Source organism: Pyrus communis, chromosome 12, assembly GCF_963583255.1.
Source record: "Pyrus communis chromosome 12, drPyrComm1.1, whole genome shotgun sequence".
Taxonomy (NCBI): Eukaryota; Viridiplantae; Streptophyta; class Magnoliopsida; order Rosales; family Rosaceae; genus Pyrus; species Pyrus communis.
In genome coordinates this window covers 26,217,742-26,282,597 of record NC_084814.1, presented here as the reverse complement: position 1 = coordinate 26,282,597, position 64,856 = coordinate 26,217,742, and the positions used below count along the sequence as shown (strand labels likewise).

The following is a 64,856-nucleotide window of genomic DNA, read 5'->3' as shown; positions in this document are numbered from 1 at the left end:
TACAATTGCCTCGTCAACACTTATAATTTTCTTAGAGCATAATGACCTCTCATTGTATCTCTTCTATGCATTCATGTTGAGAACCATTGGAGAATGATTTGAATTGTCACATGCATCATCCAATTCAATAACATAAGGAAAATTTGAGAGTTAATTAGTGCATCACGATTAACTTGGGGTGTTGAGCATCATAGTTAATGAAAAGCAATTGGAGAATCGATTCATATATAAATGTGTCATGTGTGGAGAATGGACCTCTAACTAATCCATCCATCATCTTGTTTCTCAAATCCGTTTATACAATCTGCCTAGTTTATTAACTTGTTTTGTTAATTCAATTTTCGTCAAATCAAAACCCCCATTTACTTTCTTGTTCCTTGGTGCTTAGAATCTGTTTAGTTTATGTTTTAAAAGTGTTTTGAATCAAGCCATAAGTAAATTCGTCCAACATTGGGTTTAAGGTCAGAAACTGCCTAGTTAGTGCTTTTAGGCAGTTTTGAGTCTTTTGAACTTGTTTTGAGTCCTTTGAGTCTTTGTGAACGTTTTTAACTTTGTTTTTATGTTTTTGAGTCAATTTAGAGGTTTTAGCAAGCCCTCCTAATCCCCGGTCTAGAACTATCCCTACTTGCATCCTTACTACAATTTGACAACAAGAGGGTTAATTTGTGTGCTTAACTATTTTCGCATCAAATTTTGGCGCCGTTGCCGGGGATTAGCAAAATTGCTAATCCCTTGTGTTTTTGCCGTATGTTTTTAGTGTAATTTACCTAGTTTCTTATTTTGTTTTGTTTAGGTACTAGTGCATGACGCGGAGTTCTCAAACTGTGCATGCACATATCTTGGACTTTAACGACGATTTTGAACGTGATTTGAGAAGAAAGAGGAGGCATCCCGAACCTAGTGAACCTAGTTCAAGTTCAGAGGCCGAATCTGAGTTTGAAAGTGTGGAAGAAGAAGTTATGGCAGCGGACAATCGGACCATTAAAGAGCTTTCGGCCTCGGGGTTGGCCAATGCCGCACCATTATGCATTCAATACCCCGCGGCTGCCCAAGGCAAGACCAATGAATTCGAGTTGAAGTCAAGCTTGTTGCACCACATTCCGAAATACCATGGGCTTTCCATGGAAGATCCCAACAAACATCTCAAGGAGTTCGAGGTTGTTTGTTCGAGCATGACACCCATAAATGTCGATGGGAGCATTCTAATGATGAAAGCTTTTCCATTCTCTCTTGTGGAAAAGGCTAAGGATTGGCTTTATGAATTGGCACTCGGGACCGTTACTTCTTGGGAGAGCATGAAGAGAGCGTTCTTGGAGAAGTTCTTCCCTACTTCAAGAGTCATTCTCTTGAGGAAGAAAATTAGCGGAATCCAACAAAGTCAAGGAGAATCTTTTCCGGCATACTACGAGCGTTTTAAAGCCCTTGTTGCATCATGTCCTCAACATCAAATGAAGGAGGAGCTTCTCCTTCAATATTTCTATGAGGGCCTTCTTCCCATTGAAAGGCAAATGCTCGATGCTTCGGCGGGAGGTGCATTGGTGGACAAAACTCCTATGGCAGCCAAGACCCTAATTGCAAACCGTGCTCTAAATGCACAACAATATGAAGGACTTGGGCAAAGGGACCCCCCACGGCAACACTTGAATGAGGTAAGTTCTCAATCCGATATTCAATCTCAGTTAGCTAATCTTACTTCTATTATGTCTCAGATGGCCGAAGGAATGAAGATACAATGACCGATTGTATGTGGTGTATGTTCTATCCAAGGACACCCTTCGGAAAGATGCCCTCAATTGATTGAGAATGGGGGATGGGAGAGTGCAAATGCCATTGGATTTCCGAGCCACAATCAACCAAGGAATGATCCATATTCCAACACATACAATCCAGGTTGGAAAGACCATCCAAACTTCAAGTGAAGGGAGCCTCAACAACCTCAACAACAAAGAGGCTTTAGACAACAACCCCCGGGGTTCTATACCAAGCCATTCAGCCCCAATTCAAACCAAGCACAACCTGCCCAAAACAATCAAGGTACGTCGTTGGACAATGAAACACTTCTTAAGTTACTTACCAATTTGTCTCAGGGGCAAGAGAATCAAACCAAAGCCATGCAAAACCAAGACAAAAGGGTGGATCACTTGGAGAAACAAATTGGGCAGATTGCGGAGTTTGTAGGACAATTCCGAGACAAAGGCAAGCTCCCTAGCTCAACCATTGTCAATCCAAAGTGAGGGTTCGAATCTGCCAAGGCAATCATGTTGAGAAGTGGTAAGGAGGTCGGAACCACCCCAAAGCCGTCCAAAACAAGTCAAGAAGAGGACATGTTGCTGCAAGAAGAGGAGGAACAAGCAAAGAAGGCCACGGCAAGGGTGAAAGAAACTTTGCCGCAGCCCCCTATTGTGCCAAAACTGTCCAACACGCCTAAGGTAAGTCCAAATTCGACTTTGTCAAGTTCTATTCCACTAAACGTGCCCTTTCCTGGCAGGTTTAGGCAAACAAAGAAGGAGGAGCATGAGAAGGACATTCTTGAGACGTTTAGGAAAGTTCAAGTCAATATCCCGCTCCTAGATGCCATAAAGCAAGTGCCCAAATACGCTAATTTCTTGAAGGAATTGTGCACTACAAGGAAGAGGGCGTCACATAAAGAGGTAGTAAGGGTAAGTGAGAACGTTTCTGCTGTTTTACAAAGAAAGTTACCACCAAAGTGCAAAGATCCAGGTAGCTTTACAATCCCTTGTATTATTGGTCAAACTAAGTTCGAACATGCTATGTTAGATTTAGGAGCTTCAATTAACGTCATGCCATACTCTATTTATGCTTCAATGAACCTTGGTGAATTGAAAAATGATGGTGTGATTATTCAGTTGGCCGATAGATCTAATGCCTATCCAAAGGGCGTATTGGAAGATGTCTTAGTGCAGGTGAATAATTTGATCTTCCCGGCGGATTTCTATGTCCTTGAAATGGAGGAAACCACCCATGCTCCATCCTTGCCGATTCTTCTTGGGAGGCCATTCATGAAGACGGCCCGAACTAAGATAGACGTGTTTAAAGGCACTTTAACAATGGAATTCGATAGGGAAGTGATTGATTTTAATATTTCTGAAACTATGAGATTTCCTAATGATGATCACTCATGTTTCTCTATTGATATTCTTGATTCTTGGGCGCAGGCACACCTTGATCAATTACATGGCGATGCACTTGAAACGGTCATTACAAATGGCATAGAAATGAAGGATCACATGGATGTCACCATAACAAACCACGGCACACAATTGAACACCCATGCCGTGGCCTTTGATGAAGATGTAATTGAGACCGTGGCAGCCCTAGAGTCATTGCCACGGCTCCAAGGTAAGTCCCCTAGTCCAATTTCAATTCCAATTTCGACTAATAAGTTGCTTCCTTCTATAGAACAACCACCTACACTTGAGCTCAAACCGTTGCCAAATCACTTGAAGTATGTGTTTTTGGGCGAGCAAGACACATTGCCCGTCATTATAGCTTCATCACTCACGGCACAAGAGGAGGAGAAGTTGGTGAGGGTTCTCAAAGAGCACAAGACGGCTATAGGGTGGACTTTGGCCGACATCAAGGGTATAAGTCCTACCATGTGCATGCATCGAATTCTCATGGAAGAAGGCGCCAAACCATCAAGGGAAGCCCAACGTCGACTCAACCCACCAATGATGGAAGTAGTGAAGAAGGAAATCATCAAATTGCTTGATTGTGGCGTCATATATCCCATCTCGGATAGTTGTTGGGTTTCACCGGTCCAAGTGGTTCCCAAGAAGTCCGGAGTCACAGTGGTGAAAAATGAAGAAGATGAACTTGTGCCTACACGCATTCAAACCGGTTGGAGGGTGTGCATTGACTATAGGAAACTAAATGCGGCAACAAGGAAAGATCACTTCCTTTTGCCATTCATCGATCAAATGCTTGAAAGGTTAGCCGGTCATTCTTTTTATTGCTTTCTTGATGGTTATTCGGGATATAATCAAATTGTCATAGCGCCGGATGATCAAGAAAAGACCACATTTACTTGTCCATTTGGTACTTTTGCATATCGTCGTATGCCATTTGGTTTATGCAATGCACCGGCCACTTTCCAACGATGCATGGTAAGTATCTTCTCTGATTATGTTGAAAAGATAATTGAAGTATTTATGGACGATTTTAGTGTGTTTGGAGACTCATTTGATGCTTGTTTGCATAATCTCACTTTAATCTTGAAAAGATGCATGGAAACTAACCTTGTTTTGAATTGGGAAAAATGTCATTTTATGGTTAAACAAGGTATAGTTTTGGGTCATATCATCTCTGAAAAAGGAATTGAAGTTGATAAGTCTAAAATAGATCTTGTACGTCACTTACCCTCTCCTACTTCGGTTAGAGAGGTCCGTTCTTTTCTTGGCCATGCAGGATTCTATAGGCGATTTATCAAGGATTTTTCTAAGATTGCACAACCACTATGCCGTCTCCTACAAAAAGACGTGACGTTTGAATTCACCAAGGAGTGCACGGCATCATTCAACCTACTTAAGGAGTTGTTGACCACGGCACCCATCATTGTTCCGCCGGATTGGAGCCTACCTTTCGAGCTCATGTGTGATGCGTCCGACTATGCTTTAGGAGCACTTGTAGGACAAAGAAAGGACAAGAGGCCGCATGTCATCTACTACGCCTCACGGACGTTGAATGATGCTCAACTTAATTATTCCACAACCGAAAAAGAACTCTTGGCTATTGTATTTGCATTAGATAAGTTTAGATCATATTTTCTTGGTACTAAAGTAATTGTTTTCACTGACCATGCAGCCTTGAAGTATCTTTTCACCAAAAAGGAGGCTAAGCCAAGACTCATTCGTTGGATGCTCCTACTTCAAGAGTTCGATCTTGAAATCCGAGACAAGAAAGGGTGTGAAAACGTGGTGGCTGACCACCTAAGTAGAATGGTGCGTGAGGAAGAGTCCACCCCCATTTTAGAAACGTTTCCGGATGAGCAACTTCTGTCCATTGAGGTAAGAACCCCTTGGTATGCCGATTTGGTCAATTTCTTGGTGTCTAAGCAAGTTCCTAGTACCCTAAACAAGTTCCAACGTGATAAACTTGTTCATGATGCACGTTTTTATGTTTGGGATGATCCATATTTAAGGAAATTCTGCCCAGATCAGATTGTGCGTAGATGTGTGCCCGAATCTGAATTTAATTCCATTCTTACATTCTGCCATACTTATGCATGTGGGGGACATTTTGGCACCCAAAGGACAGCCCTAAAGGTGTTACAATCTGGATTTTATTGGCCTAATCTCTTTAAAGATGCTAAAATGTTTTGTTTAACATGCGATAAGTGTCAAAGAACAGGTAACATAGGGCCTAAGGACCAAATGCCGCAACAATCTCTCTCCTTTGTGGAAATTTTTGATGTTTGGGGTATTGATTTCATGGGCCCCTTCCCTCTATCTTTTGGTTTCACTTATATCTTGCTAGCTGTCGATTATGTTTCCGAATGGGTGGAAGCCAAAGCCACCCGTACTAACGATTCTAAGGTTGTTGCAGATTTTGTGAAATCTAATATTTTTGCTAGGTTTGGGATGCCACGAGTTTTAATTAGTGATGGGGGTTCTCACTTTCGTAACCGCACCATTGAAGCTTTGCTCAAGAAGTACAACGTTACTCATAAGGTTTCCACACCTTATCACCCTCAAACTAATGGGCAAGCGGAGGTTTCAAATAGGGAGATCAAACAAGTCCTAGAGAAAACCGTGGGACCCTCAAGAAGAGATTGGAGTTTGCGCTTGGACGATGCATTGTGGGCCTATCGTACGGCTTACAAAACTCCCCTTGGCATGTCACCTTTTCGGCTTATATATGGTAAGCCATGTCATTTGCCCGTTGAGTTAGAGCACAAGGCACATTGGGCTGTGAAAACCTTCAATTTGGACATAGACGCTGCTGGAGTTCATACGAAGCTCCAATTAGATGAACTTGAGGAGATTAGGAACGAGGCTTACGAGAATGCTCGCATCTACAAGGACAAGACGAAGGCTTATCATGATAAGATGCTTCGTACCAAAACATTCTCCAAGGGGCAGAAAGTGTTGCTTTTTGATTCAAGACTTCGGTTATTCCCTGGTAAGTTACGTTCTAAATGGATTGGACCTCTTGTTGTTACTAATGTTTTTCCTCCTGGTGCAGTCCAAGTCCAAAGCTTAAAAAGTGGCCACGAGTTCAAGGTGAACGGACATAGATTAAAGCCATACTATGAGAACTTTGTGGAGCATGTTGTGGAAGAGCTTCCCTTGGGTGCCGTGGGCTCCAATCTGGAGTGATTGGGTTCTTCGTCCGGCTGTACGACGTTAAAGCAAGCGCTACTTGGGACGCAACCCATGCATTCAACAAAGGAAGACCTAGAAAGCACTCCAATTCCAGATTTGCGTTCCTAAACTCTTCTCTTTGTTGCTATTTCGTTTCTGCCATGTTAGGTTGTTTAGTTGTTGTTTTGTTTGTTTGTTTGTTAATTGTGTGAGTCTATGCTTGAAACATTGAGGACAATGTTTGATTTAAGTGTGGGGGGGTAAACAAGTGTTTTTGTATGATTTTACATGATTTTCGTGGGATTTTATCACCTATCACTTATAATGTTGTTTCTCACTGTTTTTAAGTGTTTTTAGTGTGTTTTGAAGTGTTTTTATGTGTTTGGATCAGAAAATCCGAAAATTTACAAAAAAAAAAAAAAATTGCAAAAGAGTTTTGAAAAACCCCAAAAAGAGTTGTTTTAAAGTTGTTTTTGTGTGTTTGTTTGGGTCTTAGGTCACCTTCCAACACAATGATGAGGATTTGGTTTTAAATTACATGACTATTAAATAATGTTGTAAACATGGCTGGAAGTTGATTTATGCTTTGGTTTATGCTTGGTTATGGTTATAGCTTATGAATTCACATATTACAAAGAGAAAATCTGTTTTTGTAACATGCTTGAACGAAGGAACTTAAACTAAAGCTACATCCTTGTGAGACTTGAGCCTATAACGTTCTTTGGAGAGTATAAATCTGTGATTTCTTGTTTTCTAAAGTCGTTGCATGATCTCATCATTCTTTGCTTGGTTGCTACTTGGAATGCATTTCATTGTAGTTCCAAATACTAGAACTCATGCCCAATTCATTCAAAGCATGATATTGATTGCATAACATACAATAAGATGAAGTTGTTAGTCAAGCCAAAGCCAAAAAGCCTATCCCTTTTCACATGTATTGTAGGATTACACCTTTTGAGCCTTTTCAAGCTTATTTTCTTTGTTAACCACATTATCCTCACCTAGCCTAGATTAGGACTTTCCATACCCTTGTTCTTAAAGGATAGTGAAGCATGACTTAGAATGAACTCCTTTTGATCAATATATTGCAGAAAATAAGTGTGGGGGAAGATAATAGGGCACGGCCAAAGAATGAAATAAAGAAAAAAGAAAAAAATTCGTGGAAAAATAAAAAAAGAAAATAGAAAAGTGTTGAAAAGAAAGAAAAAAAGTTGAAAAATAAGTGAGAATGATCTCACAAGTATTGGTTATTGAAGGAAGGGTCCAAAAGAGTGAATTTGACCCTAGTTGTTGCATGAATCTTCCCTTGTGTTTAAAAGTTGATTTCTGCCATTAAAAGTGAGTTTAAGTGTCAATTTCATTACTTTGCTTCCTATTACTTTAAGAACCTTTGTTTTACTTTACCTTTCTTTGTTAAACCATTACCCTTAGCCCCGTTACAACCCTCAACTTCTATCTTGATGTTATGTGTTCAATTTGTGGAGTTTGAATTTGGTATGAGCATATGGAATCACTAGTTCTCATTCTAAGTAGTAGCATTCCATTCATGAGATCATATTCATGTCATTGTCATAAATCCAAAAAATGCTTTCTTTGATATAACATATGTGAGTGTTAGAATTCATATTTTCATCAATCTCCTCACATATACCTAGTGTAGGGTGTGGAGTTAGAAAATCTGTGTGAAAATTGAGTGCATTCTAGTAAGGAATTGAGGGAATTCTCTAAGGCATGTTACTACATTCAAAATGTTGTTTTAATTGATTAAATGTGAAATAATAAGTGGTAACTATGATTAAGTGTTTGTTGAAGTGTAAAGTAAGCTAAATGTCGTGGGAATGATGTTCTATATTGTGTCATATTCGTTTGAAATCCCTGAGATACATGTTGGAAGGTTTAGAATGTGTTTTGGTTTGTTTTTAGTTTCTTTCGTTTTGTTTTGCTCGAGGACTAGCAAAAGCTAAGTGTGGGGGAATTTGATAGGAGCATATTTATGCGACTTAATTGGCTTGTTCTCATGCATTTACGTTGTGTTTCTTTAGTTATTTTAGTCCTTTATGCCATTTTCGTGTGTTTCTAGGTTCATATGGCTAAGGAAGCAAAAATGTGCATTTTGGAGCATTCTAGAGCATTTTTGGGCCAACATTGGATAGTGCAAGCATGGAGGCATGAGGATGGACGAATTTGAAGGCTTGAATTCAGTTAGGGAGCTGCAAGGGGGCCTAAAAACCTTATTTCTAGAAGGCTTTATCTATTCACACATGGTGCCTAATTCCTACCTTGTCTCCTAGCCGTCCTACCTTGTCTCCTAGCCGTCCTACCTTGTCCTAGCCGTCCTACCTTGTCTCCTAGCCGTCCTACCTTGTCTCCTAGCCGTCCTACCTTGTCTCCTACCTTGTCTCCTACCTTTCCTAGCCCTATAAATAAGGCTTTGCAGCAAGGCACTTGGGGGGAACATTCATTCACGCCAGAAATTCATTCTCTCTCTCTAACACAGCCATATTTCACCATTCTTCATATTTTCTGCCCAAAAACACTCCTTGCCTTCCCCTACATCCATCCCTACCCTAAACACATCATTCTACATCATCCATAACCCCCAAAACTCACCAAAACCCCTTGTGCCGCAACAACAAAGAGGAGGAGAAGAGGCCGAACCGTTCATACAATTCAAGTTTGAGTTGTTGGAATTTTTAGGTGTACTTCCTTTCCTTGATTTCAATGTTTACTTTGTTATTACTCTCTAAGTTTGTTGTAATCATGAGTGACTAAACCCCTAATTAGTTAGGGGAAAGTTTGAAGCCATGAACATGTTTGAAATATGAATTGATTTCTTCCAATTGTGATTTGTTAAGTTGTGATTGCAATTCAATTATCATGTTTATTAAAAACTTGTTTTTGTATGTTGATTAGGGATGCATACTTAATCTTCATGCATAAACTCGATGCTAGTTTATAAACGAGTTTCACCTAATCGTCACAAGTTTATAAACATGAGTAGTGAAGGTTGCTAGTCACAACCGCGTTAATTGAATTCTTGGCAAGAGTATCATGCATTCATAGTTACAATTGCCTCGTCAACACTTATAATTTTCTTAGAGCATAATGATCTCTCATTGTATCTCTTCTATGCATTCATGTTGAGAACCATTGGAGAATGATTTGAATTGTCACATGCATCATCCAATTCAATAACATAAGGAAATTTTGAGAGTTAATTAGTAAATCACGATTAACTTGGGGTGTTGAGCATCATAATTAATGAAAAGCAATTGGAGAATCGATTCATATATAAATGTGTCATGTGTGGAGAATGGACCTCTAACTAATCCATCCATCATCTTGTTTCTCAAATCCGTTTATACAATCTGCCTAGTTTATTAACTTGTTTTGTTAATTCAATTTTCGTCAAATCAAAACCCCCCTTTACTTTCTTGTTCCTTGGTGCTTAGAATCTGTTTAGTTTATGTTTTAAAAGTGTTTTGAATCAAGCCATAATCTTAGTTTATGTTCTAACAGATGTGACATTACAATAAATTCGTAACTTGATGCATAACATTGTAAAATTTAAAAGATAAAGTATGAGTTTGTTACGTGATAGGTGCTAAATGCCTTTTTTATAATTTACACGAAAAACATTCCCAAAAAATCTGAAGTTGATACTCAGGTTGACTTACCCGATACAACCGGGTAGTCCCGTTCCTATTTGACGTGCATAGGCACTGGGATAAACTGCATATTCAGTCCGTTTGCATTCCCATAAAGGTTCAGGTACTTACGGTTCCCATTCCTGAAGTATTTATTTATTTATTTGATGTAAATGCAAAAAATAGCTCAATTGCTATCGTAATTTTATTTCCAGGATTGTTTCAAGTCAGTATCTAAGTATTAGTTTTTGATGGGATTGAACAGACGGAGGTTAGATTGTTGGATTGGTGGTGGGTCGGCTTAAAATTTTGATTATGCAGGACCTGTTTAAGCAGGTTGAGGTTTGATATGTAAATTTCATTCCAAGGCTCAACACAGAGCATTTTAGATCAAAACACAGATGACCACTTTTAAGGTTTTGATTCCCGAAATTAAGGGGAACGAAAATTAGAAGAAGGACCGGTCAGGTTTAGACAATTTGTTTAGATTTAACACCCATGCTAAATTGCTAATGCATAACTTGAAAAGTGGGTTTTGTATGTTTCTGATCAGAGAATTATTTGAATCAGGGTAAATTTCAATTGTGTCGTTGCAGATCAAAAGCTTTCAGTTCGTCCTTTCACTACGCACATGGTAGTGAGCATTGCCCCTTATTGCTTGAGTTTTGCTCAACAAGCCTGTCATCCAAACAACATTTCAAAACATATAGCTTTAGGTAACTATGCAAGAGACACAAGGAGAGGTTGTATTAGAAGGCCTCAGATTTTGCCTTCTGCTCTTGGAGATGCTGTTGGGTTACGTGTGTTTGTGCTCTCTGACTTGCACACTGACTATTCTGAGAACATGGAATGGGTCAAGTGCTTACCAACTGTCAGATACAAGAATGATACTCTTATTGTTGCAGGTGACGTCGCTGAGACATACAACAACTTTATCGTGACAATGTCTGTCTTGAAGGATATATTTGAACATGTTTTGTATGTGCCTGGAAATCATGACCTTTGGTGCCGTCAGGAGGGAGAAATTCATGTGAGAAACATTATTTAATTGCCAGGCCTTTATCTTTCATGCACTGCATTCTCCAACTGATAGTTTGCAGTATCTAATTTTTTGTAACGTTATATACATTTGCACACATTCATAATATTTCTCATACTTGCATCTATCAACATGCACTGCAGAACTCATTTGTTTCATCTGCAGCCAGTTACTAGAGAATAAAAATAACCCAACCTTTCAATAATTTTGGTTTTATGATTGAACTTAGCCCAACGTAAACTTGAAATCAGCTCATTGCAATTATGATGATGACTTTGCGAGGATGCCTTTAAGCAAGCGGAAGACACCTTTAACCAGATGTGCCTAGATCTACTTGCAGGCTGGGAGATTCCATTATTGAACTATTAAACAAAGGGACTGTGAAATCACACTGAGACTGCATTCAGTTTCCTCTCAGACTATACTGAGAGTTAAAACTTTCTTCTCACCCATGAAACAGGAAAAAAAAAAAAAAAAATTTCTCTTGACAAGCCAAGCTAGATATGTAGATAAGCTGGTTGTAAAAGAAAAATGTTTTTAATATTACCTCTTTACTTTCTTTTTCTTTATCTGCCAGCATTCCTGCTGATTAATATTATAGACATGGATCACCTTGATTGTTATAAATGTGAATATGAATAATATCAGATAGTGAAGGCATAGCTGTAGTTGCTTTGGAATGTGATTCTTGCCAATTCTTTTTCAATCAGTTTTCTTCGAATGATGCAGCAAGGTTCCCTTATATGTGGAATCATTAGCTGACTGCTATGGTTGTGTTTTTTCAGCTTGATTCTCATCAGAAATTAAAGAAATTGCTTGATGCGTGTAGAGGACTTGGAGTTGAGACCAGTCCGATGGTTTTAGATGGCTTAGGAATCATTCCTTTGTTCTCATGGTACCATGAGGTAATTGGTCTAGTAACATATATTATAATCTTGTACAATTTTTCCGCTCTCAATCCAGCATTTTCTTTAGAATAGATATGCTTACTAAGTTAATATAGTATAACAAAAATAAAAAATAAAAAAATAGAACTTAACCAAAAAATGAATGGAGTTTCTTCTTTTGCAGAGCTTTGATAGGGAGGAGGAAATAACCAGCACCCACATTCCGTCTTTGGAGATGGTGATTCACTTTCTTTAGCCTAGTAAAATTTTTAAGAAGTTTTATTATAATAACATGATTTTGCAGTTCTTGTTATGATACCCACTTAGTGGGAAAAGGCTTTGTAATTGTTGTTGTTATGATACTATGTATTTTGATGTAAACCTGAAGGGATTTCGATGATTGGAGCATAAGTCTACTGTTTATTAAAAAAAAAAAAAACTTAGTAATGTCATGAAGTTTAAAAATAGTCATCCGAACAAAGTTTCACAGAGCAGAGGTTATTACCATGCTGGAAGCTTAGGATGGTTATTCATTCTTTGGCTGGGTGAAATATCTTGACAATTCTCATTTCCTAGGCTGTTCAACTTATTCAGGACTCATGACAACAGTATTCCTAGTGTGGCGAGTTTTGCTGAGCATTCTTTGAATTGGGACTTTGGCTTTCGAAGGAATTTGCGTGATGTGGAATTAGATGAGTTGTCATCTTTCTAGACAAGTTTGGATCAGGCTATCATTCACCCTTCAAGTGTTGATGCAAGACATTGGATACTTGATGCTTCAAGAAGCTTCTTTGTTAAATATTATTGCGATTTCCTTCCCAAAAACTGTGTAGATAGGGTTTCGCAGGCTTATGGCCTGGTTTGGAAATCTAAAGTTCCTAATAAAGTGAAGGTTTTGCTTGGTTAGTGGCTCGTGGGAATGTTAACACGTGTTACATGCTCCAAAAACGGAGCCTAGTTCATGTCTACGACCTGATTGGTGCATTTTATGCAAGAAAAGTTCAGAGTCTTGATCATTTGTTTCTTCACTGTCCGATGGCTTTAAATCTGCTGAAGTTGTTTAGGGAGTTTGGTATCAGTTGGGTTTTACCCAGGGATTGTTATTCTTTTATGGTAGAGAAACATAAATTATCAGGAAAAGGGAAGAAAATCAAGGTCTTATAGTTTCAGCTATTTTTTGGGTCATTTGGATGGAAAGAAACAAGCTGATTTAGGACTATGAAGTCAGTACAAGGGAGGATCTTTGGGATAAAGTTCGGTTATGGTCATCTATGTGGGCATCGATTACTACAGCATTTAGAGATTTGTCTTTTTCAGAAATTATGCGTTACTGGAATGCTGCTATTATTTAGTTTTGTGTTGTTTTCACAGTTTCTAAGGGTTGATGTTGCTATTTATCCTGTTTTGTTTGTGCTTTTGCGGACTTCTTGTCCACTCTTGTATTTTATTGTTTCTTTGCAACAAAAATTTGTTTATCTTCAACAAAATTAAAAATTATTTAAATAGTGTGTTGTTCCTCTCAAATCTAATGTAGGGTTAGCGAGGTACAGAAGTGCAATACAGACTTTCTGCTCTTTTCTCATTCTTGTTACTGTTCTCAATGTTATTCGGTTCCTGTGACAGACAAATTCTTAATTAGCATACCAAGTTGACATCGTTATCATAATGTCATTCACGGAGCACTTTGGATTTTAATTTTATTTAATTTTATTTTTTATCCTTTCCTTTCTTTTCATGGATTTTTTTTGTTTCTTCCTCATTAATTTGTGCTCCTTACATGCGCTTAATTTATCAGTTTACATTGCTTCAGTTATGGCTGTTTTATAATGCAGTTGAGCAGATAAACATTCAGATATTTTTTACGCACGTATTGTTGTTTCAATTCTTAGGCATGTAAAGACTTCAAAGCATGCAAGTGGTCCAAGGGGCTGTCAAATGGAGATATCTCACTTGCCCTCTACTTTGATGCAATGAATGAAAAGCATCAGAGTCTGATCAAGGAGATCCAAAACACATGTAGCCAAATAATTTCATTCTCTCATTTTGTTCCCAGGTCAGGTTAATAGTAATTTATGCTTCCGTAATAATAAGTCTCACCAGCTCCTTTCTTACTTGAAATATTTTGAAATGCCTATAAGATCATCTATCTTGCTGATTGTTGCCTGTTACTAATTGCAAAAAATTGTATTGAATTTCTTGATTTTTATCAGACTATCGAAATCCAAGTAGTTTTTTTAATCTTACTCGTAGTGCTAGAAACCTAAAATCAATACACAAATTAAAACCCATAATCAACTCAAATACCACATTAAATTGCATTTTGCAGTGATGATGATATGCTGAGCACAATAGTGTAGGTCGTGTTTGATTCCCCATGGATGCTCACACACTTTGTGGGGGGGGGGGGGGGGGGGGGGGGGGAGGTGCACCCAACCTGTCATTGTTTTTCCCGGCCAGTTCGGATTGGAGAGTCAATACATACTTCGGGACTATTAGGGTTGAAGACCCAATGCCCATAGTTATAAAAAAAAAGAAGATGAAACTGAAGTGCTAGCAACACCATTAGGGAGGCATATATATGTGTGGGGTTTTCTGGCATTGTAATTACTAAAGCCACATTGGCTCTGAAATAAAATTGGTTACTTTGTTGGAGATTTGAACTTGCTAGGTATGGATAGTTTTTGCATAATATCAAACGATTTTCAAATAAACCTTTTGTTACCTTTTTTGGTTGAAATTTATTTTGCATGTTCTTGCGTCCTTCTCTTGAATTTCGTTTGTCAATCAGTTTATGGATTCTGTCTGTAGTCTTCAGTTAGCATGACAATTGCTTGCATATCCTCGCCAGGCAAGAGCTATGTCCTGAGAAAAGGATGCTATTCTATCCAAAGCTTCCAAAGATTATTGGTTCTGATTGTCTTGAGGCCCGTATACGGTCAATCCATGGGGTTGAAGGAAGTCCCTCTGCATGTCATGTGTTTGGTCATACACATTTCTGTTGGGATTCTGTCATTCATGGTATCAGGTACATTCATAACTCCGTTACTTCTGTATAATGATTTCACACATGTAATTTGTTAGGTAACTCAACTACCAGTAAAGGAAAGAGAGAGAAGCGTGAGAGAAGAGTTCTTAGTTAGTCCCATGTTTTCACACGGTGTTATTTTAGAAGGGTAAAGAGGTTTTTTAGGTGGGCCGGGGCCACTACAATCCTTCCTAAAATAAGAACTCATGTACCACATAAGGTCTATATGGTTGTCCTAGCCTATCCAGTCCCTCTTAGCGAGGCGCACAAAACATCCCCTAAGGTTGTTACTTGCTCTTGAAGGATTTTTGTTTGTTTCTTGCCTTGTAAGATTCCTATTCCTCATATAATGGGCACATGAGGTTTGTCTTCTTTTGTCAAGGACAAGAGCTTTTGAGACCAAACCATAAAATCTTGGATAATTTCTTGTATTTTGTTTAGGGTTTGTTCTTTCCAAGAGACTGCTTTGGGTGTATTCTCTTTTGGGTTATTGGTTGAATTTCCTAGCCCTCTTCACCTTCCAAACCGGACCACATTAATCCTTTGTGTTCTGGTGGGATTGTTCTTTTGTATGTTTTGCCTTCATATGTTATCATATTTTATTATGCTGCTGCAAGAATAATTGCATCAAACTACCAAAAAGCCGTATACACTTTACAATTTTTAAAAACCAGCTATCCACATTACATGAAACGAAGGAAATGAGCAACAAGGGCTACAAATTTACACCAAAGTAAATGAGCAACATTGGTTTGAGATCTGCTTTAGATGCTATAATGCACATGGTAGCTTCATTTGCATATATGACACCCAGTATGAGATGGTGAGATGATTATTCAACACATTCTATTATGTCTTGCACATTCGCCATATGGCTAATGGATGAGATGAGATGAACCCATTCCGTTCTTTATGGCTTAATTGGATTTATGGTCCTTGAGTTTGTCCACAATTTACATTTTGGTCCTCCAACTCGTTGTTTAGTTTCTTTAGTCCTTCAAATCGTCCTCGTATTGGACCATTAGTTCTTCCCTCATAGTTGTCACATTTTCCCGTCTGTTTTAGTTATTCATTTGTTTGTAAATCGATGCAATGCAGGTATGTGCAGGCTCCACTGGCTTACCCAAGAGAACGGAAGAGGAGAATGAATGGGGGTGAAAATTGGTTGCCATTTTGTATCTATAGTAATGGAAAGTTTTCAGAGAGGGTTTCACCGTGTTATTGGTCTGATTATTACTCTACCCACCCAAGAACACCTCATAACACTCAACTCGCCCCTTGGGTTGCCACATTTTACAACCAAACATGACCACTTAACATGTGCATTGTAATTAATTAATATAACTTTGTGTCCCTTCTCCTTAATTTGCAATAATAACAGACTACCAACATTTTGCTCATCTTTGAATCTTCCTTCTGAATGTTGTGTCTGCTAACCACACCCCACCCCCAAAAAAAGAGTCTACTTTCGTCAGAAATTTAGTATTCCAATCCTCAAAGATTGAAATAAAAACAAATGCCAACAACAGTTGGATGAGTTGGTAAGGAGGAACAATAGATCAAGACCTAAGTTATAAATGCCAACAACTGTTGGATGGGTTGGTAAGGAGGAGGATTGTTCCGCAAGACCTAAGTTCGAGTCCTACCCAGTATCATTCACTTTGGTGACGATCATATTTGGAGGAGGATCTGTAAAAATAAAAAAGAAGGGACTAATGTTTGTCCCCAAAGAGGACTGACCCTGAGATGGGTTCCCCTAAACTTTTTCTTACCAAAAAAATTTGAAATAAAATTAGCCAAAGAAACTCCACGGCACTTTATTAGCTTTACAATCACATGTCCATGCGATGGAAATGACGTTTTAGACAACGGGAGGACAAACTCCAACACAAAAGTTGCCAAACCAAAAAAAAAAAAAAAATTACAGAAAATGGAACATAAACACTCAGGGTGTGAATGGCAAAGGGAGCGAGCAGCTTGCACATGTTGGTATTAATACAGTGCGTACGGGGGCTAAGCGCCAGACTAACGGACTAGTAATCCTCTGGAGCCAATGGCTGGTGAGTGTGGTGTGGCGTCTCTGTTGGTATGACCATGTACTCGTATATGAGAGCCGCCAACCCACCTCCCAGGAGTGGCCCAACCCAGTAGATCCAGTGGTTCCTCCATCTCCACCCTACCAGTGCAGGTCCAAACGCCCTTGCTGGGTTCATGCATGCCCCATCAAACGGCCCGCCCACAAGGATATTTGCCCCGACAATGAATCCAATGGCCAGTGGTGCGATGGTTCCCAAGCTACCCCTCTTGGGATCAATGGCAGTGGCATATACGGTGTAAACTAACCCAAATGTCAACACAATCTCTAGTATTAGCCCATGCACCTCAGCAACACCAGAGGCCACGTTGAACCCCACTGTCCTCTGAATAGTAATATCAATTAATTGATCAGAGCTAATTGTAATAATTTAGAATGAAAGGGGTTCAGCTTGTAGCAAAGCGAGCTAAGTTTTTAAATACGGAATAATTACCATGCCATTTGTGACAAGCCTTAACAAAAGAGAAGCCACAATAGCTCCAAGAAGCTGAGCAACCCAGTAGTATAGCGCGCGAATAACGGATAGCCTTCCACCTAGAAGAGCACCGAAGGTTACAGCAGGGTTGACATGGCCACCAGATACGTTAATGCTGGCTGAGATGGCTGAAAAGAGAGAGAAGGCGTGTGCAAGAGCTATGGCTATCAGCTCAGATGCTGATGTGCCGCTATCCTTGTAAATCTTCCCTGCCAATTAATTAGTTGCGAAACAGACTATCAAGGTTTAGTAAAGAAAAGATATTGATGATGGCATGTCTCATTTGACATTTCATGTAGATCTGTGCTAGAATATCAACGAAACATGCATGCATGCATGCATAGATATATTAACATATGTAAAGAGGTAATTAACAGAATGAATGATTTACTTAATTAGTTTAATGATCATGACGTCATTATTTGCCAGATTTATTTAGATATCATACCAAGAGCAAGAACAGAGCCTTCCCCGGCAAAGACAAAGATGAAAGTGGCAACGAATTCAGCTAAAGTGGCTCTGATGGAGTCAGGGTGGGTGGCCTCGTCGGCCCTCCCAAAGGCATATCTACGAGGCGGCATGCTGGGGACGATGAAAAAACGCAAGCACTTTCTTTCTTAGTTAGAAATTTATGGAGTGGAGCAAGCAAGCTCAACTGCCGGTCGGAATATATGCTCTTGAATTACTTGGCTACACCTGCACTGCACAGCTTCTTCTTCTTTTTCTTCTTCTTTCACAAATTACTAGATTAACACGAAGGCAGGCAGATCGAGCGAGAGGATATATCCAGATAGATCTCTCTAAAACGAGAGAGAGAGAGAGAGAGAGCGTTTGCGTGTAGAGGAGAGAGAGGAGGAGGAGGGTCACTGCATGTTTGAAATGTGGAGGTCTGTAGTCTTAAATTAGCCAAGAGCGGTTGGACTCATTTAGGACACATGGGCAGACGCATGCAGGAACAGCGACACGTAGGGATCATGTGTAGGCTGCTAAATCAGAGAGATTTCAATGTAACCGTCACATGAAGTAGTATACACGTGTTCTTATATAAATAATGGGTTATATGAGTTAAAAGATTAATAACTTAAAATTTTTAAAATTTTACCACTTGCACGTGTTTCCGTCACAATTAAAAATGTCTTGGAATATGGAATGGCGTCATCCCGAAACGGTCCCCATCGCTTCCCTGCACTGTTTTGAATTTATCCGTTTGAACCTTAGACAATCTTCAAAAGTAATGATGATGAAACTAATTTGTGGACTAATGTATATAATTGAGAATTTGAGAGATTTTAATAATTTATAAATTCATAAATTTTTATGAAGTTTAATTGTTTGTAGAGATTTCATGTAAAATTTTGATTCAATTTCCTTGAAATCTTATGAGAGATGTGAGATTTGTAAACGTTTAAAATATATTACGAAATCTTTCAAATTTTCTCAAATTCCTTAACTTTTTCAAATTCTTTAAAATCAAATTCTAATTAATTACACTTAGAATGTTATAAACTTCTTTAAAATTAGATTTCTAAGAATTTTAATAAATTATCTTAAAATCCTGATTGAACTTAAAATTCTAATTGAACCCTAGATTCATTAAAATAATTAAAATTCCTCAAAATCCCTATTGAAATTGATTATGTTGGAATTAAAATTCCTCAAAATCCCTATTTTTACAACAAACAAAGATAAAATCATATGCCTTTAATTCAAATTTTTAATATACGAGTTCCATTGGACCAATAAGACGAAAATTAAAGTCAATTTTAATTGCAAACTCAATATTTTAATATGTTATTTGACACATTGAATTGGCGACGCAGCAATTAAATAAAATTTTGATATATTATACGAGTTAATTCCTATTATTTTTATTACTAATTAACTAATTACATCATTAGGATTCATACTTTCATAAGTATACAATCCATATTTTAAATAAAAAGAATAAATAAAGCGTAATGTGAGTAAGGCTTTGCCAATTACCGTCAGCTAGCTAGCTCCACTAGACTAGTATAGTTATGCTCATTTATTTATGGGTAAATTACGTTCTATCCCTTTAAGTTTGGGGTCAATTACACTTTCTTACAGCATCTTTAAAACATTTCAATCTCATACATTTACTTATTATTTTATTTCAATTTCATACCACCATTAAAAAATTTGTTAAGTTAATCGTTAAGTGATGACATGGCAAATGTAGGCCCATATTTTTGCTTATGAGGCAATCAATAAATATAAAAAATTGCGCCCATCACTTCATCTTCTTCGTTCTCCCATCGCTCTCCTCTCTTTACCGTGTCTCATTCCGTTCTCTAGTTATTGAAGAACTTGATGGTGTCAGATTTTTTTTTCTTTAAAACCCCACTTGTACACATCCCAATCTAGATTTGTCAATCTCTCCATCCCAGAAGCCAAAAAAATGAAAATTTATAGGGTGAAGTAGAGAGTGATGGGTTTTGGGTTAGTTTGGGAAGATGTTGTAGCGAGGGATTTTGATTTGGATTTGCTGGGTTTTATTTAATTGCAGGGATTTGTAGTGTGTTGATGCGTGGTGAGGGAGGGAGGAAGTTTAGAGACTTTCGTGCAATGTGTGAGATTTGCAGGGAGGAAGAAGGTTACACAAGGAAGAAAAGGTTGAAGTTTTATAGGGCGGCGGAAGAAGCTTCCTAAACCCAGATGGGATTATTGGTTGCAGACAAGCACAGAGGAGATAGGATGTAGTCGAGGAAGAGATGGGGTTATTGGGCTAAGCTTTGCCCATATCCCTTTCAATTTTTTTTAGTTTTTAATTATAATATAAATTGATTTTTTTATTAAATAATCCTTTTTTATTATTTTTTATTCACATAGTACAAAGTTGACAGTCATGTTAGCACAAATGTGGACCCTACATTTGCCACGTCATCACTTAAGAGCAATTCCACCCCTAAAGACTTTGCACCAGCACCCAGCTCATTTATTCACTCAAGTGAATAGTAATAGACCCCAATAAACAGTAATAGGTCAAAGCATCTCCACCCCTAAAAAAACATAGCCTAGTCCATTTTATTAAAATATTATTATTTTTTATTATAAAATAATAAAAATTAATAATTTTATTTTTAATTTCTGAATTTATAAAAAATAAAATAAAATTTTTATTTTCTCCTTCCCATCACCACCATTACTGTCGAACAAAAGTGAGCCCATCATCCAGTACTCAATAATATGCTGCCTCTTGAGCCCGAAGTTCTTTGGCCATGAAGGCCAAGTTCGGGCGGTGATAGAAGTCTAGTTGGTGCTCCGGCAGTTCATAATTCCGACGTTGAAGCGGTGCGGGAGATTGTACATGTAGATCTTGTAAGGCGGGGAGGTGGTGGCGCAAAGGGACCGGACAACCGGCGACGGCGATGAGGGGATGAGTGGGAGGAAGTAGGATCGGATGTCGACGATGCGGATGAAGATTGAGTAGGTGAGGAGGAAGAGGAAGGCGAAGATGAGGGCGAATGTGGCTTTTCCGTACATTTTGTGAGATCTGGTGTTGGGAAACCTGGTGCAGAAAAAAAAAAAAAAAAAAAAAAAAAGGTGGCTGATGTCACGCTGACGTCAGCTGGGCCGGTCCCAAGGTCAGTAAAAAATGGGCTGGTCTGGAGACAGGCACGGGCTAGGTGCCAGGCAAGTTTATGGGCTGGAGTGGATTGACAGAGTCCCAGCCTGGTTTTTTGACTGGGTGCTGAGCTATTCCACCTCCGGGTGGAAATGCTCTAACGGTTAACTTAATAGATTTTTTAATGGATGTATGAAATTGAAAAGAAAATATAACTAAATGTATGAAATTAAAATATTTTAAAGATGTTGTACAATGTTGTAATTGACCCCATACTTGAGGGGTAAAATGTAATTTACCCTTTATTTATAAATTTTTATTGTTAAGTTTTGCCTAAAACGACTTACTACTAATCGCATTGATATTATTTAAAATATTATTACTTGTATAATTTGATTGGAATGACATTTAAAACAAAATCTGGAATCTGTTCAGGACCAAAATAAACACAACCGTATGAATTGACGTGTGGCAGACATGATATGTATGTAGCATATTGTCTCGGTTTACTACTGTGGTGAACAATTCAAGATCTTCCACAGCCACTGCGTCACCAAGTAAACTCGATATGTTTTCACCAGGGTAAGTTCAAGTCCAAAAGACACTTCACCCGATGCATATCATGTCTATTTTCTCTCAGTTTTAGGTAGCCTAGTCATACATTTGCATTCAAATGTGGGGTATTATTGGAGTTTGAATGAAAGTTCAACTCCAATGCGAGGTATTGTTGAAAATTTTGAGAGAAATTTCATTGTCCCACATTAGTCACTACCAAAAGGTTCCCTCACTTTATAAGGCATTGTCCCTTATATATAGTGATTGGAGTAATGGACTATGGAGAATGAAATTGAGCTCAATCTTGAAGTTGGACTTTGGGGTGTACTAATTAATTGATAATTAATTATCAAGATATGGGCCTTAAGCCTTAGGGCTCTTGGGCTCTAATAATTAAATTCTTTAATTAATTTTGAATTTATTTATTTCTTTATTTATTTAATCAACAAACTCATCTTTTCAGATGAATTCTGAAGTGATGAAAGAACGCCAAAGAGGCATAAACCTATTGCAAACAGGCATAAACCTATTATATATACATCCATCTGCATAGCATTTAGATCGTTGAATCCTGGTGAGGCAGATGTCCATAGAACTATAAGCACTGTGTATGGACGAAATTATTGTTTCAAGGACATTGCGGTACGCAAGCCTTGATCTTCAGTTCTGTCTATTTAAAATATTAATTCGTTGTGTTCATATTCTGTTAATTTATTTATTCGCATTTATTATTTATTAGCATATATATAATTATCATTGATTGTTGATATATATCCAACAAACTTGAAACAAAAAAATATGGATCAATAATCAGTGAATGTGAATGGCACTGTGTCGAAATACTCTGAGAAGCCTAAGAAATTCAAATGGCTGATTTTCAAAAGATGGCAACAGAAGATGTTGTTTTTCATAACAACCATGAATCTCACTTATGTTGTCAAGGAAGAAGCTCTAAACCCTTGGCCTAAAACCGGGTCGACCCGACCCGATAACCCTCAAACCCAAATCTAAACCTAAGTTGAAACCGGCCCAACCTTGCAGCCCAAATCGAATTACCCAGCCCAATTGCCCAAACCTAGAACCCCAGCCCCAAACCCGGAACCCAGTCTGCGCGTGGAGCACACACGCCTCTACCGGAGGTATTGTGCTCCGCCGTCGTCCACGAAAGCGCCGGCGACTTTTCCGTCCAACTTTCCAATGACTCAAATCGGCGCATGAAGGTACCCAAGGTCCTCGTTTATGTTTTTCGACGTCCTGAATCCGTTTATAACGTCCGTTTTTTGAAATTCAATCGTTATGATAGAGTTTTATTAATTGGACCCTTTATGTGCTTAGGTGCGTTTGTTAGTGGCATTTCCGTCCTTCCTAGTTCGCACGGCTCTTAGACAACGGAATATTTGTGAGTGGACCCCTTCCAAAATGCATATTTTACTATTAGAAATGCATACATGAAAAACATGATTTGATGGCTACATTTTATGAAACATTTTAGAGTAAATTGGAGTTACACTTTATGATATATCATGCTTTATCGAATTTACGTTCTTTGTAGTATATATGATTTATGATTATATACTATGAACATGATTTATGATATGATGTTTGAGCTATTGAGCTTCATTGAGATATATACATATACTTTAGAAAGATTATGTTCAATGATTTTTGTGCTTATCTAGTGGTCACTATATGCCCACGGGCAAATGATATATATATATATATATGGCTTCGGTTGGGTGCTATAGGAGCCTACGAGCGATTGATATTTATATATGGCTTCAGTCGGGTGTTGTAGGATCCTACGGGTGAATGAAGGCCTTCAATTGATACTGATACAACTGTTTAACACATTATATGATATATGTTTTATGAAGGTTTGATGGCATGCTAGGGTTTTCAGAAAACCTATTACATATTATACTATTGAGTTTTCATAAACTTTGGGGGTTAGTACGTTGATGAATAACTGTTTTCGTATTACTTATATATCAACTTGGTCCACTCATGTTTTGTTTTGCGCCCCCTCATGACGTAGAAACGAGGCATACGATCCGAGCTACGAGGCATTCCTATACCAGTGACTTTGTGTCCTTCTCTCCGCTTGGACATTCTTGTAATAACACTTTCTGTTACACCTTCCACTTGTATTCTGAAGTAGTAGTATGCTCTTAACATGTCATGCATTATCACTATTATTTTGTTGGCAATTGAACTTATTATATTATTTTGGTAAGGTTTGTATATGAATATTACATTGTGTAGTTCGCGCGAAATTTATATGCATGTTTCAAATATTCTTGGCATATGCATTCATTAAATGGCTTGCGTCACCCTCGAGTGTCTACCAGCACATGGCCATCCCGCTGTCCCACGAACTTTGGGATCGAGGCGTGTCAAATGGACTCGTGAAACTCAATGTAATTGTCATTGATGATGCTAATAAAATAAATCTTTTTACTTATATTGTTGAGTCTTCTAATATTTGGCATGCTAGATTAGGCCATGTTAATTTTCGTTACATGCAAAGAATGGTTAAATTAGAATTATTACCTAAATTCGAGATTGATTTGAATCATAAGTGTGAGACATGTACTGAGTCCAAATTTGCTAGCCAAACTAGAAAGTCAATTCCGGAAAGATCAAATGAATTACTTGGATTAATTCATAGTGATCTTTGTGACTTTAAATCCACACCAACTTGTGGAGGAAAGAATTATTATGTCACTTTTATTGATGATTGCAGTAAGTATTGCTATGTTTATTTGATTCATAGCAAGGACGAAACTTTGAATATGTTTAAGACATATAAAGCTGAAGTTGAAAATCAACTTGAGAAAAAAAAAATCAAAGCACTTAGATCTAATAGAGGAGGAAAGTATGAGTCTACTACCTTCTCATATTTTTGTGCATAATATGAAGTTATACATCAAACAACGACTTCATACACAACACAACAAAATGGTGTTACCGAAAGAAAAAATAGAACATTCAAGGATATGATTTATTTCATGTTAAATAGTTCTGGGCTTCCACACAATTTGTGGGGTGAAGTTTTACTTACTACAAATACCATATTGAATAAGGTTCCTCAAAAGAAGATTGATGAGTCACCTTATGAACTATGGAAATGACATAAACCCACTTATAAAACCCTCAAAGTGTGGGGTTGCCTAGCAAAGGTGCAAGTTCTGTTACCAAAAATAACAAAACTAGCCTAAAACTATTGATTGTGTATTCATTGGATATGTAAACAATAGTGCTATTTATAGGTTCCTTGTTGTAAAATCTTTGATTTCTGACATTCATGTTAACATTATATTAGAATCGACAAATGCAGAATTCTTTAATGATATATTTCCTTACAAAGAAAAGGAATCTGGTTCTAATACAAAGAGAGTTCATGATCATAGTCATGATGAAGCCTCTTCTTATGGTGTCCAAGAAAATGATGTAGAACCAAGAAGAGAAAAAAGAATCAAAGTTTCTAAAAACTTTGGACTATATTTCATTACTTACTTGTCCGATAATGAACCTAGAACTTTTAAAGAAACAATGTATTTTTCCGAGGCTCCTTTATGGAATGAAGCAATTAAAAGTGAAATGGAATCCGTTATGGAAGATAACACATGGGAATTGGTTGATTTACCTCCCAGTAGTAAAGCAATTGGTCATAAATGGATTTTCAAGAAGAAACTTAAGGCGGATGGAACCATTGACAAGTTCAAGGCACCTTTAGTAGCCAAAGGTTATCGCCAAAAGGAAGGGTTGGATTATTTCGACACTTATTCTCCAGTTTCTCACATAACGTCAATTATGACAATGTTAATAGCAATTGCAGCTGTATACAACTTTGATATACATCAAATGAATGTAAAAACATCATTTTTATATGGAGAACTGGATGAAGAAATATACATGGAACAACCTGAAGGGTTCGTGCTTAAAGGACAAGAAAGCAAAGTGTGCAAATTAGTTAAGTCATTATATGAACTTAAAACAAGCACCAAAACAATGGCACAAGAAATTTGATCATACTTTGTTGACACATGGGTTCAAAATAAACAAATCTGATAAATGTGTCTACATCAAGAGTAATGATAAAACTTGGTTATTGTTTGCTTGTATGTGGATGATATGCTCATAATAGGAACTGATAAAATGTAATAAACAAAACAAAGAAAATGTTGAATTCCAATTTTGAGATGAAAGACTTAGGTCAAGCCGATGTCATTAACAGAAATTTTGAAGGATATGTCCTTAGACAGTCCCATTATGAAGAAAAAATATTACGAAGGTTTGGTCAATTTGATTGCAAACTTGTTGCAACTCCTTTTGATGCTAGATACAAGTTGGAGAAAAATAAAGTCGATGCCATATCTCAACTTGGATATTCTCAAGTAATTGAAAGTCTGATGTACTTGATGAATTCGACTAGGCTTGACTTAGCTTATGCAGTAAGTAGGCTTAGTAGATATGCAAGTAATCTGGCGCAAGAGCATTGGGATGCTTTAGTAAAAGTGTTAAGGTATTTGAAAAATACACTTGACTACAGATAACACTACACAACGTATCCACCTATTGTAAAAGGCTTCAGTGATGCTAATTGGATTTCTGACACTATAGAATCCAAGTCAACAAGTGGATATGTTTTTACTTTAGGAGGTGCAACAATATCTTGGAAATCCTCTAAACATAAATGTATAGCTCGTTCCATCATGGGGTCGAGTTTATAGCTTTAGACTTGGCTGGAGAAGAAGTCGAGTGGCTCAAACATTTTCTGGAGGATGTTCCAGTGTGACCAAAGCCTATAATTGCTATATGTATACATTGTGACAGTTTGGTCATGCAATCAAGGGTCAAAAGTCATGTATACAATGGAAAGTCACGACATATCAAGCGTCGGCATAATACTCTTAAGAAGTTGCTCTCCAATGGAATAATATCCATATATTATGTAAAGTCAAAGGAAAATGTAGCTGATCATTTGACAAAATGCCTACCAAGAGAGCAAATATTATTTACATCGAGGGGAATGGGTCTCAAGCCAATTCAATGAATCGGACTAGGTGGAAACCTAACCTAGCTGATTGGAGATCCCATGATCTAGGTTCAATAGGCAAACTGGTTGAGTTTGATTCAAAAGTTGAACACACAACTTACCCATTCTTATGACAAAATGTGTGTTGTCTGTTGAAGTTCGAGGGGTTATGTTTTATACATTTAATGACATTAATATTTTGTTATCAAGAGGAATATGGCAGACTATTTTTAATTAATGTCACTTATATAGGATTAAATAGGGCCACATTTATGAGAATTGAAATGGCTAAATTCTCTAAAGCTTCTACAAAATCTAAGATTTGTTTAGGGCCAAAATGAACACAACCTTATAAATTGACGTGTGGCAGACATTACATGTGTGTAGCATATTGTCTCGATTTACTACTGCGGTGAATAGTTTAAGATCTTCCACATCCACTGCGTCACCAAGTAAACCCGATATGTTTTCATTAGGATAAGTTCAAGTCCAAAAGACACTTCACCCGATGCATATCATGTCTATTCTTTCTCAGTTTTAGGCAGCCTAGTCATACATTTGTCTTCAAATGTGGGGTATTGTTGGAAATTATGAGTAGAAATTTAATTGTCCCACATTAGTCACTACCAAAATGTTCCCTCACTTTATAAGGCTTTGTCCCTTATAGATAGTGATTGGAGTGATGGACCATGGATAATCAAATTGGGCTCAACCTAGGGGTTGGGTTTTGGGGTGTACTAATTAATATATAATTAATTATCAAAAGATGGGTCTTGAGCCTTATGGCTCTTGGGCTCTAATAATTAAATTATTTAATTAATTATTTTAATTAATTTTGAATTTAATTAATTATTATTATTTTATCAATAGACTCATCTTTTTAGATGAAGTTTGAAGTGATGAAAGAACGCCAGAGAGCAAAGCACCCATCTGAGAAGATGTCTCCTAACAGACACATCTCATTCTCATACATGTTACAAACATGCATAAACCTATTATATATACATTCATTTGCATGGCATTTAGAACACAGAAATATCAAATTCTTCTGCAATCCAAAACCTTCTTACTGAGAAAACAAAGAAATTCACCATAAGTCAGTTTTTCGGTGCTGGAATCCTAACTTAGATCGTTGAATCCTGGTGAGGCAAACATTTATAGAACTACAAGTACTGAGTATAGACGAAATTTCTATTTTAAGGACATTGCGGTACGCAAGCCTCGATCTTCAGTTCTGTCTGTTTAAAATATTAATTCGTTGTATTCACATTCTGTTAATTTATTTATTCACATTTATTATTTATTAGCATATATAAAATTATCATTGATTGTTGACATATATTCAATACGTAACAAAGAGAGGAAGGGGACGAAAATAGGGAAAAAGAATCAAATAAAGAACTAGAGCCATAGATAAATGACTTTATATTTACTATTATATTATATCAAATTGTATTAAAAAATAAGCATAAAATATTTGATTTGTGACATGGCATTTTAGTAATTACAATGTTATATTCAGATTCTATTGAATTAATAAACAGTTTTATGGATTCAGTACCATTTTTATTCCGATTTCAAAACATTTTAGTAAATAGCCTTTATGGAAATCTGGATTTGGATTCTCCTCAATTCAATTCTTCGTCAATTCAATTCCTCCTCAATCCAATTCCTCAAATTTTGATTACGGTTACATAAATGAGCCATTAGTTTGTTCTTTTTAACTTTGTTTTTGTCACACTTTTTAACTTTATTTTACCATTGTTATGTTGATGTCAAGTGAGAGGACATTATTGCTAACCCATTGTGAGATTATGCCCACCCCTCCCTTAAGCGTAGATAATATTATGTATTAAAAAAAAAAGGACATGTGTCAATACATTAGAGAGGCAGGGCACAATGTTTTTGTTACAGAAATTTGAACTTGGCTAGAGTGTACATTTAGTGTTTGAAATATCCCGGATATGTTCAATATTTTCACGGAAATATCCAAAAATTCAGGGAACGATATTCACCCCATATCCGTGATATTTTCGGAAATCAATCAATTTCCTCGATATTTCTGATATTGTTAGGAAATATCCAGGGTTTACAAACAATTTGTAAAAGTTTGCAAGAAATATCCATGAGCCTATGCATTCTTTATTTTTTAATTTCTTTCTTTATGGTATTAGTTTACTTCAATAAAACTTGTGCCGCTTTCGTGACGAAAATTTCAATTAAGTTATGTATTATTTATTTTTTCTAGTAAAATGCTTTATTTTATTACTTGTCATTAAAAGGAAGTTTTTTTTCCTCACATATTACATACTTATTGTTTACACATTATCAAATCATTAATTCTTGATTTATACGAGTGTTGTGGCTTCGTATGACATTCTATGTTTGTGAGCAAATTCCCATAATTTCCATCAAAGGTAATCGACATTGATATTGATATTCAATATATCTATTTAATATTTTCATACATTTATCTATCGATATTTCTCCCAATACTGATACTTTAAAATAGGTACATTGCAGCAGTAAACGAGGTGATAATCAAACCTATCTCCGACGCATTAAAAAAAATAAAGCGCAAACCCTATCAGGAACGCATTACGTGGCAAGAGAGGTGGGTTGGTGACCGTCGGATGTTGAGAATGGTCGAGGGAGGGCTTTTATGCGAGAGAGAAAACCAAGCCATAGCGCCGTCTGAGTTGCAGGCTTGGATTCATAATCTTTATATCTTCTCATCCCGAACGCAAAAACCCTAGTGAGGCCAAAGCTCCCATATCCCCCCTACGCCAAGGTGAAGACTTTCTCATTCGCGCTCTCTCTTCTCGTCGGTCCTTTATTTTATTTAGGGAATCTGTTTCTGTTTTGTTTATTGGAATTGCTCATTTGTTGCCTGTCCTTATTTGCTGGTTAAATAAATGATTGAGGATGGATTAATGAGCAGAGCACCCACTGTGTTTGTGTTTGTTTTTGTTTGTAATTTTTTGCTGTTGTGTCCGTGAAGCTTGTTCGTTGGTGGTAAAGCTAAATCAGTCATTTCTGGTGCAAATATTGTATTTTTAGATTTCTAGTTTTGATCGTGTGGGCAGCCAAAGAGTACGTTAGAAATGTTTACTAGGTGGGATTCCAAATGAATATGCTACATCTGCGCACTTATTGTTCGCATCTGTCCGTGTCACTGTACAAGTAGAAGCGTTTTACAGTATTATAACTCTTGTATTTCTTTGGATGAAACGGTGTGATAGCCCAATTATGAATGCTGAACAGGGCTTTACTTCCACACGGTCATCAATATTACTTTCTCAGAATTGCTAGTATTACATGTATTCACGGTTGTATAGGTATAAATATATGTTTTCTTGCTTCATTGTCATGTGTTACCATGTGGCTTTAGTTTTCTCAGTTTTAGGATGCTGTGCCTTGAGTTTCGTGTGGAGCATTATGTTGGGTGTGATAAAAAACAGTATGGTTTTGCTCTTCTTACCATCTTTAAATCACTTGTTATTCCCATTTCATCATTTAATGAAGACAAACTGAAATTTGAAGGTTTTTTTTTTTTTTTTTTTAATGTTTATAGGATTTGGGAGATGTTTTGAACTCAATTATTCAGTGTGTGAAGTTTATTGCACATTGGCACCTCATAGAGCGTTTTTGTTGAAGTTTGTATAATTCGAGCTCATTTTTCTTAATACAGTATGAGATTGAAGAAACAAGATATATAAAGTGTATCATTATTTTTATATAAATAATCCCAAAGATCAACCCCAGTCAGCTTGACACCTCCAACCCCATTCAACCTGACACCAACCCCATTCAATCTTTACCAAGACATAATCTTTCTTTCTTTCAATAACAAAAGCCCTGATTAATCCCTGTTCAAGACAAATCCAGTCACCACGCCACACCAATTGACCAGTCACCACACCATAACATTTGAGTTGACTGTGTCGTCATTAATAAAAGCCCTAATCGCTTTACTAACAATTGAGTTGACTGTGTTGTCATTAATAAAAGCCCTAATCGCTTTACAAGACAAAAACTAATTTATTCCTGATTTCGTGTTCTTACTTTCCGAAAACTAAAAGCATAAGTTTGTCCTTGCTAGAAACCTACAATTCTCAAACTCACCATGAATATCAGTAAAGAATGAACCCGTAAAAAGACCCCGAAGCACTGTTAAGTGATAACAATGTTCCCGGATTTCATTTCCCTCGAAAGGAAGAAAAATTGATACCAATTATTACAGACGAAACCCGTAGTAGTAGTAGTACATGTTGAAGCTGAAGTCACAAAGGCTAAAAGACTGCCAAAACTTTAATCCGAAAGAAGATATATCTTTCAAGAGCTTTCAATTTCTTAGAGGTGGGAGCTGATGAATAGCAAAGTGTAAAACTGTCTAATATTTCTGATGTCTGTCAGAAGAGGGAAGCTTAAATACCTGGGGATGGGTAGGTTCACACTTTGGGCTATTGGGCTTGGAAGGCTGAGATGGGCTATTGGGCTCTTATCTTTCGAGGAAAGCGAAATCCATGAACGGGAAGGTTTAACACTTAATAGTGCTTCCGGGTGTTTTTATGGGTTCATTCTTTACTGATGAGAATGGTGAATTTGAGAATTGTGGGTTTTTAGGACAGCAAGCTTATGCTTTTAGTTTTCGGGAAGCACAAACTTGAAATCAAGGAAAGATTGGTTTTGTCTTGTAAAAGAAAGATTTTTTTTTTCTTACAACGACACGTACAACTCAATTGGTACGGCGATTGGTTTTGTCTTGTATAGGGAGTGTCAGGCTTCATGTGATTGATCTTTGGGATTATTTATAAAAATAATAATACCCTTTATCTACCTTTACCCTTGCAAAGTTACGATGAATGTCTCCACGCTCCACCTCTTAAAAATTTCTTGGTGTTTTCATGTACTTTGTTCCCTTTAGACAGGTGTTATTGATTCTGAAATCTCTCTCCCTCTTGCAGTTAAACTTGTTCATTACAAGTCTTGCACAGAAAACTCAGGATTGAAATATGTCCAGTGGCCCTGGTCTTGAGTCACTCGTTGATCGTATGAAATTCTTCGCTCTCCATTATTTTATTTTTTTCAAATATCAACGCTTTTCACTCGTATGCATGAATATAGTTAATCCTTCTATCCTATAGGCAAACTTTGTGCACCATATGCTATGAGCAGATCAACTCTCTCTAACTGTTAACAACATTTCTACGTGCAGAAACAATTTCAGTTATCACAAATGATGGACGGAATATTGTGGTATGTTACACACTAACACTACAATGCAGCGTTTGCGTCTTATCAGCATTCAAATGTACCTTTTACTTCTTATTAACAGAATCAGTTTGTGAACAATTTTTTTGTTTTTATTTTAGGGAGTCTTGAAAGGTTTTGACCAGTCTACTAATATTATTCTTGATGAATCTCATGAACGTGTTTTTTCTACAAAGGTTTGCATCTTCACTGTTACAAGCTTCCACTTTATACCTGCATCTTTGTTTACTCTTTCTAGTAATTGGACAAAAGGAAAGGGAAGTGGGAATCTACTTTATGCCAGGCGGAATTTTTCTGATTTTTCCCAATTTTGAACATTTCTTATTTTCCTCAAGACGTTCAGGATCTTAAGCGTTGAATAATTATTATGTGTTTCATCTCTACTGCTAGATATTGTTGTCATTGGGGTTTTGCATATGGTTTTCAAATTCAGCATATACAAAACATTTATTCATTTTATTGTCCCACTGGCATTTTGTTAACTTGTATTTCTTATTGGTGGCACCACTTTTTCGTATTTAGCTTTCTTTCTCAGTCAATTTTTTCGGGTTTGCTATGGAATCATCTACTTGACCCAAAAAAAAAAATTCTTGTATTTCTGACCGACAGGAGGGTGTTCAGCAACTCGTGTTGGGGTTGTATATAATCAGAGGTGACAACATGTAAGTGTCAAAAACTTTATTCTATTTACAATAGTTTCCAGTGGGTGGAGGGAAGTAATTTGGAATGAGTTTCTACAAATATATGCATGTACAGTGCACTGCCTTTCTAAGTTCTCAGTATCTTCCAATTGTTGCAGAAGCATTGTTGGGGAATTAGATGCAGATCTTGATTCTACTGTTGAGTGGTCGAAGATGAGAGCTTATCCCCTCAAGCCTGTCATCCACTGATTCAGCATGAAAGTCGGAGCGTTTGTGGACTCGATGAATTGTGACCTACCAAATAAATGTTGTGGGATATAGGAATACAATGACGAAATTTGGGTTTGCTATATTCATGCATAATAGGTTTCAAAAGTGTTTCCCAATCATATCAGTTTCTGAAACACCGATGTATTCAAGCAGAATTATCAGCAAAAATCTCAATATGCGTTGGTAGCCAATGTATATATAAAACTAATTTATCCTTCATTTTTCAGGGCAACAGTAATTTTATTTTCTTATCAAGGGGCGTAACAAAGTGCTTATAGTTTGTGCAAACTCGGATTATGTTGATGAAAAATTGTAGTCAAATATAACAAGAATGCCGAACTCGATAGGCCACCAGGAAACTCTTTCCAGTTTGATTGTTTTGGTTATATCGACATTGAGCCGAGTCGACAAGGGAGCGAGCAGGGGAGATGAGACCTTTTTGTTCTTTTTATTTTTATTTTTTGTTTTTTTGTTTTTTTGTTTTTTTTTAATGAGAGTCGACAAGGGGACGAGTCGGGGAGAAAAGACCTACTTGAGAATGAGAGGGTGTGGATATCGTTTTGTAGAGGTGGTTGGAACTTGGAAGATAAGAGGAGCTGGTAGTCGTAAAAATCGTGCAAGTTGAGTCGGACGCGGTCGAGTTGGATAGCGAGGACTTGACTCACTTTGAGGTCATGATAATTTTTTTTTATTTTTTTTTTAGGTGGCATTTAAATTAGATGTGTGCGTAGAAAGATGATAATATTGTAATTTTTTGTTTAATTATTCAAAAGGGATAATTTGGTATAGTTTGGATAAAAAAATGTGTTTAATTATTTAACTTAACTAAAAGTTGATTGTGAAAATAAAGGCAACCTAAAATGAAAAGAGATCATCTCCGGATCTCTTCCTCCAAAGCACACAGATCAAGTGATCTGCGTCTTTGAAATTTAATCCAACGGTAAAAAATTATTATAACTTTTAAAAGTTTTTACTAACTTCTTTATTTTTAACCGTTGGATCAAATTTCAATGGCCCGTATCATTTAATCCGTGGATTTTAAAGGAAAAAATCTGGAGATGATCTCTTTCCACCTAAAATAAGAATAATGTGGTAATGACACCAATTAGACATGTAAATTGGGCTGACTCGAGCCTGAGGAGTATTGGACCTAGCCCTACCGGGCCTCAAGTTTTTCGGCTCTAAGGGTAAAAAGGGCCAGGCTGGGCCGACCCAATTTTTGCCTCCAACCGCTTTTTATTTTATTAATAGAGGCACTTTGCTAATGTGGAGAATTGAACATATGATTTTTTTATTTAATTATTCTTAATAACGTACCAGCTAAATGACTAAATTTTTCAAAAGAATCAATTAAATTATACAAGTACAGATAAATCAGTACACACCAAATTAATAAGTTTTAATTACATCCGTGTAGTCACTCAATACCGTAGTACTAGTGATATTCCTCTTCACTTAGAGGTGAGAGATTTTAAGTTTGAATCTCGTAGATGGAAAACTCAATACCAAATTAAACTGATTATTATGTGCGTTAACCAAACTTCTTCTTTTTTAAGTATAAAAATATGGATGTTCTAAAAACAAAATTACATCATAGCCAGGTCATAGGCATACTATGTAAGGCTCAGGCCCTACGCATTTGAAAACGGGCGGAATAAAGTCCACGCCTTCGATCAGGTTAGCCCGACCCAAGTTTGGCTTTGGTCTTGGCCCTTTTTACAGGCCTAACACCACCAACCAACCATAAATAATTAGTTTCTTATTCTTCAAAAGTAATGCTAAGGATGCAACATAATATAAACTAGCTTTTCTATATGTGCTCATGTGCGTGCGAAATACCGTGTATAAAATTTTATTTTCTTTTCCACATTTGTACTCAATATAGGTAATAGGGCATCTATAAAACTGATTCATTCAATCTTATGGTATGTAGAATCTTAATTTGTTCAATCTTAATAAAGTGTATATTTCTAAACTACATATTAATAAATCCCTATTTGTCAACTAAATTCCAGAAAACTACCACTCTAACCCTCTCACCAGAACTGAACAAAAATAAAAAACTTGGACAATTTAGTAATTACACCTAAAACAATTTAGTAATTACGCCAAAAATAAATAAATAAACCCCACTTCTCCTCCTCTTCCTCTCTCAACATTCCCACTTTCTAATACCTTTTCTCTTCCCTTTTTTTATTTATCTTTTTCTTTTTTAAGTTATCATCCATGCTCATTAGTGATAAGTCGTAAAATAAAAAATAAATTTAGTTGCACACGTAAAGCTTGTGTGCCGATGGCTAGTTTAAATAAAGGAAAATTAACGAAAAATTAAAAAAAAAAACTTTATTTTTAATGAAAAATGACAAATAAATGTGTAATGAATAGTATTAAGAAAATATAAAAATATGATTTTTTGTTAAAAGTGTACAGTATCAAGAGCGTTTCATTAAAACTTCCTTTAAATAATTCATTAGAAACAAATTTATACAACATATGGATTAAAAAGTAAAACTACCGAAGGCCAAAGAAATCTTGACTTTCTTTTTTTGGTTTTTCTCTCATTTGGGTTCGTACGTGTACACTTTTTGTGTCATGTTGCGTTTGATAATTGGCACAATGTTGTTTTGAACTTAAAAAAAATACATAAAAACAATTTACACAAATTTTACCCAATTTTTTTTTATAAAATGCATAAAAACAGTAAAATTAAAAGTGCCCAATAATCAGAGAGCTTACGCCAGTCTTGCCGGGAATCGTGTAAGTCACACCATCAAATTAATGGTCCCATCTGGTAAGGTCTCTGGATTCACAACAAAACTCTACAAACACAAAATTGAACCCACAAAAATCATAACTCAATTTACACACTAATTCGCCAGAGAGAGGGGTGGGTGTACGGACGTGAGGGTGGCTCCTCTAAATTCCGACTGAAAATATGTGAAGAAGGTGGGATCAGATGGCGAAGCACCTGTCCAAGAAACTGCTGTCACAAATAGAAGAATTTAAATAGTACTAATTATCAAGTAAAAATGATATCATGAAAGAGATAAATAAAATGCTGAACATCAATTACAAAAGAGAGAAGTGGCCAAGCAAAAATGATGATAAATGAAAATGCATGAAAGTATTTAGCCATCTGCAAACAAATTACTGCGTAGAATTAGAATCTTACCTTGAAACAATGTATGAAAGTACGAGAGAACTGGCCTATAGTAATTTGCTTCCCGCTGTAAATATAGATTGTGTTGTTTGTTTCCCATAAAACTACCCACGCACTTTGATGGAGAAAGCGGCAGTGGTTTGATGCAGATTCATCCCATTTTTATCCTTTTGGTTCAGCTCCCTAGAGTTTCGCACAACGTGACTCTCCTGATCTCTCGACGTTCAGTTTTTTTCTTGTTTTTTTTATCTTCGTATTTTTCCCGATTATTTCTTCTTCTTTTTTCCCCTGCATTGTTTTTTTATTTTTTTTGTAGAAAAATATCCTTGGAGATGATGAATTTAAATTTTTTTGTTTAAGGGCTTTTATACGTCCAAATATCTATAGTGAGCCAAATATAAAATAAATGAATTGCACCCAATCATGAGAGTTAAGGCCATCTCCAACCGAAAGGTCCAGAGGCGAAAATAGCTCGAAAGCCGTCTCCAACTGAGGGTTAGGCCAGAAAGCTCGTGGGCCTCGAGGAATATGAAAGGGCCAAAGGGTTGGCCACATCCATCCAGCCAGCCAGCCCGGGGTGGGCTAGAATTTTTTTTTTAAAACTGTTAGTTATAACCGACATAAATAAAAAAATTAGTGTTGGTTATAACTGACACAAATAGTATGGAAAATTTTGAATATAACAGCTAGCTAACGTTAGCTAGCCGTTATTTTTGAATTTTTTCTTTTCTTTTTTACAGTTTTATTTTTTTTATTTACAAAATTTTTCCTATAACTTCTATTTTACAAAATTTGTTTCATATTTTTTTTAAATTCCATTTTTTTCCTATAACTTCTATTTTACAAAATTTGTTTCCTATTTTTTTTAAATTCCATTTTTTCCTATAACTTCTATTTCACAAAATTTGTTTCATATTTTTTTGAAATTCTATTTTTTTCCTATAACTTCTATTTTACAAAATTTGTTTCATTTTTTTTAAATTCTATTTTTTTCCTATAACTTCCTAATGACACACCCCGACCCAGAAAGTCCACTTGGACCCTAAATCGAGCTGTGCTGGCTGACACCTGGAAGGTGACGAAGCCATAAAATGTGATAGTGTATAAAAAGTGAATAAATTTGAAACTAAAAGTGTCTAAATACCAGAGTGCGCTACGAGTGGGAGCGAACCCATTTCACACGCGATGTCAGAGCATAAGTAAGGTACAATAGTGTGGGTAAGAATCATACCCTTAAAAGTAGCCACCAATACTAAGATTAGCTATATATCCTCGTCAATACGAACTCAGCGGTTAAAACCTGAAGGGGTACAAAACAGAAAGTGTGAGTAAGCTGTAAAACCAAGTTTCCCAAAACTATTACCTTTCAAACAGTAATAACCCCTCACTGTAATTCCTTTATCGTTTTCTATAGGACAGTACAACATATATACATATATCCAAACCATACTCAGAAATGACCAAAACCACGGTTTGCCATCAACTCTACCATACATTAATAAGTAGGCCAAATGGATTTAATCAATACAAAGTGATATATTAGTCAGAGTCATCTAAAATGACATGTACAACTCATCCATATCTCATCAATCATGGCTAGCATATAAGTCGGAGTCACCTATAGTGACTTGTAGGACTTATCCATATCTCATCAATCCTAGCTAGCATATAAGTCGGAGTCACCTATAGTGACATGTACGACTTATCCATATCTCATCAATCATGGCTAGCAAATAGCTCAATAAGTATACCTGCACACGAGTCGGAACCACCTAAAGTGGTCTGTACAACAGGACTGGGTGTAAATAAATACGCTCAAGTGCTACGATCACGTGAAGACTGTGCGAATAATCGCGGGTCACCTAAGAGTCGGAACCACCTAAAGTGGTCTGTACGACATGACTGTGCACCTACCTTGGATCCAAGGTGAGCGTAAGGTGCGGGAGGTGAACATCACGTGAAGGACTGTGCCTTGGCCACGGGCGGGAGCACTAACACCGGGGTGCAGGTTTATGAACTCTCAATGCATCTCAATATAACATGTGCAACTCATGGCAACCAGTATGACAGTATCGAAGTTGCCTAACACATAACTGTAGTCATGCTATAACTCAATCGATTCAACTAATACCATAAACTCACCTGAACTTACCTGGGTGTCCTGAGTTCACCTTTGCACTTGAAAGCATTCCCAATAATTATATGCAAGTAATATACATATGGATATACCATGATGCAATCTAATACTCAACCATATCGTAGCATTTTCAATTATAAACAATACGGTGAGAAGTGTACAATCAATAACGCCCTACTCCCAAACTACTTATTTTCAGGGATAATTATCCATGACAACCCAATTAACACTAATTTAACTAACTAATTCATAAAACTAAAACTTGCCTTTACCAATTTCCTTCGCATTACTCAATTTCCCAAGTAAGGCTTTGTCTCAAATATATTATGGTTGCATCTAACGTCTCGTTAGACTGCCTACGTACCCTAAACAGGGATCAAGCCATTCGTAGTTCATATAGGTACTTCAAGCATTCACAATAATTATATGAAGGTAATATACCTAATCAATTTAAAAGTGTCGATAGAACTCTCAACAATATGTACGATAAAAAGGAAAAGATCCACTCACATGGAGTCCACGCTATGATTCTCTAGTGCACACATCGAGGCATCCTGAATGATTGGTCCCTGTGACCAATTATCAAATCACATCTCAGAACTCTTATCCGAAGAATACGTAATTCACATAAAACACAACCTCAACGACATTCTAAAATAGTTTGAGACCCATTGACCATAAGTCAACAGTCGATCAAAGATCGAAGGTAGGGTTTACAACCCTATATAACTTGACCCGGAAGATCCGCATTTCAGATTTCCAATCCGCAACTCCCAACGATCCACAATATGTTTCTAGAACAACATATTAAAATTTCATTACGATCCAACGGTCGGATCTCCGTCAATTGCCTAAAACAAGTGGCCGTGAACATTTATTTTACTAACTTACAAATCCAATTCAGTAAGATCTGTAAGTCAGATTCCCGATCCATAAATTCCTATGATCTTTAAATATTACGTATTATAATGTATCCAATTTTTGTGACGATCCAACGGTCGGATCGTCGATTCACATTTTTATCGAGTAACGTATCGTAACAAATTTAGGTTACAATGATCAACCTACGTCATTCAAATAACAAAACTAAATTCAAGACATTCGACATAGCCTAAAAATAGCATTGGCGGCCCACTGACCACGCGCCGCCGTACGCGCCGTTGCTGGTGGCGGTCGGCCGCCCCGACTCGCCGGAAAATCCAACTATTTCCAAAAATTCTCAAACTACACAGAAATGAAGATCTCAGTGAGTGGAGTAACTTTCATACCTGCCACGAAGTCCAAAAGTGGACGGAAGATGGTCAATTTTTCCCACAAAACCGGCGGGTGCCTAAAACTTCCTGACGTCGATTCGTCGTCTACGATGGTCCAACGGGGTCAAGGTTGGTTGGGTTTTGCTCCTGGGATGATGGGCTACAAAGCCCAAGTGGTGGCATCAACCATCGCTTTGCCGATTTGTCGGAAAATCGAAAAAGGTGGCCAGAGCACTATTGATTTTCGTCAACTTTCGTGGCCTCAAACCGCCACATCCCATGGTTAATCAAGGTGGTTCTTGGGTGGGTTTTGTAGAGGGGAATGAGAGCTTCAAGATGGTGGTGGTGGCATCGAAAAACTCCACCGGAGTTGGCCGGAATCGGCCTTGGAAAATGGACTCGCGGTGGGTGCGGGTGGACGGGAAACCACTTCCTTTTCCTTTTTTTTTTTTTTTTTTTTCTTTCCTCCATTTCTGATTTTGCTTCCCCCACAAAGTGGGGATTTAATTTAAATAAACACGAAACCTTGGATAACCAATTTCGAACGTCCGTAACTATACCGTTATAATCCGGACTCGCAAACGGCTTTTGAAGGATTATTTTGGAAGATGACATGTTCATTTAAGCAACATCATTAGCATGCAATTAACAAATTAAAGGCGGAATCATGCTAGCATGCACTTAAAAACAAAACATTACCCATGAATGTTCAAAGCCTAGTAAAATGGTGAACCAATAATCAACTCAAAACAAAGTGAGTTGAAATATATACCTTTGTAGATTCCTCTATGTATTTAAACAAAGGCTAATCACCCAAAGAGAGGGCCTTCATTCCTTGCATCTTAGATCTATGGATTTGGATGGATGAAAAAGGTTTCTCCAAAGTTCCCAAAATTGAGAACCTCTAATGATTCATCACCAAGGCATAATGAAGAAGAAATGAGTGACCTTGGAGGAGTTTGATTGCTAGATGATCCCTCCAAGGTGGCCGAAATTTTAGAGAGAAAGGAGAGCTTGTGTTCTCATCATTTTCCCAAAAACAACCCTTAATGAATTTTAGGCTATAAAGTCATTTATATAGTCCCTTCAAATAAGTGACCTAATGGACCAAAAACCCTATTCTTCTAACATGGCCGGCCTATAGGGTTTATTGGGCTTTCAAGCCCTTTGTTTATTCAAATTGTCATACAACTTGAGTTAATGGGCTTGACATTCAAATCCCATTGGGCCTTGCGGCCCAAAACTAACCCGAGGTCTTTAACGAACTTATTCGTTTGATTAATTAACATATTAATTAATCCTAGCCTTAGATAAATAATTAAACCATTTAATTATTCTTACTCATCTCCGTTGTTTCTTCAAACTCTACCTTACTCGGTGAACGATCCATTAGGTTCCTTTTAGCGAGGCAGTGGGCGATTAAAACTCTTTCTAATCGATTGTGAATTGAAACTTACTTTCAATTCTCCCGTTAGTGATAATACACTTTTAGGGTTTCCACAAACCATGGTTGACGCCTAGCAGCATGTCATGGTTACCCAAGCTAATCAGAAGAGGTGGAGAACCTATTCAGTTTTAGGATTACAAATGCAATACGGTCTTTCTCTAATACAATACTCTTGACCACATTGTTTGGTTTGATAGTTTATTCATGTCTACTATCCAATGTGAGTCTTGTGCTTATATGATTACCTTGAATGTGATTTGGAACACATTCCTAAATCTCATTCATACTTTGGCCAAAGATTCTTAATCATATCATAGAGTATTCTCCCTCAAACAATTTGAAGGTTAGAGATCCCTTGTTGCGCATTCACTTGCCTCTATGGCTAAGTGGCTTAACCCCAACGATGCCGTGGACACCCTCCTGATGGAGTGACTTTGACATAATCAAAGATTAAGGACCTAACCACAAGACAACTGTGATGCCTCAGGTCAAAAGACTAATTTGCATTATCCCAACCATGAGTTCTCATGTGACATGAATATGAGAACTCTTCGTTGATCGTGTTCAGTGAACTCATTCTCTATTGAGCACCTACGTACTTGTCTTGATGTCACACACACCAATGACTCGAGACTAGTCACTCTCCCTGAGAGAAGACATAGCACGTACTGATCTTAACGGAGTGTCAATGCCCAATTGACAATCCTATGATCAGGAACGTTTAGGATGTGTCAATTAAAGAATGGTCTCATGAATCTAACTTCTTTAGATCGCATTCTTCCAATCACATATTCCTTGGACTTATCGTTTAAGCATATAACATTTATATGAGACGGCTCAAACAATAATCTTTGCCCTTTACATTTAAACTACATTAGTTTAACTTTGTGAAATGTCCGTAAAGTATCATCATATAATTGGTTTTAGGGCACATTTCCAACAGCTTTCGCCTATACGTTCGTACCAATGAGTACTACGAGGATATGCTAAAAGAATAAGTCCCACATCTCTCAAGTCGATGGTCAACGGAAGTCAAAGTCCTTGCTTCTAGGGCAATTTCGTAAATTCACGCTTTTAAAATAAAATAAAAACGTAAAATTTGGAATGGGTTGTCACACCTAAGCCATTATACAACATTAAATTAAATTAAGTAACATGAAACAACATTAAACAATATGAAACAACATTAAACAATATGAAACAACATTAAATAACATTAACCATCATAAAAATTTTACAACATAAAAAAAAACATTTAACAACATGAAACTTAAACAACATTTTTAAAAACATTAAACAACATACAACTTAAACGCCTACTCCATGCTTCTTTTGGCCCAAAGATGTGTAACAAGATCCTGTTGTAGATAGTTGTTTGTGGCACGAGAGCGTATCATTTTATAGCGCCTCATGTACTCATTTATAGAGATACTACCAGTTCTTAGATTGAAAGGCAAATTAGGCCCATCATATATTTTTGCACGAGCCCTTCTTGACCTATTTGTATCTTCTTGATCGTCATCAGACTCTCCATCAATATACCCATCTTGCTTATCCTCCACTATCATATTGTGTAATATGATGCAAGACATCATGATGGAGTTCAAATTTTCTCGACTCCACCCTTTTGCCGGTTTGCTGATGATCTTCCACCGTGCTTGTAGAATACCGAAAGCTCTCTCAACATCTTTCCGATATGCCTTTTGGTGTAAGGTAAACAACTTTTTCACGTCATTCCTAGGGTTTGGAATTGCTTGGACAAGTGTCGCCCACTTTGGGTAAATGTCATCTGCCAAGTAATACCCCATATTGCATTGACGACCGATGATGTAGTAGTCAAGTTGAGGTGTTTTACCTTCCTTCAGGCGATTGAAGAGGGGTGAACACCCAAGAACTGTAATGTCATTTTGGGATCCAGGGACTCCAAAGAAAGCATGCCAGATCCATGTGCCATATGAGGTAACCGCCTCTAACATAACAGTTGGCTTTCTCAACCTTCCGCTAAAGCCTCATTGCCATCCAGTGGGACAATTCTTCCAATCCCAATGCATGTAGTCTGATGATCCTATCATGCTCAGAAACCCACGATCTTCAGCTTTGCGAAGAAGCCGATTCAGATCTTCTTGATTTGGCTCGCAGATGTACTCGTCTTTGTAAACCTGAACAATTGTGTCACAAAATTGTTCAAGAGTGTCAAGGCATGTAGACTCAAACATACCATGGGTTTCATCTATCAAATCAGCTGGGGAGTCATAGGCCATCATTTGGAGTGCAATAGTAACCTTCTGATGAGGTGAAAAACCAGGGCGACCTGCTCTGTTCCACTTCTGTCGAAAGTATGGATTGATCTACTGGACATCACGAAGTAAATGCTCGAAGACATGACGCCTTATCCGGAAACGACGTTTGAAATCCTCTTATGTGTACACCAAGTTGGGGTTGAAGTAGTTGGTCATCAGATTGGCATGCATCATCGCTCTATTTCGTGGTTTGTAAGAGCGACTAGCAACAGAGCCACCCCATTAAGGTTGTTCCTCAATTGGCTGACATACCATGGCCGCAGCCATGGCTACTGCTTTATTTTGTTTGTTGCGCCTTATTTGAACTTCTTCATCAGACTCTTCATCTTTTCGTCTCATTTGCACCTATTTTTCTTCCAATTTGGAATTGGATGAGGATCCCTAGTTGGAATCCGAAGAGGATCCAAAGTTGGAATTCATTGCAAACTTGAATTGAGATTGAATTGAAATAATTTGAATTCAAAGTTGTGTGAATTATAGCCCAATATCCACCCTATTTATAGAAAAAAAAAATTCAAATCTAACGGCTAGTTGACGTCATGCTGACGTCACTTAGCTGTTGGATTTGAATTTAAGTTGTAGTTTTTAAATAATAAATTATGTTTGGCCCTATAGCCCTTTGGCCCTCGATTGGATACCCTTTTTTGTGACAGGGCTAAAACGAGCTTTATGGCCCTTTGGTCCTCGGTTGGAGATGGAGGCAAATATGGCCCTGCACTGTTCTGTTTGGGCCCAAAATGACAACTTGGGCCGAAAGTAACAAAATGAGTCGAGACTCTTGCTCCAACGGTCTTCCAGGGGTATCATGGGTCGGCTAGGTTCCAGGAGTTGTCTAGTCAGTTTTTTTGGTCGAGTCATCTTGTGAGAATGATTGATTCAGATAAGGGCGAAGGTTGAATCCTTGTACCATCAGGGGTGTTAAAAGTTGAAGGCATTGAGAATCAGGGAATGAATCTGGTTCATTATGGAGGAGGGTTCAAAGTCCCAATTTAATTAGGACTAGTCGAGTCCTAATTAGATCAAGATAAGGAGTTCGAGTCCAAGTGTGGTTCTAACTCGTCCAGGAGCAGGTTCACTACTATAAATAGAAGAGGGATCGCACCATTCAAGCATCTCCAATTGAACACACAAACTACTATGCGCAAACTCTCGCTCTACGCGAAACCTCTCAACAACCTTGAGATTTTTATTTTCTTTTTCTGCCAACACATCTTCAGTTTGGATAAACAGCACTGTGAAGGCAACTGGTGACATCTTTAGTTTAGATAAACAACACAGTTGCTGTAGAATTAGCCGACCCTGTAGCACCTTCAGTTTGGATAAATAGCACTACGTCGAAGCTGACTGGTTATCTATCCAAGTCTCGGCCAAGAAGGATCTTCGAGTTCTTGTTGGCAGAGGTCATCTCATTAGCCTTCTTGGCAAAGTGAGGTGTTACAGATTACTAGGCTCAGCACATTGCGCCAAGTTGTTTTATGATTGGATACTCACAAGTAAGTTTTAGAGTTCAGCATTCTGACGGCCTAACCACGTTTACCATCAGGACATACATCTCTTTTGAGTACTTGTGTCCATATAGTTTGGTACCGGTTCGGTGTGCTTATACTCTTATGAATATAATTACCGTGACCGAACCCGGTGCCGACGATCCGTGAACTTCGCAAGACTAGCAGCCTTGTCTTCAAGCTCTAGAACCCGAAGGCCGAGACGTGTTCCTTCCTTGGCCGCAGTTGCAAGATCAAGAAATCAGCAGCGCGCTCAACGCAACATCAACACATTTTACTCCTCAGCCGAGCTCGGCCGACAAGTTGGCACACCCTGCATCAACCAAATGACGTAGTTAGCTTATTAATTACTCGACCTGCGCATCACGTAAGCTTGATAGTTTTTAGGGTCAACATGTTCATTAAAATATTAATATCCTGGAGAACTAGAGGGCTAAAATGAGCCCTCTGGCCAGCCCTCGATTGAAGATGGCCTAAGTATTCGGGACATGACTATTTTTTTTGGACGAAGGGATATGACTTGGTTGGTCGCTAGGAGCGATTATCGATAGTTTTATCCCTTGAAAATTGATCAGTTTTTATGGAGTGAAATATATACTCATTTGATTACCAATATATATATATATATATATTATATACTCATTTGTATGCGCAGTAACGTTGGTAGTAGTTGAAAATCACAGGACTCCATTCCATTGCTCACCAGTAAAAACAGTTAAACAATCTTACCTCTCTCCCGGCTGCTACTTCTAGACGAAGATACCTAACAAAACTAATTACACAAAGTAGCTAGCTAAATATGAGGAGGAAAACTGGAGAAGGGAAAACTGCAGAACCTTCTGAATTATTTTCCGCCGTAGCTAATTATTAAGACTCCCTAACAAGTAAACAAACTTCCTAGCTAGCTAATTACTAAATCCGGCTATAAATATCTCTCCATCCATGCTCCTATATAAATATATACATTAATTATTCATTCTATTAAGTAAATAATTAAACAGAAAAACCTTGCTCATCTAGCACTTTCTTGAGATGGCTTCTCATCCCGGAAATCTTAATGCCAATATGCGGTGGTTGTTTTTGGGCCTTTTCATCGTCATTATCGTCGGCTTCGCTCCAAACCCTATTTTGGCTAAGAAAACAAAAGTTGATGGAATGAAATTGAACGTGATTGACAGTTGCTGGAGATGGAACTCGAATTGGAGAAGTGACCGGCAGGAACTTGCGTCATGTTCAGTGGGATTTGCTGGGAAAATGAGCAACAACGCAGGAAGTGATGTCAAATACTATCAAGTCACGGACCCTAGTGATAATGCGTTGGACCCCACACCAGGAACTTTGAGATATGGGGTTACCATGATCAGAGGGAAAAAGTGGATCACCTTTCGGAGGGACATGCGGATTCAGCTCCAGAAACCTCTTCTCATTAGTAGTTTTACTGCCATTGATGGAAGAGGTGCTACTGTTCACATTGCCGGCAATGCGTGTTTGGTAGTCTTTAAGGTAACTCTTTAATTAATTAGACTCGTACAATTGCAACACATGTACATATGTATGTCAAGATCATGAATGTTGGTCATTAACATGGTCACTAACTCTTAAATTTAATATCAAAGGTAAAGAACATACTTATGTCAAGGTTATAAATCTTTGGTCCCTAGGTGATCAAGACAACATACTCCTGTCAAGATGTGGTCAATGTTGAGATCATGAATTTTTGGTCCCTAGTAAAGAGGAAGATCTAGAAGTCAGGTCATCAAATACAGTCAACAATTTAAGTCCAGTCATTAAGTAGTTTATTTACCCTTGTGACTGTAATTAGTACAGACAATTAGGAACTTCATTGTAACTAGCAGATGTCCACACATGCTGTGCGAACAGTTTCATTTCATTTTGTTTTTATGCGATTAGTTTTTAAAATTCTAAAAAAAAAAAAAAAAATTCTGTTATGAAATATGGGACAATGATGGAGCAATTTCTTCTAACGTAAAGCATACATTTGTTTATTTAATTTTTATTTTTTTTTAATAGGGCATAATATGCTTAAATGGTTGTGAGGTTGATGTAAAATACATCAGAATTTATGTTGCATGTAATTACTAAATTACCGATATTTTTTTTATTTTTTGCTCAATTTGATGAGAGATTAGAATGGTAATTTCATAAAATTTTTGTTGACAAACATACTTCCACCCCAGTGTCTTATTTCCCAACCTGCCATTTAATGAAAATGTTAATAACATATTTATCCTTTTATAAGAAGACTCTTAAACCCTAATTTAATTAATTACTAAAACTTTGAAAAAAAATAACAAGAAATAATTTAAAATATAAATAAATAATGGTGGGTGGTGTGTGATATCTTCGACGGAGAGGCTGGGAAAGATTGGAGGAAGGAATGGGTGTGTGCTAGACGAAGGCAAGAAACTTCAATGGAGGAAAAAGAGACTTGGGGGTGAGATTTGGGGTTTTGATAGAAAAGAAGGAAGAAGGGTGGTTTGGGGATCTGGGGTCTCTACATGGTGGTGATAGGTGTGAGTACTATATAGATATGGAATTCGGTGAAAATAGAGGGTGGGGAGTTGGATAGAGATTGGGGTGGTAGATGTGGGGTTAGTAGGAAGGGATATTATGCAATGGATGCCACGATTTGAAGGACATGCGTGGTTTGAAGGAGAAGATGAATGTCCAAGTCTTAGGTCTTGCATTTTCTTTCATTTCTGTTTTTATTTATTTGTTTTAATATTATTTAAAGATATATTAGAGTTAGTTAAAAACTATATTAGGGTTATTTTAGGAATAATGGTGGGTGAGAAAATAACATTTTATGTTTTTAATTTTTTATGGATGGGTGAGATTAGGGGTGTGGTATCCACACACCCTTTTAATTTTCGATCGTCGGATCAGATGAATTGAAGAAGATCAAATGATAGAAAGTAACAAGGGGTGTGTGAGAAGTAAAAAGGCATGTGTGGATAGCATACCCTGTGAGATTATCATGTGGGTGGGAAAATAGGACACTGGGGTGAGTCTAATAGCACTCTAGTTCTATTAATAGGTTGTTTAGATTAGAAAAAGCTATATATTTATTCAATCAAAAAGAAGAATATTCTAGAAACTTCATTTCCTTTTACCTATGTGGTCAAGACATTCTGCTGAGATGATTCACTTATAGAGGTGTATTCAATTAAGAATTTGAGAGATTTCAATAGATTTATAAATTCATGGAGTTTAAGGGACTTTAATTGATATCTAGAGATTGCTTGAAAAAGTTTGATTCAATTCCCTCGAAATCTCAGGGAGATATGAGAGATTTGTGAATACTTAAATTGCACTACGAAATCTCTCTAATACCCTCAAATTTCTCAACTTTTTAAAATTCTTTAAAATAAATTTCTAATTGAATACACCTGGATTTCTAAGGATTTTAACTCACTATCTTAAAATCCTGATTGAATACACATTGAATTTCAAATAATCACTTAAAATCCTGATTGAATATCCCTATATTCATTAAAATAATTAAAATCCCTCGAATTCTCAATTGAATACACCTCCTTAATTATTAGAGTATCAAAATCAAACTTCAAACCAACCAAGTGCATGCATGTTAACTACTAACTAATTGATGATTATTTTGTAATTAAGTACACCCAATTGATATTATTTAAATTCAGGCAAGCGATGTAATCATCCATGGACTACGAATCCACCATTGTCGATCCCAACCAGCAAGCTCAGTTATGGGTCCAGATGGAAAGATAAGGCAACTAGGGCAGGTCGACGGAGATGCTATCAGGTTGGTAACTGCATCAAAGGTTTGGATAGACCACAATACACTCTACGAGTGCCAGGACGGCCTTCTCGATGTTACTCGAGGATCTAGCCTTATCACCATCTCCAACAATTGGTTCAGAGACCAGGACAAGGTTATGCTTCTTGGCCACGATGATGGCTACGTTCGGGACAGGAACATGAGGATCACAGTAGTCTATAACCATTTTGGACCCAACTGCAACCAAAGAATGCCAAGGTACGTAGTATGTCGCAATTATTGTTAATGCATGCATATTAAATTTAATAGATACTTGATACCTAAACCCTATTTAATTATCATGACATGAACCTATACTTCCTTTGACATGGGATTTAATTAGACACTGTACTACTCTTGTATTCGTATCTCGTATGAACCACGGTTACAGAGATGCTGGACATGATCGCGATTGACCTTGGTCGTGAATCGTGATTGTGATTATGGGCCTAAACTCTAAACCCAAAACCATAATCCTACTCCACCAAACAAAGCCTAATTGTGTAAAAAGCTATATATATACATGGAACTGTTATTAGCACTCTAAAAATTTTATTCTATACTGCACGCAAATGTATTTTTCTTTCTAATTATAGAAAATTTGGAGTGTCAAATGAGATTTTTGGAGTACTAATAACAATTCCCCATATATATATATATATGTGTGTGTGTGCACAGGTCTCTTAGTGCACACACAACTAGCTATTTATTAATTATATAGCAACATTATATAATTATCTATTCGGTACTGGATGCAGGATTCGCTATGGATATGCACATGTCGTGAACAACCTCTACAGAAAATGGTCACAGTACGCCATCGGGGGAAGTATGAATCCTAGCGTTAAGAGTGAAGCCAACCTCTTTATTGCACCAAAATCGTTAAACAATAAAGAGGTGACTCAAATATATATTGGTTTTCATGATTCACACACACATATATTTATTCATGAAAACTAACTAGTATATTCTCCTATACATACTACACATGCACAGATCACTTGGAGGAAAGACAGCATTGAGAACAAGAACTCGTGGATATTTTACTCTGTGGGAGATATCTTCGAAAATGGGGCTTCTTTCGTCCAATCAGGCACAGGTGGAGCAAAGCCTCACTATAACAGGGAACAAACTTTCGGAGTTGTTGACGCCAAATCCGTCCGGTCATTGACAAGGTCATCAGGCGCTTTAACATGCATCAAATCCAGATGCTAATTAGGTGTCAGCTGTCTCATTGTGGGGATCATCGAACCAATAACACTCGAATTAATTAATGGCGTAATGAAATAGCCCTTGTAAGACGTAATATTAATTTCTTGCTCGTTTTGACTGATGGAGTGATAATTTTCTGGATCACCTTGAAATCTTTGTTACAGCAGTTTAACTACATATATTGAAAAGGAAATAGGAGTGTGTACCTAATGAATATTACAAATATAAAAAATAAAATAAAAAGCAGACTTTGGATGTGATTTTTAACGAGTATGATATTCATAACATGTTTTTATACCACATTTTCATACCATCTTGAGTGACATTTGATGTGGACAACTATATCATTTGAATTAATCAAATTTTTAAATTTAGTTCATTATTTAATAAACTAATAATTAAGAAAAACTAGTTAATTAAATAATAATTGTGTTATACGAGGAGTCTTTCTCCTCCCTTTCCTTGGGTTTTACAATTTTTTCAAATGATGTGGCTGTCCACATCAGATGCAACATAAGGTGGTATAGAAATGTGGTATAAAAACATGGTATGAATAACATTACTCATTTTTAACTATTAATTTTCTTTGACTGAAAATTTGTTGATTTTTTAGTTTTGGCTTTTTAGCCAAAATGCTCTCTAAGATTTGAATAACTCATCACTTTGGTTCTTGAGATTTGAAATCAATAGAAGTGGTCTCTGAGTTTGTCCATCATTAATCATTTTGGTCATTCCTTGAAAAATTAAGGACCAAATGACAAAAATACCCTCAATTTAATAAACAATTGGCCAAAATGATTTGACAAAAATTGAGGGTATTTTGTCATTATATCTTTATTTAATGAAGATTTTTCAGGAAATGACCAAAATGATTGAGGGTATTTTTGTCATTATATCTCAGGGATCATTTTGACTAAAAAGCCTTTAGTTTTTTTATTCGAAGTCCTGACATTAATGTAATAATGCATTTCTATATAGGTTATTATATTTTTAAAATTTAAAATTGAAATTTGTACTTGTTTATATTAATGAGATTTCAAATAAAACCTATAATTGTGGAATTAACAATACTAAAAGATAAATTATGCTCTCTGGTCTATTATTTTCTATTTTAGTCTAAATTAACTGTGACATCCCGTCCCGGAAATACCGAAATGTACGTATGAAATTACAATTTTATCCCTAGTGTGCTTTCGTCACGTTTTGGTTGTTGTGTTGTGGCATGTGTTTGGAACCTCACACACTTCCACACACACACAAACACTATCCTTCTCTCTCTCCCTCTGTCTTCTCTCTCTCCCGAGTCCTCTATCCTTCTTCTTCTTCCTAAAAACGTACGGACCAACACACATACCCATCAAACCGTGACAGATCGAGGAAACTAAGGACACCATTCAACTCGTGAGGTCGAGGCGAGCACAACCATACCATTTTCAGGTAGGAACCTCAACGTTTTCACGTCGAATTCACAAGCCCCGATTTATGTACTGTTCATGCAAAATTTATACGTTGAGTTTTTGGGATTTCTAAGCTCGTAGGTAGCTTGGTGGTGTCCCAAGGAGCCTCGGAGTGCTTCGTTGGACGAAATTGGACGTCGGGATCGTCCTACTCGAAGTTGGCCGGTTTTGGTTGTTTGCACAGGTAAGATTTCGTAACCTTTAGCCTTTAAAAGTGGTCCAACGTGATTCTACTAGTTTAGGGCTTTCTTTTGGTCCAAGAATCATAGAAAACGGTTGAGAAACGAAGGAGAATAGTTAGTTTAAAGTTTTTCCCAGTTTCCGGCGACCGGAGTCCGGCGAGGGTAGGCCGGAGAAGAAAGGGGAATATTCCGTCAAGTTTGACGGAATATTCCTAACGGCAGTGACGGTATCCGGTTAGATTTGACGGAATATTCCGTCAGTTTAACGGAATATTCCTGACGGCGTCTGTTGACACCGTCAGTGTGCCTGGCACGTGGCCGCGCGTGGGGGGCGCGTAGGTCCGTGCCTGTGCTGGCGCGTGGGGGCGCGTGCGGGGTCCAAATTTTTTTCTAAAAATATGGTTGTGACCCTGAGGTTGTGTAGAGCACGTGGGTATATTCATTTGTCCATTTTGAGCAATGTATGAGAAGTTATTACGAGAAACGGGTTATGTGCTTTAAAGTTAACGTTTTTATAGTTGTTTCGCATTTAGGTGACACGTACCCAGAGGACGAGCGTGCACACGCGAGGCAGGGGGGCTACGACCCTTCTACATACCAGTGAGTGGGCTTTTGTTTTCCGTATATACCTATATACATTTATATTCCCAGAAATTGATTTAAAAAGGGTTATTTGCCTTATGCCATGCATATTATTATTATCGTTTATGCGTCATCACATTTATTAGTAGGGGCATGCATATACATATTTATATGTGGGTGCTGTGGAGGCATAGGTAAGTGCCAGGTAAGCGTTAATTAACGATTGCATTAATTAGTGGTTGGAGATGCTTAGAGAGCTCATAACCTGCACCCCCGGTGTTAGTGCTCCCGCCCAGAGTAGGGCACAGTCCTTCACGTGTTGTTCACCTCCCGCACCATACGCTCAGCTTGGATCCAAGCTAGGTGCATAGGCCTGTCGTACAGACCACAATAGGTGGTTCCGACTCGTAGGTGACCCGCGATTATTCGCACAGCCTTCACGTGATCGTAGCACTAGAGCGTATATATATGTTACACCCAGGCTTGTCGTATAGACCACTTTAGGTGGTTCCGACTCGTGGGCAGGTTTAGATATCGAGATTGAGATTTGAGCTCTAGATGCAGCCGTACAGGTCACGTTAGGTGACTCCGGCTGCCAGATTACATGATATTGTTATGGTTATACCTGGGCACTTGCATATCACTTTGAGATTGTGGCATGGCATATCTTGAGCATGATTGGTATACCCTTGAGCATGTTTTGCATGTTTACACATACGTATATATGTTTATTTTCTGGGAAGTATACAGGTTTTACGGCGAGGGGTTAGAAAGTATTTTGTAAATGGTTTTAGAAAGAATTGTTTTTGCCCACTCACGCTTTTGTTTTGCGCCCCTCCAGGTTCTAGTTGCTTAGCCGTTGCGGTGGTTTCCCTTGTGAGCTTTTCGGCGTTCTGACAGACACTCCACATCGTAGGGTCGCCTTCGGGCGTACTATTGTTGTCGTTTCATTTGGACTGCTTTAGACCTGCTCTGAATTTGTATCGCACTAACTAGCACTCATTTTAGTACTTGTATGCTAGTTTTTAATTTATTCGTACTTTTATATTACTACTTATTAGCTTCCGCACGTGCACATGGCTACGTCACCTTTGTGTGACGGCCAGCACGCTCCGATCTCGGTCGGGGTGTGTCAGTTTGGTATCAGAGCCTAGGTTTGGCAGTCCTGTGTCCTTGTGAGTATTCTAATAATTTTGGTGTCTTCTGTCAGAACTATGCCGCCTCGTCGGGAACCCCGTCGCTCTTCTGAGCCTATGTTCCCCGATATTACTCAGTTGGGGGAAGCTTTTGCTACAGCCCTTCAGGCAGTGATGCGCCCTCCCCAGAGGACTCCTCTGCAAAACGATGTACAATCTGAAGTTGGATAAGTTTAAGGGCAGTGAGGGACCCGAGAGCGCAGAGCGCTGGCTAGAACATATAGAGAAGACTTTCCGGGTGCTACATAATCAGGGGAACTTGCCTATGGAGAGGTGGGTTGAGACGACCGCTTGGTTTCTGGATACGGAGTCGGCAGCTTGGTGGGAGCAGGAGCTTCGTAGGTTGACTCCGGATCAGAGGATTGATTGGAACGTGTTTACGGGGTTATTTAGGAGAAGATATGTACCCCCTGAGTACATTGACCGCAAGAAGCAGGAGTTTTCCGAACTGAAACAGCGGAAGATGTCAGCGAATGAGTACTACCGTAAGTTTACGGACTTGTCCCGTTATCACCCTGATGTCGCTGGTAATCCGGCGGAGATGCTCCGTCTTTTCCGTCTGGGCACCAGGAAGAAGTGGCGTTCTATGGCGTCTACGGTCCACAACGAGACTTATCGGGACTTCTATGAGATACTACTGAGGATCGAGGACTCCGAGAATATGTCGAGCGATACTGATGAAGAGAAGGACGGCAACCAGAAGAAAGATGACAAAGGCAAAGGTCAGGCATCGCTCGGGGCCCGTCAGACTCAGAGCTTCAAGAGAGGTGGAGCTAGTTCTAGTTCTTCGAGTGGTGGCTTCAGTGCCACTGGGCAGGGTCGTGGAGGTAGATTTTCTGGTGGCGCTAGAGGCCAGAGGCAGGGCGATGGTGGGCGAGGCAGAGCCCCTATTTGCCGCAGGTGTAACAACCGACATTTCGGTGAGTGTAGACGTGGTAGCAACGGTTGTTTCACATGTGGACAGGTGGGACATAGAGCGGCAAATTGTCCCCAGGGTCAGCAGCAGCAGAAACCGCAGCAGACCTTTATGCCCCCACCTGCACCACTCCAGCAGATCCAGGGTCCTAGTAGTTACGGCCAGACGGGTCGAGGTGGTGCTTACCACTATCAGGGTGATGCTGCCCCTTATGCTCCGGGGCAGTATCAGTACCCTCAGGATCCCTATTCCCAGAGTGGTTATCCCCAGTATTCAGGCGGCTATATGCCGTATCCTCCAGCCCCAGCGGGTGGTTCACAGTGGTATCAGGGAGGACAGTATCAGCAGGGGGAGATTGCCACTAGCAGTGCAGGATCTTCGAGACAGTCAGGCCAGCCCAGTCAGGGGCGTGGTGCTCAGGGACGCGGTGTTCAGGCGAGCCGAGGCCGCGGTGGGCGTCAGCAGGGACAAGGGCGTCTTCACAATATTTCTCTGCAGGACGCTCAGAACAACCCAGACTTGATTATGGGTACGTTGAACATTCTTGGTTGTTTTGCTAGAGTCTTAATTGATTGTGGAGCTACACATTCCGTAATTTCTCATACATTTGCTCAAGCGACGCAACCTCGCCCCACACCCCTAGGATATGATTTAGAGTTGGTTATGCCTAGGGGAGAGAGTTGCGTTGTAGATTGTGTGTACCCGGGGTGTCCAGTGATCGTAGAGGGTGTTGCTTTGTCAGCCGATCTTATCCCGTTAGATATTGTGGACTTTGATGTGATTCTGGGCACGGATTGGTTGCACTTCTATCGTGCCAACATTGACTGTTATGGAAAAGTGGTTACGTTTCACCGACCTGGACTACCTGTGGTTACCTTCGTGGGTGAGCAGAGTGGGGTGAAATATGGCGTTATTTCGGCGCTACGAGCGAAAAAGTTGTTAACTAAGGGTTGTCAGGGGTATCTGGCTCATGTGGTGCTGGATGAGGTTGTTACTAGCAGAATAGAGGATGTGAGAGTGGTCAGACACTTCCCTGATGTATTTCCTGAGGATTTACCTGGGTTACCCCCAGATCGAGACGTAGAGTTCACCATTGAGTTGATTCCAGGTACCAATCCTATTTCTTTAACTCCTTATCGTATGGCTCCTGCGGAGTTAAGGGAATTGAAAGTTCAGCTGCAAGAGTTAGTAGATAAGGGATTTATCCAGCCTAGTACTTCGCCTTGGGGTGCTCCAGTGTTGTTTGTGAGGAAGAAGGATGGAACTTTGAGACTGTGCATCGACTACAGGCAACTCAATCGGGTGACGATTAAAAACCGTTATCCATTGCCTCGTATCGATGATTTGTTCGATCAGCTGAGAGGTGCTTGCGTGTTCTCTAAGATAGACTTGAGGTCTGGTTACTATCAGCTGAAGATCAGTAGGGATGATGTCCCTAAGACGGCGTTCAGGACTCGTTACGGTCATTACGAGTTTCTGGTTATGCCATTTGGGTTGACGAATGCACCAGCCGCCTTTATGGATTTGATGAACCGAGTATTCCAGCCTTACTTGGATAGATTCGTCATTGTCTTCATTGACGATATTCTGGTGTATTCTAAGTCGAAAGCGGAGCATGTTCGACATCTTACTTTGGTGTTGAAAAGGTTGAGGGAACACCAGTTATATGCTAAGTTTAGCAAGTGCCAGTTCTGGTTAGACCAAGTTGCGTTCTTGGGGCACGTCGTTTCTGCTCAGGGTATTTTGGTTGACCCTCAGAAGGTTGCAGCGGTAGAGAGTTGGGAGCAACCGCGAACCGTCACCGAAGTGAGAAGTTTCCTTGGTTTGGCAGGGTATTATCGGAGGTTCGTTAAGGATTTTTCGGTGATTGCCTTGCCGTTGACGAGGTTAACGAGAAAGGATGTTAAATTTGAGTGGGATGATAGGTGTGAGCAGAGTTTCCAACGGTTGAAGCATTGTCTCACTCATGCACCTGTTTTGGCACTCCCAGAAGATAGCGGTGATTTCGAGGTTTATAGCGATGCTTCCTTGAATGGTTTGGGATGTGTATTGATGCAGCATGGTAGGGTGATTGCTTATGCTTCGCGGCAGTTGAAACCTCATGAGAGGAATTACCCTACACATGATTTGGAGTTGGCTGCTATCATTTTTGCGTTAAAGTTGTGGAGGCACTATCTCTACGGAGAAAAGTGCAGGATCTTTACGGATCACAAGAGTCTCCAGTATCTCTTTACTCAGAAGGAACTCAATCTTCGTCAGCGGAGGTGGTTGGAGTTGCTCAGCGATTACGATTGCACGATTGATTATCATCCTGGTCGTGCGAACGTAGTGGCTGATGCACTTAGCAGGAAGTCACAGGGCCGTATTAATGCGTTGTACGCTAGTCGTGCTCCTCTTTTGGTGGACTTGCGTACTACGGGGGTAAGGCTAGAAGCCGAAGATCGAGATGTGGCATTACTTGCTAATTTCCAAGTTAGGCCGATACTTGTTGATCGGGTGCTTGAAGCCCAAGTAACTGATCAGGAGACTCAAGAACTTATTCAAGCTCGAGAGCAAGGAAGGAGGCGAGACCTCAGAGTTCGGGATTCGGATGGCATGTTGATGCTAGAAGGTAGAATGTTCGTGCCTAAGAGTGTGGAGTTGAAGAAAGAAATTCTCGATGAAGCACATATCTCGGCTTATGCCATGCACCCAGGAGCTACTAAAATGTATCATACCATTCGACCATTTTACTATTGGCCGGGTATGAAGAGGGAGATAGCCGAGTATGTGAGCAGGTGTGCTGTTTGTCAGCAAGTTAAAGCAGAAAGGAAGAAGCCGTTTGGGTTATTGCAGCCGCTTCCCGTTCCAGAGTGGAAATGGGAAAATATCACCATGGATTTTGTGTACAAGCTCCCGCGTACACATAATGGCTTTGACGGCACTTGGGTGATCGTCGATCGACTCACTAAGTCGGCTCATTTTATTCCTGTGAGGGAGAAGTATTCCCTGAGCCGTTTAGCGGAGTTGTTCATTTCGAAAGTTGTGAAGTACCACGGTGTCCCAGTGAGTATTGTTTCGGATCGAGATCCACGATTTACGTCGAAGTTTTGGGTAGCTTTCCAGGAAGCTTTGGGCACGAGATTACTTTACAGCACGGCGTATCATCCACAGACAGACGGACAGTTAGAGAGAACTATTCAGACCTTGGAGGATATGCTGCGAGCTTCGGTGTTGCAGTTTGGTGACGCTTGGCACCAAAGATTGGATTTGATGGAATTTGCCTACAACAACAGTTTTCATTCGAGCATTGGCATGGCGCCATTTGAGGCCTTGTATGGCAGAGCTTGTCGCACACCGTTGTGTTGGTCAGAGGTTGGCGAAAGAGTTTTAGTGGGTCCAGAGATTGTCGAGGAGACTACTCAGAATGTTCAGGTGATTAAGTCTAACCTGAAAGCAGCTCAGGACAGGCAGAAGAGTCTAGCGGATCGGCGTGCTACGGACAGAACATATGAGGTCGGAGATTGGGTATTTCTGAAGCTTTCACCGTGGAGAGGTGTTGTGCGGTTCGGAAAGAAAGGGAAGTTGAGTCCCAGGTACATCGGACCATACGTGGTCACAGAACGAGTTGGTGAGGTAGCTTACAGGTTGGAGTTGCCCCCGGAGTTGGCTAGAGTGCATAATGTTTTTCACGTGTCTATGCTCCGACACTATGTTGCTGATCCATCTCACGTGATACCTCCTCAACCGCTTGAGATTAACCCAGATTTGACGTACGATGAGGAACCGGTGACGATCATTGATTGGAAAGAGAAGGTTTTGAGGAACAAGACAGTGAATTTGGTGAAGGTTTTGTGGAGGAACCATTCAGCCGAAGAAGCTACGTGGGAGACAGAGAATCGGATGAGGGATTTGTATCCCCGGTTGTTCTTTGACCACTAGGGGTTGTTATTTGGTTGTTTTGAATTTCGGGACGAAATTCTTTTAAGGTGGGAAGGTTGTGACATCCCGTCCCGGAAATACCGAAATGTACGTATGAAATTACAATTTTACCCCTAGTGTGCTTTCGTCACGTTTTGGTTGTTGTGTTGTGGCATGTGTTTGGAACCTCACACACTTCCACACACACACACACACTATCCTTCTCTCTCTCCCTCTGTCTTCTCTCTCTCCCGAGTCCTCTATCCTTCTTCTTCTTCCTAAAAACGTACGGACCAACACACATACCCCTCAAACCGTGACAGATCGAGGAAACTAAGGACACCATTCAACTCGTGAGGTCGAGGCGAGCACAACCATACCATTTTCAGGTAGGAACCTCAACGTTTTCACGTCGAATTCACAAGCCCCGATTTATGTATTGTTCATGCAAAATTTATACGTTGAGTTTTTGGGATTTCTAAGCTCGTAGGTAGCTTGGTGGTGTCCCAAGGAGCCTCGGAGTGCTTCGTTGGACGAAATTGGACGTCGGGATCGTCCTACTCGAAGTTGGCCGGTTTTGGTTGTTTGCACAGGTAAGATTTCGTAACCTTTAGCCTTTAAAAGTGGTCCAACGTGATTCTACTAGTTTAGGGCTTTCTTTTGGTCCAAGAATCATAGAAAACGGTTGAGAAACGAAGGAGAATAGTTAGTTTAAAGTTTTTCCCAGTTTCCGGCGACCGGAGTCCGGCGAGGGTAGGCCGGAGAAGAAAGGGGAATATTCCGTCAAGTTTGACGGAATATTCCTAACGGCAGTGACGGTATCCGGTTAGATTTGACGGAATATTCCGTCAGTTTAACGGAATATTCCTGACGGCGTCTGTTGACACCGTCAGTGTGCCTGGCACGTGGCCGCGCGTGGGGGGCGCGTAGGTCCGTGCCTGTGCTGGCGCGTGGGGGCGCGTGCGGGGTCCAAAAATTTTTCTAAAAATATGGTTGTGACCCTGAGGTTGTGTAGAGCACGTGGGTATATTCATTTGTCCATTTTGAGCAATGTATGAGAAGTTATTACGAGAAACGGGTTATGTGCTTTAAAGTTAACGTTTTTATAGTTGTTTCGCATTTAGGTGACACGTACCCAGAGGACGAGCGTGCACACCCGAGGCAGGGGGGCTACGACCCTTCTACATACCAGTGAGTGGGCTTTTGTTTTCCGTATATACCTATATACATTTATATTCCCAGAAATTGATTTAAAAAGGGTTATTTGCCTTATGCCATGCATATTATTATTATCGTTTATGCGTCATCACATTTATTAGTAGGGGCATGCATATACATATTTATATGTGGGTGCTGTGGAGGCATAGGTAAGTGCCAGGTAAGCGTTAATTAACGATTGCATTAATTAGTGGTTGGAGATGCTTAGAGAGCTCATAACCTGCACCCCCGGTGTTAGTGCTCCCGCCCAGAGTAGGGCACAGTCCTTCACGTGTTGTTCACCTCCCGCACCATACGCTCAGCTTGGATCCAAGCTAGGTGCATAGGCCTGTCGTACAGACCACAATAGGTGGTTCCGACTCGTAGGTGACCCGCGATTATTCGCACAGCCTTCACGTGATCGTAGCACTAGAGCGTATATATATGTTACACCCAGGCTTGTCGTATAGACCACTTTAGGTGGTTCCGACTCGTGGGCAGGTTTAGATATCGAGATTGAGATTTGAGCTCTAGATGCAGCCGTACAGGTCACGTTAGGTGACTCCGGCTGCCAGATTACATGATATTGTTATGGTTATACCTGGGCACTTGCATATCACTTTGAGATTGTGGCATGGCATATCTTGAGCATGATTGGTATACCCTTGAGCATGTTTTGCATGTTTACACATACGTATATATGTTTATTTTCTGGGAAGTATACAGGTTTTACGGCGAGGGGTTAGAAAGTATTTTGTAAATGGTTTTAGAAAGAATTGTTTTTGCCCACTCACGCTTTTGTTTTGCGCCCCTCCAGGTTCTAGTTGCTTAGCCGTTGCGGTGGTTTCCCTTGTGAGCTTTTCGGCGTTCTGACAGACACTCCACATCGTAGGGTCGCCTTCGGGCGTACTATTGTTGTCGTTTCATTTGGACTGCTTTAGACCTGCTCTGAATTTGTATCGCACTAACTAGCACTCATTTTAGTACTTGTATGCTAGTTTTTAATTTATTCGTACTTTTATATTACTACTTATTAGCTTCCGCACGTGCACATGGCTACGTCACCTTTGTGTGACGGCCAGCACGCTCCGATCTCGGTCGGGGTGTGTCATTAACCCTATAGGATGTTAAATTGAGGTATTAGATGAAAATTTTAAACTCATAATAGATTATAGTTGTTGTTAATTTGTTATGTGTTAAATTCATAATTTGATATCGTGGATCAATTCGGTCTTTGTAGCTTGTAATGTTGATTGTAAAAAGATTATGAATGAAAAAGTTGATAGTTTATCATTTAATTTTTCAATGTTATTATTGTGATATTTTTTGGGAGCTTTTAAATTGGGACCACCTGACGTTAAAATTCTGGATCCACCATTGTCCACACCACTTGTAATATATAACGTACTTCCAATGTACAAATAGCAAAATAATCGGAATCGTTCATTTTTTTTTTTTTATCATCATAAGGATCATCTATGCAAAAGAAAATCATTCGTCATACTTATGTATCAAACAAATTGACAATTTTAATAAAAAGTAGTATTTTCATGCAAATATATGGTTGAACGATCTCTAGAAAATATTTTTTTCACAGCAATGATCTTTAGAAGATGATCACAACAGTAGTGTTTGTATGATAAAAGTATGTTAAGCAAATTAGGTGTTTTGAAATTGATCGTGATGAAAAGGTTAATAATTTCACCCATGGAGTGGATACAAGAAAAGGTTAAATTTCTTAGTGTGACAATTGATGATCGTGATGAAAAACAATTAAGCAAATTATGTGTTTTGAAATTACACAATTTCAGCAGTTGGATGATGAAATATCTTAAAGTTTGAATATGCATTAAAATCTGTAAAAGGGATGATGCTACAAATACTATCTACTTGAATTATATTTAGTAGATCACATAATGTAGTAATATTAATTGATGGTTGAATTCCTTGTTTAAATCACTAAAAAATGTATTCACCTATCAATCGTCATACCATGTGGTTTACAAAATACAATCTAACAACATGATCTCTCTAATATTTTTCTTTGTGAATGCGTACCTTCATGGCATTGTGATAAGCAAAATCAGGCAAATTGATTAGAAGAGAGAGACAACCATCAACGTGTTGTGCCTTGGCTGATTATCTTCACCAATATACAAACCCACAGTTGAATAGTTTAAAATACAAGAAATAAAGACACCGAGAAATTTACGAGGTTCGGCAAAAACCTGCCTACGTCCTCGGAGAGATATTGCTCTTCACTATGAGAAAAACAGTACAAGTTACACATGAGTTAAATCGACATAACCCAATCCCATATCCCTTGTATACCCTCTCACAGAATTTTCCCAAGAGCCTCACTCTACCCCAAGAGTTCTTTCACAAGAGATTTTTCACTCTAGCTCTCTAGATTTTTTTCTCACCCGTGCCCCCTTGTTTAGCCAAATGCTCTCACCATCTCTTTTTATGCTTTTCTTCATCCTAGCCAAATAATTATGGCTTTGAAAAAGCCACAAAACAAGGAGCAAATTAAGCCACAAAATAAGTCACAAAACAAGGAAACATAATCCTCATCATGATGTTCCCTCATCAATTTTGTTTTGTTTCCTAGCCTAATTTGGCCACTATCCAACAATCTCCACCTTGGCCAAATTGTACCAAAGTCCATTGGCCTTACGTACCAACATGCACACTCTGAATCAACCTCGTTGGTCCTGTTCCGATTCAGTCACTGCCAATGCATGTGCAGCTGCAGCAAGCAAAAAAAAACATTTAGCTTCATACAGGATCTCGACACATCCTCGTCTCCTCCAGCAGGTTTTCCTCCTCTTCATTGTCTGCAACTTGGAAACTTGTCAGTGCACCCATTTCCAGCAACACCCGTCGAGCCAGACAAACATTCCTCACACTTCTCATTCTTTAGGACCATCTCATCACCTGTGAATCCCATAGCTCCACCTGCTGCAAAACCCCTGCAACACTTGAGACTATACATCACCAGGAGATGTGTTGCTTCGAGTACCTAGAGGGCATACTCGAAGTCTTCCGCCACAAAATTGCTGCTACCTGGACCAAGATCATCCTTTCTTTTTCTCAAAGGACAATTTATCTTTTTATGCCCGAATTCTTTGCAGTCATAGCATTGTGGTCCCTTGCCTTTGGAGCTTGATTTGAACCTGCTGTCTCTCTCAAATCCTCCTCCCAATTTTCTTCCATGATTCCAACCTTGAACAGCTAAAGCAGTCTCGTGCCCACCATCAACAATGGTCTTCCTCTTTTGTGTATCATAAGACACCAAAGAAGCATGCACCTGCTCCAAACTTACTGTATCTTTTCCATGCAATAAGGTTGTCACAAGATTCTCATACGAATCTGGAAGTGAGGTAAGAAGTAAGAAGGCTTTATCTTCTTCCTCAACCTTAACATCAACTTTCCTCAATTGATCCAAGTATCCATTGAACACATTCATGTGGTCCATGAGATTCCCGCCTTCATCCATCTGCAGCTTGTACAGCTTCCTCTTCAGATGTAACTTGTTGGTCAAACTCTTAGCAATATAGAGTTTTTCCAACTTCTCCCACAGTGCAGGCACAGAATCTTCATCCATAACATTGTTGATAATGTTATCAGCTATGCAGTGTCGAATCGTGCTAACACAACGCAACTCCAGCTCCTCCCACTGGTCATCTGTCATTTCTTTAGGCTTCCCATCTTTTCCCTTCAAAGCTCTAACCAAGCCTTGTTGAGTCAAGACATCCTTTACTCTCATCTGCCAGAGAGTAAAACTGCCCTTCCCATTAAACTTCTCAACTGAAAACGACATGTTTGTAGTCATCATGGTGAATAATAAATCTGAACCTTCAATGAACCAAAGCTTCCAACAAAGCTCTGATACCAATTGTTGTGCCTTGGCTGATTATCTTCACCAACATACAAACCCACAGTTGAATAGTTTAAAATACAAGAAATAAAGACACCGAGAAATTTACGAGGTTCGGCAAAAACCTGCCTACGTCCTCGGAGAGATATTGCTCTTCACTATGAGAAAAACAGTACAAGTTACACATGAGTTAAATCGACATAACCCAATCCCATATCCCTTGTACACCCTCTCACAGATTTTTCCCAAGAGCCTCACTCTAACCCAAGAGTTCTTTCACAAGAGATTTTTCACTCTAGCTCTCTAGATTTTTTTCTCACCCGTGCCCCCTTGTTTAGCCAAATGCTCTCACCATCTCTTTTTATGCTTTTCTTCATCCTAGCCAAATAATTATGGCTTTGAAAAAGCCACAAAACAAGGAGCAAATTAAGCCACAAAACAAGCCACAAAACAAGGAAACATAATCCTCATCATGATGTTCCCTCATCAATTTTGTTTTGTTTCCTAGTCTAATTTGGCCACTATCCAACACAACGAAGTCGGAGAACAATTGAGCCACCTCATTAATCTCTGAATCGCTCAACACTCCCAAAAGTTGATTAACCATTAGATTTATAGCCACTTGCCAAAAGTACAAAACAGTACTAAAATTGGTGAATTAATTAGTTAAAGTACAAACATCCTGGAGAAGTATGGATTGATTGGTTTGAAAATTGCTCATAGTGTGAGTCATAATCATATGTATGTCCTCCAAGAAATTAAACTTTGATTTAAGTTTGTGGTCTAGGCGCATCATGTTTGACGCGATTCCGTGAAGCTTTCGGTGTGGCTCTCCTAATTTGCAATTCTCTGTGATAAACTGGGATCAAAATACATACCAATTACTCAGAAAATTAGTTTCTTCTCTTCTGCCTACCAACTACTCGAACAAAAGCTCCAGTGAAAGATTTCTTCAGATTTCTCAATATGGTTACTGCCGCTTAGTTGCAGATTGTACAATTTCCGATCACAAGCCTCCTTTCAACAATGTCTACTTCTGTTACAGTGAAACTTGATGACTCCAACTATGGTGGTTATAAGGGTAATAATCACTACAAAATTCTTATTATTAGAGGCAATTTTATTTGCATCTATTAACTATTATTAGGTGTAATTGTTGTTAATTTCTGCCTCTAAAGTTAAGGAGTGGCAGATAAAAGATTTGCCACTAATACTGTCGTTGCTATTACTCCATCCGCACCTAATAACATCACTTTCCGCCCCTATTACCTTTCCTGCCATCCTGGCAGTTAAAGCAATTGAGGCATACAATTCTGTCCTTATTGTAGAATTATATTTAATTTTAATCGTTTAATTTTAATCTCCTTGTAAATTAGATTAATATATACTTACTTTTTTGGTCAAATACATACATACATACATACATATACATATATATATATATATATATATATTCTAGATATTCTTCTTGAATGTTAAATCTTTGATTTACAATGTTTATAGGGAATACATGAAAGAGGAAGAAGTACAAATTTAGCTCAAAATGTAGTAGATATAGAATTATAACAAAACTTATATCTAATCAAAGACTCAATCTTCAGCCTCCAAAAATCCAATGCATACGTCTTTTATCGTTCCTTCATCCCTGCAGATACAGTAGAGGGAGATGAGAGAAAAGTTAACAGATTTCCACAAAATAAAACTTCAATTGAAAAACCTAGATAAAAGTGAAATATAAGAGAAAGTAATGTTTAAATACAAACAGAACTCACAAATAAGTAATAAAAAAAAGAAAGAAAAGAGAAAAAACTTGTATTGTCACCCTTTTTCAAAAGAATTGTACATTAAATATGCAAAAGCAAA

At 38.5% G+C, this 64,856-nt stretch overlaps 6 protein-coding genes across 11 annotated transcripts; 3 read left to right on the top strand and 3 right to left on the bottom strand.

Moving 5' to 3' along the window:
• The first annotated feature begins 9,951 nt into the window (after positions 1–9,951).
• Positions 9,952–16,321, top strand: LOC137710746 (uncharacterized). Of its 5 annotated transcripts, none has more exons than XM_068449865.1 (8): positions 9,952–10,094; positions 10,541–10,604; positions 10,876–11,000; positions 11,795–11,914; positions 12,081–12,134; positions 13,786–13,949; positions 14,745–14,921; positions 16,020–16,321. In XM_068449865.1, exons 3-8 carry the CDS (start codon positions 10,914–10,916, stop codon positions 16,228–16,230), a joined length of 813 nt encoding a protein of 270 aa, XP_068305966.1. In that variant the 5' UTR covers positions 9,952–10,094; positions 10,541–10,604; positions 10,876–10,913; the 3' UTR covers positions 16,231–16,321. The 5 variants fall into 5 exon arrangements, with proteins under 5 accessions (XP_068305966.1, XP_068305965.1, XP_068305964.1 ...); XM_068449864.1 differs by having other exon boundaries at positions 10,541–10,686; XM_068449863.1 differs by having other exon boundaries at positions 10,567–11,000.
• Positions 16,322–16,865: 544 nt separating this feature from the next.
• Positions 16,866–18,210, bottom strand: LOC137709713 (probable aquaporin TIP3-2). Its single transcript, XM_068448693.1, has 3 exons — positions 17,940–18,210; positions 17,450–17,700; positions 16,866–17,341 (listed from the first exon to the last, which is right to left on the bottom strand). Exons 1-3 carry the CDS (start codon positions 18,070–18,072, stop codon positions 16,955–16,957), a joined length of 771 nt encoding a protein of 256 aa, XP_068304794.1. The 5' UTR covers positions 18,073–18,210; the 3' UTR covers positions 16,866–16,954.
• An 11,094-nt stretch (positions 18,211–29,304) lies between these two features.
• Positions 29,305–33,074, top strand: LOC137710784 (sm-like protein LSM8). 2 transcript variants are annotated; one of them, XM_068449910.1, is made up of 7 exons: positions 29,330–29,461; positions 30,062–30,130; positions 31,638–31,722; positions 31,889–31,929; positions 32,046–32,120; positions 32,554–32,606; positions 32,744–33,074. In XM_068449910.1, the coding sequence occupies exons 3-7, from the start codon at positions 31,686–31,688 to the stop codon at positions 32,832–32,834; spliced, it is 297 nt and encodes a 98-aa protein (XP_068306011.1). In that variant the 5' UTR covers positions 29,330–29,461; positions 30,062–30,130; positions 31,638–31,685; the 3' UTR covers positions 32,835–33,074. The 2 variants fall into 2 exon arrangements, with proteins under 2 accessions (XP_068306010.1, XP_068306011.1); XM_068449909.1 differs by lacking the exon at positions 30,062–30,130 and having other exon boundaries at positions 29,305–29,461.
• Positions 33,075–42,168: 9,094 nt separating this feature from the next.
• LOC137710268 (protein ALP1-like) lies at positions 42,169–42,828 on the bottom strand. The gene has a single exon (XM_068449194.1). The coding sequence runs from the start codon at positions 42,826–42,828 to the stop codon at positions 42,169–42,171; it is 660 nt and encodes a 219-aa protein (XP_068305295.1).
• A 33-nt stretch (positions 42,829–42,861) lies between these two features.
• Positions 42,862–43,419, bottom strand: LOC137710267 (uncharacterized). Its single transcript, XM_068449193.1, has 2 exons — positions 43,405–43,419; positions 42,862–43,179 (listed from the first exon to the last, which is right to left on the bottom strand). Exons 1-2 carry the CDS (start codon positions 43,417–43,419, stop codon positions 42,862–42,864), a joined length of 333 nt encoding a protein of 110 aa, XP_068305294.1.
• Positions 43,420–45,689: 2,270 nt separating this feature from the next.
• LOC137710266 (pectate lyase 1-like) lies at positions 45,690–49,686 on the top strand. The gene is made up of 4 exons (XM_068449192.1): positions 45,690–46,160; positions 48,335–48,690; positions 49,230–49,368; positions 49,468–49,686. Exons 1-4 carry the CDS (start codon positions 45,690–45,692, stop codon positions 49,684–49,686), a joined length of 1,185 nt encoding a protein of 394 aa, XP_068305293.1.
• Positions 49,687–64,856: the final 15,170 nt, after the last annotated feature.

Coding starts and splice junctions, on each gene's coding strand:
- LOC137710266 (XM_068449192.1), top strand. CDS start 45,690: ATGGCTTCTCATCCCGGAAATCTTAATGCCAATATGCGGTGGTTGTTT. Junction 46,161..48,334: donor CGTGTTTGGTAGTCTTTAAG/GTAACTCTTTAA, acceptor ATTTAAATTCAG/GCAAGCGATGTAATCATCCA. Junction 49,369..49,467: donor AATCGTTAAACAATAAAGAG/GTGACTCAAATA, acceptor ACACATGCACAG/ATCACTTGGAGGAAAGACAG.
- LOC137710784 (XM_068449909.1), top strand. CDS start 31,686: ATGTCCAGTGGCCCTGGTCTTGAGTCACTCGTTGATC. Junction 31,723..31,888: donor TCTTGAGTCACTCGTTGATC/GTATGAAATTCT, acceptor TTCTACGTGCAG/AAACAATTTCAGTTATCACA. Junction 32,121..32,553: donor AACGTGTTTTTTCTACAAAG/GTTTGCATCTTC, acceptor TCTGACCGACAG/GAGGGTGTTCAGCAACTCGT.
- LOC137709713 (XM_068448693.1), bottom strand. CDS start 18,072: ATGCCGCCTCGTAGATATGCCTTTGGGAGGGCCGACGAGGCCACCCAC. Junction 17,701..17,939: donor AGGCTCTGTTCTTGCTCTTG/GTATGATATCTA, acceptor ATTAATTGGCAG/GGAAGATTTACAAGGATAGC. Junction 17,342..17,449: donor GGCTTGTCACAAATGGCATG/GTAATTATTCCG, acceptor ATTACTATTCAG/AGGACAGTGGGGTTCAACGT.
- LOC137710746 (XM_068449863.1), top strand. CDS start 10,602: ATGGTAGTGAGCATTGCCCCTTATTGCTTGAGTTTTGCTCAACAAGCC. Junction 11,915..12,080: donor TGTTCTCATGGTACCATGAG/GTAATTGGTCTA, acceptor CTTCTTTTGCAG/AGCTTTGATAGGGAGGAGGA. Junction 13,950..14,744: donor TTCTCTCATTTTGTTCCCAG/GTCAGGTTAATA, acceptor TATCCTCGCCAG/GCAAGAGCTATGTCCTGAGA.
- LOC137710268 (XM_068449194.1), bottom strand. CDS start 42,828: ATGTTAGAGGCGGTTACCTCATATGGCACATGGATCTGGCATGCTTTC.